The sequence below is a fragment of the Dendrobium catenatum genome, unplaced genomic scaffold (genome assembly GCF_001605985.2).
Source record: "Dendrobium catenatum unplaced genomic scaffold, ASM160598v2 fragScaff_scaffold_1310, whole genome shotgun sequence".
NCBI classification, from domain to species: domain Eukaryota; kingdom Viridiplantae; phylum Streptophyta; class Magnoliopsida; order Asparagales; family Orchidaceae; genus Dendrobium; species Dendrobium catenatum.
The window spans coordinates 222565-286958 of NW_021319772.1; the positions used below are offsets into that span (position 1 = coordinate 222565).

A 64394-nucleotide genomic window follows, 5' to 3' on the forward strand; every position below is an offset into this window, starting at 1 on the left:
TTGTTCGTTTTCTTTCATATATCATCAATTAAAAAGTTTTTTCCTAGTTTTCCACATCATTTCTTAGTTACTATTTGGACTTTGCTGAAATTAAATTTCAATCAAGATTTTCTTCTATTTCTACGACCATTTTCTATCAGTTTCGCACACACACATCATATACACAAGCTTCAAATGCAAGAACTCTTGTTTGATAGTCAAAGCTCCCAACTAACACATTGAAGTGAGCTACATATCATGTCTTCCTTCAAAATGCAAACTAACAAACTCTAAATGGATGGGGAGAAATCTATATTAAAAAGAAATTATTTGAATTAAGAAGAAAAAAAGTAGATCTAAAATTACATAATAATTATTCAGTTTAAAATATTAAACAACACTTCATATGAATAAAAAAAATGAGGATTCATAATTTCGGCTTCAATAATTAGGATAAGGCTAATAAAGATCTCTAATCACTTACTGCTTACAAGTAATCGATCCACAAAGTGCCAACATTGCATCACCTTCTCTTGACATGATGTACATTATTTTTTTCCTCTCCAGATCTGAAATGCCTAATATATCCTTCTATGAAAATTTCATTTCTTTCACATGTGAGAGTTAAAAAAAGTTTTGTAAGGATTTATTCTAGTTTTATCAATCAAATATTATCAATCAATAAGGTTTTGAAATCGTCATCATCCTTTAGCCTCAACTTACTGTGGTCCATCAAATTCTACAGTGCCTTGCATGTGCATCTTAATGACAACACACCTTTGCTCCACCATGAAATGAAAGAAATAAAGTTTCTTTCTTTCTGAAGATAGTGCAGCAAGAAAGTGTGGTAATCTATTGTGGCTATTTTAAGTAAATATTTCTTTTATTTTCAAAAGGGGAAAAAAGCACCAAATAATAATAATAATAAAAGCTAACAACAAAATTTCACAAGTTATGAAGGACTTATCTGAATAGTATCAATGCCAGAATGATAATGGCACTGTTTGAACCACCAATTTGATGTACTTTATGGATCCTGATAAGTGACAGTTCATCTCAGCAACTGAAAGCTTACAAGAACAAGATTTACAAGTCCTGCCATTATAAACATATGAAGAAAAATAAAAAAATCATGACTGAATATTTCATGTTCATATATAATAACAGTAACATCAATGGTGACATTAAAAAGGTAAATTAAGCATGTGAAACTATAAAGGAAATTTTTAGATGTATGTGTTAATACAGCTGCAAGTTGCTAATTGCTAGTTTCAAAGGAACAAGCACTCATTATAATAGAAAAAACTTAAGCTAAAATTGTGAGGTTCAACAAAAATAATCCTTGATGAATAGAATAATGTAGGGCCTAGTCCTAACTCCTAAGTCTGAAGCTTAGAATGTTCACCCATGAGTTTAAGGAAGTCGGTGATAGTTAATATAGATCTTTGTATTGCGATACAATTGTATTACATGAATAGTAGGAATATTTCAATTGAAGACAACACAATTAAAATTAGGTGATTTGACCACATGCAAAAAACATAGAAGATGCAGCAATTAGAATAGTAGATAAATATAATCTCGAAGAATTGGATTGGTCAAGTAGAAGGGATTAGACCAAAGGTAATATTGATGCACATAGAGAACAATAGGATTAACATCTCTTACAACATTCAACTATAATAAATTAAAAAGTGAGGATTATAAAAACAGATTATAGGTTGGATAAGATATTGACGATGGTGAAATATGAAGGATAACATGATGGATTGCATGTTTTCTATAAACGAGAAATGAGTGAATAATTTTATCTTGCTAGAATGTACATAAAAGCACTATTTATGTATTTCTAAATGATACTCGGGTTCATTCAGTTGATATAAGAACATAACGTAAACTTCAAAATCTTGAAAAGTAAACTGCAAGATCAAGAGATGATGATAGCTAAAAAGGGTTGATTGTGAACAACAAAATGCAGCTTTAACTAAAAAGGAAAAAAGAAATCTTCCTATCATTAAAAAAAAATAATAATAATCTCTAGTTCATATCTTAAAAAGTTATCATAGCTTGCACTAAGACAGAAATATCTATCACATTTGCTAACACTTTTGAAAGCTTTCTAAGGGGCACATGACAATTCACATATCTCATGACTAAATAGCTATTGTAGCAATACATGTAACAAAGGATGGAATCATAAAGATATTAGCAGGACCAATGGACCATCAAAGGCTTTATTCGTATAGAATAAGCATGAGACGGCTATAAAGATGAGTGCCAAAGAATAGGCTAACATGAAAGAACTCACAATAATTAGGATTACCTGCAATTTTAGTCTAATAAAAGCCACAAATCAAATGAATACTCGATTCCAACAAATCATTAGTTATGTTATCACTTACTAGATGTATGGATCAAGAGGAATCAAAATTGGGCATGACTATCTATTGATCAATATTGAACTCCTTGATACATAATCCCTAACAAGTGGCACTAAAGCCAGAATTTCAGCTGTGATCTTCCTTCATTTGATTTATGATGTTTATGAGCTCTTAGGTAAAGGTCCATGAAGAACAATATATTTGCCGGTCTTCAAACATAGGAAAACTTATATATTGAGACCCATGCTGTGAAAGTTGTGCTTGGTTCCTAATGACAAATTACATACGTTGTCAATATTTCTACCAAAGATGTGGCTCTTCTTCTCTCACTATCACGCTTTTGACTCCACAGCATTTGTGCTCATCAAAATCAACATATAAGTTCTATGAATACCTCTTGTGTTTTCACCCCCTGAAGCCGAGACCACTATCTCTTGCAGAAACTTTAGGATATAACTAAATTCAACTGAAAGGTACATGCTGTAGCAAATAGTACCAGAAATCCTTCTACCTGTGTATTTAACTGCATTTATTTTCTATCAAAATTCATAAAATTCTTGTTCCATAACCATAAAGTTGGTTCGAGAAATATTTCAAATACTAACAAGAAACTACGAATGGCTCATTTCATTACACTTTGAAAAATTGAAAGTTGACAGTAGGTAGAGAATTTGATTCTAGCCATTGCAAGATCATACAAAAAATATAACTAAACAAAAATTTCATAAGGATGGCTGCAAAAAACAACTTAAATCCACGCGCAACACACCGGAATAAAATTTTCAAAAAAAAGTGGCTTTCTTAATGACAAAAATACAACGCATATTTACATGAAATAAACAGTCGAGTGCAACCGCAACCGATACTAGCAAGTAGTAACGCAACTGGACAATACACACCACATAAAAACCTTCCACCTTATTGTTTCACACAATGAGTCAAGAAACTTCTGAATGGAAGTTAAACATCTTTTTTCCAAATGAAAGAACTAAAACATCTCACTCCATAATATCTCGCACATTTAAGGAAGAATCATCTGCATGGTAAAAATGCATCTCATTCCACATCATTTCCCTAATCATATTTTCTCCCAAGTCTTCATCAACCTCAATGTCGACGGGGACATCAGCTGGAGGATTGGTACTTGGATCATAAAGAGGTGACATGTAAGGATGCTGAAGTGCCTCAATAACACTGATCCTCTTAGAGGGATCAAAAACAAGCATCTTCTGAAGTAGATCAATGGCTAAGGGATCTGCATGGGGATAAAGAGAACTGAAAGATATGCCCGGTGAGTATGGAAGTGACTTGATATACTTCCGAGCCTTAGAATTATCAATAAAAGAAAGATCAGAATCATTCATGGTGCCCAACACATTGACAATGAGCTTGAGCTGGTTCAGGCATTCTGATCCAGGGAAAACAGGTTTGCGTCCAAGTAACTCAGCAAAGATGCAGCCCACGGACCACACATCTATTGATGTTCCATAATTATCACAGCAAAGAAGAAGCTCAGGGGCTCGATACCAACGAGTGACAACATACTCAGTCATGAACTGTCCTTGCCCATTGCTTGTTCGAGCCAGACCAAAGTCACAAATCTTAAGGTCACAATTTGCATTGATCAATAGGTTTCCAGGCTTCAGGTCTCTATGCAGTATATTTGCTGAATGAAGGTATTTCAGTCCACGAAGCAACTAAGAACAATGATGAAAAATATTCAATCAATCTGGGTGTCAACTCAGTAGAATGAGTCAAAAGAAAAGTTTTTTACCTAGAAAAATAGAAAGCTAAGAGTAAAACTTAACATATTTTCTTTTTTCTGAAAAAAAAAAAACAAGGACTGAGCAACAAAAAACAACTAATAGACATAGAACTATAGGATAATAGGATTCAATTTCAAATATGGAAGCTTCAAAATACTCAACCGTGACAACTTCAGGTTGGTGCAACCAACTGAAAATTTTCTTTTGAAGGGCAAATATCCTCATATTTTCATGCAAGATGGTCCAACATAGGTTCAACATTTCCAAAGAAAATCGTGCAGAGTGACAAAGACCCTATGGTGATACCAAATCTACTCAGTGGATGATGACAAACTCAGTAAGTATCGCATTGTTCCATTATTATGTCTCTATTTTCTCTCGACTACTTTATTAGAATATGTAGTTCACTCAATGCCTACTTTTTACCAGCAATTCCTATATAAAGTAGCTGTAGACATTGTTAGGGGTGTAAGTGAGCCGAGCCGGCTCGTGAGCTGGCTCGAGCTCGACTCGTTTATGAGCTCGCGAGCGAGCTTATCGAGCTCACGAGTCGAGCTCGAGCTCGCTTAATAAACGAGCTCGAGTTCGAGCTTGAGCCGGCTCGTTAATTATTTATTAATTAAAATAATATATAATATGTATTATAATATATTAAAATAAATGTTAATGAATACATATGCACGACATCATTGATTTTTTTTGGAAGATGAGCATTGCTTTAATTAAAATAATATGTATAATATATTATAATATATGTTAAAAGTCTGCTCAATAATAGCTAGCTATAGACCCTATAGTACTTGATGCCTTGTCCGAGTGACAGTTACTCAAGCCTAAAAATAACAGGCGGGAAAAATGGCCACGGGCGGTAGAAATAAAAAAAAGGGGCACATGCGGGAAAATGCAAAACTAAATCGAGCGGCTCGCGAGCCGGCTCGAACTCGATTTTAATGGGATGAGCTCGAGTTTGAGCTCGCTTTTTGAGATCGACTCGAGCTCAAGCGAGCTCGCTTTCTGACTAACAAGCTGAGCTCGTTAGTGCTAAAATTCGATTCGACTCGACTCGTTTACACCCCTAGACATGGTAAATTACTTTTTCAGTTTATTATAGTTCAGCTAAAATCATACTAAAACCAAAGCATTGGAGAAAATAAGTTCTAATTATAAAATCTTCAAAGTAAATGCTATTCTCAATGCACTTTAATTTCGACTAGCCAAGGTTCAAAAGAACTAGATAATTGTCAAATGCAAAAAAGGACGCCCACTTTAAAAAAACAAGACCGACAAAATACTCAGTCATGAACTATCCTATTTACTAGCAGATTTTTCAAAAGAAAAATAGACAACATGGTAGTTTTTTATGGCATTAGATCTTGAACTTTATCCAATAAATTAATAGGTTCAATTTCATTACCATCATATTATAATTTTTACAATAATTTATAAACATTCAAGGGGCTACATGCTTTGAAATACACACATTGCTTCATTAGGGGACAAATCCCATTATTTTAAAACATGTTTAAAATGGTAGCAATAGAATCTCGGATAAAGTTGTGGAGATGTTAAAAAGCAAAATTTTGGCCACTATTAGAGAGACTAACATTATCAACTGCCACAGACTCATGTACTTCACTTCAAAACTTCGAAGTTCTAATAAAGCCTTTTAGGCGCAATGGGAGGTAATATTACAGCGCTGCAGCCTATAATCCTATGAAAGAATCATACAACATTATAAATACGATGCCACCATACAACGTAGGACAAACTGCAACATCTACTCATATCCTAACAATAATGACGGGCATGCTGCAAATAAATTTTACTAATTGAGAGTAATCCATGCCTCCATGGGAACGTTTTGATTATACATCTTTTAAGCAAATGAACATGAATTCAAAATAAAAATTGCACTAGCAAAGGCTTAAAGGCTTAGGAAGCAAGTTTTGCTCATTCTTTCAATTGATCCCAAGTAAGAAAAAAATTAATTTGCTCATTGAAGAGGTTTGACATAGAAGATTAACATAAAATTTTTAGGAGAATCCAGAAATATTTCATAAATAATTAACTAGCCAAATGCTGAAGTTGATATAAATAGTAAGAAACAATGTGTTTTTAAAGAGTCGAAAAAAATACAATTGAGGCTGATGATTGCTACAACGCTAGAATACATGCAAAGAGAACAATAAGTAAATAAAATATATAATTTTGAATAATTTATATAAAATGTGAGCGACTTAAAAGTAGCAGCAGGAGATTTGAATGCTTTGATCAAGTCGGATAAAGGGTAGATAACAATATCTAAATTAAAATAAATAAATCAAGGAAAAAAACAAAGAAAATCCTATCCTGAAAAATTATTAAATAACATTATTGAAAATTAAATCTTTAAAAAAATCATAATGAACAAAATCATGAAGCATATTATAAATTAATTTTAAAATTCATATGGTATATTTCTTGAGGTTCAAAGAGTTAGAGGAGATATTGGGGGTAGTTTGGTCAACAAATACTTTCAATGAAATAATGAATTTAAAGTACTAAAAGAATACCAAAAGCTTGAAGAAGATAGATTTTAACACGAAAATTTAGGAACAAATGTGATGTTAAAGGTTGTTGTAACTATTGTTAATGCATGTAGGTTTAGGTTTAATCTCACATTGAATAGTTGAAAAATATATTGATATACATATGCCAAGTGGTTGTTTCTCACCCATAGGCATAAGCTTCTTGTTTGAATAATGAGTGTAACCGTTAGTATATCTAGCTCAACTTAGGTTCCAATTTGATTCACACTCTCAAGCAAGTGGTATTATAGATAAATTTAGTTGGGATTGAGTGGTATAAGAATTATGGCTCCAATTAGGGATGTCAAAATGGTATTTGGGTCGGGTTCGAGTCAAACCCGAAGTTGACTCGGGTCCGATTCAACTGACCCAAACCCGACCGGATTTCTTAAAAGGGTCAAAAAATTTTACCCAGACCTAACCTGCTAGGTTACCGCGTTGACCCGACCTACTAACCTACAATACCACAAACAGTTCAGGCGTGGTCCTAGCTAGGGATGTAAATGAGTCAAGTCGAGTCACCCCTGGCTTGAGCCTGAGCTTGATTAAAGAATCGAGTTCGAGCTTGAGCTTTATTCTACGAGTTCGACTATATAACAGGTGCGAGTGCTTGTGCGGACGCGAGCACGGCGGGAGCACTATAAGGGTTTGCGAGCACGAGAGAAAGAGAGATTCGGATAGTGAATGCAGGATCTGGGTTGCGAGAGTGGGATCCGGTCACCTTCGGGTTTCCGGGTCAACCCGAAACTGACTTAATTTTTTTTTTAAAAAAAAGGTCAGAATCTCGAACCCAAACCCGATCCGTATGATAAATGGGTTGATCCAAAGCCAGAATTTTTTGGTCGGGTCTTCGGGTTGGGTCAAGCATTGACACCCCTGGCTTCAATGAGTTTTTGGTGGCTTCTATCATGGTTGATCAAAGCTTAAGAGTGATGACTTGCATGATGCTTTCATGCGATTGAGTAGACTCATGGTATATACTACACGATAAAGCTATATTTAGGGTTAATAACATTTGATTTGGAATGCTCTTATTTGAATAGGAGATTTTTAAGGGACATAAAAATTGGATTACATCTCAAATCAAGTATTTCCAATACTTATATGAAAATATCAAGTGGCTAGCTCTTATCTACAGACTTATTTTTTTATAGAATTTGGATTTGACTATTAATAAATCTAGCCTAACATCAATGCCCCTTTGATTCACACCCCCTAACAACTATTTGGAAATCAAACCTATATCTCAAAATGAAGGTAACAAAAAAAGCCTTGCAAAAATCACATTAGTATTGAAAAAAACACATTTGGATTTATACGGGTGAGGTAAACCATGGATGGGGAGGTAAGTTTGTTAAAAGAAAATTGATGAAAAACTATTGAAAGCAAACAATGGATTTGCAATATGATTTTAATTGATGTTAATGATGCATGCGATCAACGTCATAACAATTGATTTAGTGTACAATAAAAAAAAAAAGATGTGTGCAAAATATTTGTTGAAATTATCAAAAATATATATAATAAGGCAATCATTGGCATTAGAAGTTATGGTTGGGTGATAGAAAATTTCTCAATCACAAGGATCAATATTAGCACTTCTGATTTTTGTATTAGTTATGAAAATATTTATAAATAATATTTAAAAAGAGGTACTATAGTTATGCTATTTAAGATGACAAAAGTCCAACTAATGTAATTTTGCAATATAAAAGAAAAGTTCAAAGAATGGAGGAAATATTTAGAAGAAAATTGACTAAGGATTAGTAGAACAAAAGCTAAGCATATAATATAAAATTTTAGTAGGTGCGAAATTCATAAGACTATCAGATCCAATATTATTAGAAAATGAAGTGAACACAAGGTGTTAATAAGTATTATAGATCTATCATACAATAGCATAGGATATAAATAACATGTGACAAATAGAGTTGATGTTAGGTGCTAAAATAGAGATGGGTTATAAGATAAGAGAATATCATTGAGACTTGGGATAATTTTTTATAAAATTGCAATTACAACTAACTAAATTACATGAATGTGATTTTTGGGTGATTAATAAATCATTAATAGCTAAGCATAACAAAAATATAGAATTGTAATATCAACTTGAGCAGAAGTAGAAAAGTTAGCTTGTCCGTTAATAAGATAACAAATATTACACTTAGGTGGATTTGGCTTGTACAAAGTTTAGCATGCATAAAAGGATGTCAAATGATGTGCTAATAAGATGGGTGGATAAAATCATTTAAAATGATACGTGCATTATGATAAACTAGAAGTAATGCACAAAAAAGATTTAACATGTCAAACATATAATTAACCTCAAATAGTTTGGAGAAGGCTAATAATTAGGGTAATGACTCATGTATAACGACAACAAAAAATGAGAAAGAGTATTGCTAGTGGAATTGCACATCACAACATTCCTTATATGCATTAGAAACATTTTCATTATAGCATAATTCCAGTAACTTCCAAATCACTCCCAAATGTGAAGCCTAGAAGGGTTTAACAATTTCACTAATCAATCAAAATAAAATAACTTAAATACCATTCTCATGTAGCACTTTACTTTCCAAAAGAGAAGGTTTTACAAATTAAATAAAGTTAACAAGTATGCTAAGAATATGGAAATAACATATCATTTTACTTAAACAAGTTTAATTTCCTAAATTGGCTAGACATATAATATGCCTTAGGAAAGGAATAAAAAAGAAGCAAGAAGTAACCCAAAACAATTAACCAACAACCCCAACCCTGATCAGAAGTTATGGAAAGAAAATATTTTATTGTTGGAAAGTAAAACCACGGAACAAAACAAAGAAGAAAAAAAATCACAAGAAATAGACATCAGGATTTAACATGAATGGAACTTGGAAAAAAACACAGAGCGATGCCACACCAAGAATTCACTTTGAAAATTAGGAGAAATTAGACATATCTCTTTTTGTCACACTTTCTCCTTATCTCTCTTCATTCTCTACTCAGAACATACAAAGAGATATTTTTCAATACACCAAAGGACGCAACATTTCAAGTTAAACATGAAAAACGAGAAAGAAAACTACCTAGACCGGCTCGCAACACTACGGTGCTTAGGTTTGGAGTATCGTGATGCTCTACTCTGTCTCTAAGTTCACCCTGCAGTGCCGTGACATTGCAACATACAGGATCATAGCGCCGAGGTTTTGAGCGCCACAACGCTCCACTATATGTCTCCATCCCAAGCCTATAGCACTGCAACACTCGAACATATAGCGTTGGGTGCTTGTATGGGAAAAAATCGGGGAGCACTACCACCCAACGAGCTATTCAACAAATTTTGAGTTCAATCAAATTCTACAAACACCATGCCTAGCCTAATCCATAAATCAAGATCAATGTTTTAAGAATTGAATGACCCAAATGTAGAAAGGAACATATGATTTAAAGCGCAAAGCTCAGACTCCATCATTTCAATTTATAAATTTAAAAAATACTACAATATATTATGATAAAATAAAATTAAAGAATTTTCCGTGCCTAATAAACACACTTTTAAAACTATCTTTTAATAAAATTTTGACCTCGGACCCTTCATAGATTAATTTGAATCGATTTTGATCGAGTAAAATTTCACTAAAATTGACCTAGGATGGACCCCATTTGACCATGTTTGAGTCTTAGTCATACAATAGGTCCCAAACTCACCTTAAGCAAATTTAGATTGCTTTTGAATTGCCCTAAAAGTTTTCTAATATCAGTTTGATTATGAGATTAAAATTAGGAAAAAAAATTAACTAAGCTTGCAATCATCCCTTATTTGCCCTGATTTGAGCACTTAGTTTAGCCAACTCAATTGGATTTAAGCAGCTCCCTTAGATTTTGATGCTACTTAGAAAGGCACATTCTAAGTTAAACCAACAACAATAACAACAACATCTCCTCTCCTTTGCACGTTCATGTGAGTTTTCGTCGGTCTACCACCATTTCCCCTCCATGTTATTGTTTTGCATCCATGCAGGTTGTCAAGCTTGACTTTGTGCACTCAAGCTTGAACTTAACAACAAAATGCCCTTATGCTATCCAGAAAATCGTACCGGCCATCAAATTGTGAGGAAAGGTCCCACCTAGGCAAAGAGCCAAAGATGGGTAAACAAATGACTCTCCCTTCTCTTGTCATATCAATTTCAATGGTTCCAACTCTAGGTCAATCATAATAGATTCTGTAACTGAATTTATTTTAATAACTTATGTAGAAAATATTGAAGTTGTAAACTTGAAGGAGAAGGGTGCTTCCCTCCCAGTTCTCAAGTTTAGAGACTTTCTTTTCTCATTTATCAATGAAAGAAATGCTTACTCATACCTCATGTTTTGTGGTGGTTATTTCTTTTATAATAATTCCTCTTAAGGACTAAGATTCCCCAACCTTCATCGCTTCAACTCATGTTGGCTTGTTTCGATTTAGATGTTGAGGATGACCATAAATCCAATATCTCAGTAGCTAGTTAGACGACTCTTATCAATGAAAGAAATGCTTACTCATACCTCATGTTTTGTGGTGGTTATTTCTTTTATAATAATTCCTCTTAAGGACTAAGATTCCCCAACCTTCATCGCTTCAACTCATGTTGGCTTGTTTCGATTTAGATGTTGAGGATGACCATAAATCCAATATCTTCGCATTTATTGAGACGACTCCCTCCAAACATGAGTTATAAGAGAGAAAGCAAAAGCATTTATTGTTGCCTTATACTACTCGAATGATTTTGGGGAGGCAACAACTCAAACGATGATGACATTATCAAACATCAAACTAGTTCAGTTCCATATTCCACCAAACTTATATATCAAAACAAGAGCCAATGTATAAGATCCATATGGATGTTCCTTGAGAATGATAATGAACACAAATATACACCTCAACAACCTCGAAAAAATACATGAAAAAAGGTGGTGATTCGCCCACCTATGTCTCCTGTGGATGGAGTACAAAACAATTTGAGACTGATATAATCTAAAGTTCTTACACCATATATGGCCAAGGTCCGAGACAATGGAAAGAGTCTCATTATTCCATGGGATGAGCCAATTTTCCCTACTCCCATACCTTATATGTCATCGAAGATGTGAATGATACTTAATTGAATTGCAATGAATGTGAAAATCTTGGATTATTTCAACCATTGTTCCCTGAAGCTCAATTTAGATTAGATTATATTGTAGAGCTTCAATAAGAATGGGAAAAAAATTTTGTTTTAGTTACTTCGTCTCTACAAATTCATGAGTTTAGGACAGGCAAAATTTCACATTATAGATGCTAATACGTTTTTCAAGGCTCTTCTAAAAAAGCCAAGGAGCATGAAATGATTCCTTTCACCATCCACCAGTGCATCAAGTATGATTGCAAAGTGTTGAGTACTCTAGTCTGAGGGCTACCCAAGTACCCAACCTTTATAACATAAAGTTAGCATATATGGCAATATAGAACATGAAATGCCAAAGCAGTCCCTAGTACCTATATTAGCGTGAAACCTAGAGCAAATAATTATGACGAGTTCTAAGCATTCAAGTAAACATCCCTCAACATATAAGGCTCAACAACCAAAGCCACCTACTCTTCATCACATAGAAGGGAGTGAAGGGAGTGAGTGAGTATGAAGGCAGCAACATCACAATACTAGGATTCCCACATAGTCATCACTTTAACTCATGACAATTTATCTCGGTTCATTTATTGTGCATGAGGGTATGACTCAAGTACCTTGATACCTAGCCCAACGACTCCTCCAACCACAGGGCCAAAAGGGAGTTTGTGAAAGCATTCATTGCTATCATATACCGCTATAAGGAGTTTGGCACAGTGGCAACTCAAACCTTAATAACACTGTCAAATGTCAGACTTAGTCGAATTCCACATGCCTACAAACTTATATATAAAATATATGATTTGTGAATCAGTAATAGTAATGTGCCAGTATGCTCTATACCTACAAGTTGTGTGTGAGTTAACCCTGAATACAAGAAATTTTGTTATGGAATTGCATATGTTTCTAATCCCCCTCTTGAGCAGTGTGAAAAATGCGCCAATCCATTTTATAGTGTAGGCTCCTCACAAGGATCAATGCATGTGTTCCTATAGAGAGCTTTCTTTTGATTTCAATAAATATATTCCAATTTCTTTTTGCTCTTCATCTCCCACTAATTATTATATGGGGTATGCATTATTACTCTCTGCCTAGTCTTCTACGAATATTCATATGTAACTTGGGCAAGTCATGGGGTATTGATGAAGTGAGCACTCATGTTGTCATTATTCATGTTATTAATAGCTCCCCTTTGGTTGTCACTGTTGGAGGAGGGCAAAGCCTGAATGATGATAGTGATGATAGGGTATATCCCGGCCTAACATCAATTGTGATTTACTCTTTGAGTTTGATACTTGAAGGTTAATAAAGCTCATTTGTAAGTTTCAAGATTGTTTTGCTTGGAGTTACACTGAGATGCTAAATTCCACCTTAGAGGTAATAGTCCACAAACTCGCCTTCAAGGCTGAAGTAGTCCCTATTAAGCAACCCCTTGTAGGATAAGATTGAAAATCGAACAAGAAGTAATCATTTAGACAAAGAAGCTTATCGAATCTGACTTCATTTCAGAAGAGAAGTATCCCAATTTGTTGGCCAATATTTTCCAGTATACAAGAAAAAAAAAGGATAGGTTTGTGTATGCATTGACTTTCATGATTTGAATGTGGCTTATCAAAAGGTATACTACCCTTTACCCATTCTCGAGCATATTGATAGCATTGCATTGTCTCATAGCATATTTTCCATCATTGATGACTCATCTAGATATACTCAGATCAAGATAGCCCATTAAAATAAGCGGTTTGCCACATTTCACACTCTCATTGGTATAAATTGCAAAAAGGCTACACCTTTTAAACTTAAGAATGTCAAAGCCACCTACCAAGTTATGACCCTTATCTTGGACAACCTCAACCACTACTAGGATAAGTGTTTTATTGAAGAATTGGTTGTCAAGAGTAGGGTCCACAATAGCCACCTTCAAGACCTGTGGATTGTCTTCAATATAACCTCAAGATGTATCATTTTAAGTGTCTTTGGAGTATTAGACAATAAGCTCCTATGTTTTGTTGTTCATCATCAATGCATTGAGATAGATCCCTCAATGATCTATTCTACATATGGAGGCCTTTGAAGAGTCTAAACTAGCTATGATTCTGCCACAACAAGCTTGCTTTATTGCGATGATTCATTCAAACATTGAACCCACCAGTGCTAGTTACCCTAAAGAACACTAGAGCCATCCATACAAAGAAGGGTATCTATTTTGGATCAGATCAATAGTGTCAAAAGGCTTTCAATAACATTAGGCACTACCTAATCAACCCACCAATGATGGCTTCCTCGATTTAGAACAAGCCCTTAATCCTGTATATAATTCTTGATACAATCATTGTTGAATAGTCTCAAACCCCCATAGTCTTAGCAGTTGAGTAATAATCCAATTGAAAAGTCTCCTTCACAAATTACATATGACTAAGGAAGCTAATGATAACAAAAACCTTGTTGACCAGAGTAAGAAAAGAGTTTTGTTATTTTCGCTCATCAAAGACACCATATACCAATGCACATTTGATTAGATGTGATCATGATGCCTTAATTACAAGAAAACAATCACAAGAAAGCCATAAAGTCATAAGAGAGATACATGGCTTTGCAGAGCTCATCAATTTGATCTCATTATTAAAGTTACAATTAAGTGCCTCTGTTATTCTTAAATCACCAAGATCAATGATTGTATTTAGCATTCCTAATAGTGCCATCAATGTCAAATTCATGACAAAATTCTATTAGGTCAACTCCATGTCATTGTGGTCTCTTCGCCTTTTGAAAGCTCTGGTATGGATATCATTGATCCTATGCCCCTCCCTCTCGCAATGGTTATAGATTCCTTCTTCCGATTACTTCTTGAAGCGGGCTAAAGGCATCCCCTGCAAAAAGGTGAAGGCGAATAATGTGTCAACTTTCTTTCAAGTCATTGTTTGTCGCTTTGGCATGTCCAACAGCATCATTTCAAATAATGATACATCTTTTTGAGTATTAATATGGCCAGGTTCTCTCATTGACATTTAGTGGGACTCTACCACATATTATATTGGGCAAATCATCTGGTTGATACATGTAAAAAGAACCTTTATACAACCTATAATGAAACTCCTTTGTACCAAACCAGAGTGGCATCATAAGTTTACTGAGGCATTGTAAGCCTATAGACCACCTACCACACACTAACTAAATCTATTCAACGACTTTGGCCTTCAGGGTGATTGAAGTAATCTTCCCTCTTGAGTTAGAGCTTCCATCATTATCCAATGAGAGGAATGCCAGACTTCAGTTGGAAGAGTTTCGTGATTTAGAGAAGTTGATGTTACAATCTTAAGCTGCATCAAACCTACATACCTTAGGCTCATGATCATTTGGTTGACCAAGAACCTTTAGAGTAGACGTTTTCCTTGACCTCTATCATGTTATTTTTTCACTTCCATTGAAATGGCAAGTTCATGAGAAGGCCCTTTGCCATATAATTAATATATAAATGAAAAACTTATCTCTTAGTTGATTGTGAGGTTGCACATCTCATTCCCCCACTCAACTGGTGATACTTAACAAAATAATCACTGAAGCAATGATCTTTCCTCTAGTTTCACTCACTATTAATCGAATGTGATATGGACTATCAAACAAGTTATTATCTCTTAGCACAACAGTGTCAAATAGACCCAATTTCAACCAATTTTGCCTCTCTAGTTTCACTTACCTCAAATCAAGAGCAAACTAAGAAACAAAAAATAAAGGATCAACAAACCTCTATTTCTACAAATCTCACATCCTTTCACCTCAAAAGGCTTCCAAATTAAGGTAACCTATGGATAGGGTCATGTGCCCTATACCAGGTGATTGAATCACCTTGGTGAACACCCCTAAAAAGACATGAGATCCCACATCTCACAGGCCTAGGGAGATAAACTCGATCACCCCAACTAGGTCTGAGCCATTGAGACCCAAATCCCCCTCAATTCAACTGTTGTGGTATCATTTTATATTGTAACGAGTCATTGAACTCTTCATGGTGATATACAATAAACTCTTTGGTGAATTTGATACAAATGTCATGAAAACTCTATTCTAAAGAGTTATTTGTCTTCCCTTGACCTGATTATTGCAGTATCACGATATCCCAAATGAGTTTATACTTCTTCTTGGGTTAAAATGGTATTACCATGAGCTTTTGTAGATCTCTAACCATTTTGGGAGCTAGTAATACGGCAGACTCCTTCACTTTGCCTCACTTCGATGAACTCGCAAAGGAACCATCCCTCTCTTCTATTGGTCACAAAAACATCGTAAGTCTTAAAGGAACCGTCCTTAAGATGACATTCAATTCAATAGAACTTCGTTTTAGCATAGTTGCTCCTAATTAGATATGGACCATATTATTATGATATACATGTAAGGCCTAGCCCTAAAGATCAAATCACTTCAACACCAAAGCTTGTTAGTTGTAATTTGTGATCATAGTCCTGTAAGGCGTGGTCCTAAAGGTTATTTTGCTAGAACCCAAAGCACACCCCTTATAATTATAGTCATGGTCCTGCTGAAGTAGGGGTGTCAATTTTTGACACAACCCAAAACCCGACCTAGACGCAACCCAGAAAAATCTAGGTTCGGGTTAACCCAGCTGGCAAACATGTAGGGTTCGGGTTTGGATTATTTATGCATTTAAAAAAAAGGGTCGGGTTCGTGTTGACCCGGAAACTCGAAATCAACCCGACAATGACTGGAAAGTCGGAGTTCATTCTAGATTTCGGCCCGCACTCGCGAACTCTGCCCGCTGCCCGCACTTGAGGCTCGCCGATCGTCTTCCATCGTTGTTGTCGCTGCTCGCACTCGCGGATTTCGCCCACTGGCAGCACTCGCGGTTGCGAACTTCGCCCGCTACCGTCGTTGTTGCCGCTGCTTCGTCGCCGGCTTTGAATAGGAACTGGAAGTAGCGACGGGAGCTCAGTTCACGCTTCTTCAGCCAAATCTCCTAAATTTTGGTCGGATCGTATCAACCCGGCAACCTGTGCGGGTTAGGTCCTGGTTAAAATATCTGATCTGTTTGCAAAAACGGGTAAGGTTCAGGTTGACCCGTTTAGATCCGGGTCAAATCGGTTCGACCCAAACCGACCTATCAACTCGAATTGATTAAAAATTCTTAAAATTAGCTTGATAACTTGATTAAAATTTTAAATTAATTGAACTAAAAGTCATTCCTCCAAGCTAGATTAATCTGAAATGAGCATTTAGCTTGGCCATCTGGACTTAGCTCGATTGAATTTGAGCATCTCCTTTAACCCATGAGAAACATTTAGTTAGGCAAATTCTAAGACAAAATATCCATATAAATACCTCTTAACAAGATAGAAAACTAACTCCTAACACTTCCACTCACACTAATAGCCACCAGTCCTCCTTCGTCTTAGTTCTAACATTGGGCACATATGTAACAGCTAGCCAACTATCACCTCTGCACCTTAGTGTGAATTTTCATTTGTAAGTCCGCCTTTGTGCCCATATGAGAACTCATCAAGTCCACCTTTGTGCCTTCACACTTGAACCAAATCGTGAATTGCACCTATGATGTTCCACAAATCACGTGTGATGCCCCATCACTCATCGCACAATGTTTTTTGTTGATGATGAAAACTCGTCGAGCCTAGATATTAACGAGTAAACGTATCAAAGGTTCGAGAATAGAGAAAATGGAAGCATGTTGTCTTCACAGAATGCTTGCTAAGGAGGCAAAGAGGGACTAATCAACCAGAAAGATAGAAGAAGAGAAACAGTGTCAAACACCATGAACTTTTAGAGTGGTTCAATCAAGCAAGCTACGCCAACTATGTGATTAGTCGAGATGATTTATTGAGCTTCTGAGCAGAATACATAAAGCGGAGTCCTTAAAGAGTTAGGTACAACTACAATAGGTAGAGGAGAGAATTACAACATATCTTTTTTATGAAGATGAGAGGAAAATGTACTTATAAATGAGTTGCTAAAATATTGTAGAAGAATTTGACAGGACGAGAGTGATAGAGCTGTGTTGCGGGCCCCAAGAAAAATATTGTTGAACACTAATAAATGATGTGGGTGAGCTTACCATTACACTAACTAATTAGCTAACTAGTTCCCTAGCCAACCAACCAACCCCCTCTCCCGCCCGCCAAGTGGCACCATAGTGTAGCAGAAAGGTGGTTACGAGATCGTGATATCAAAACATGGTATCATGTAGTGTACATTTTTGTGTTTAGCAGACTATCATGATTGTTGGACAATAGATTATGGGGGACAATGAGGCTGATGGGGCAATAATTATGGGGATTGGGATCCCAATAGCACTGAGTATGCGCCGCCACAAGAATTATGCTTTGATTTCATTGATTCAAGTTGGAGATAATAATGAGTATGTTGGTATAAAGGTATATTGAAACTTGCCCGTTAATATTGAAATATCATGGGAGCAATGGTTGCTACCTTACTCTCAATGTGGTGTTTAAAATTTGCTGAAAGAAATGCCTTTGCATCCCGACATTTCTTATTATGGTTGATGTGATTAGCTAGGTTGGAGGGTTTTGAAGAGCATGGTCGAGGAATTCATCAAGAAGATTTTCGAATAGAGGTGAAGAGATCGCGTTCCAAGGCATAATTAAGTAATGTGACTGAGGCCACTTACAAGAGATTTCCTAAGGACATTTGCACAAGATTATGAATTGCAGCTAGCTTGTTTGCTCATGAATGTCTTGAGTTGGTGTGCATCCTACACCATCATGAAAATGGTGATGCTACCACAAGGACCCCGAATGAGTTTGAGCTAGCGGTTGATAAGAGTCGGTTTGACATGCGCATATCCAAGATATTCCAGCCAACGAAAGTCTAGAAGAAACTTCACTGCAAAGCCGTGACAAAGCTCTCCTATGAACTCCACAACTAGATCCTCGAACCCCTGCACACTAGCTTGATGCTTGCTAGCTGAATGAAGGCAAACGAGGTGAGTCGCAAATGCACCATTGAGCATTTTTCATCTTGCATAGAAAGCCACGAAGAAGGCTGCCAAGAGGCGATTCGATATGAATAAGAAAAGGGACGAAGATGGAGCTTGCCTGGACAAGACGGAGGCCAAGATTGTTTACCTTGAGTCAAAGAAGGCTGAGCAGCATTTGTCGGAGAAAGAGGCATCCCTTGTCGAAGCCAAAAAATACAAGCCCGAGTGTCATTGAATTAAACAAAGCTTCCATGAAGACACTCTTTAGGTTAAACAAAGCTACAAGAGCACTTCACAAACAATTTAAACAATAGAAGCATCAAATCATAGTAAAATTAAATGTCCCAATATGCAAGAAATTATTAGCAAAGCATTAGAGAATAAATATACCTGAAAGAGAAAATATTGGTAATGTTCATTGGAGAGTGCCTGAGGAGATTTGATAATCTGATGCAAGTCAGTATCCATGAGTTCATAGACCAAATAAACATCCCTAAAAGTTTTATGAGGCGGCATCATTATATCCTTCAAAGCAATGACATTCTCATGCTGTAGGTGACGGAGAAGTTTCACTTCCCTCAATGTTCGAAGCGCATCGACACGATTTTCAAATACATTATTAATTTTCTTGATTGCAACCTTCTCATTTGTCTCCTTGTTCACAGAGGAACAAACAATCCCATATGCTCCCCTACCAATTGGCTTGATCGGCACATACTTTGTGTCAATCTCAAAGAGGCTTTGCAACATCACATAGTAATGCTTTCCAGGATTTCCAGTGCCATTTGGTGGATCAACTGATCTAGCCATTGCCTACCATCATGCAGCAAAACTTCATTACAAAGCAAGTCATGCGGTCATCAATAGCGTAGTAAAGCATAAGGGAGCGGGTATTAAAAGGACACTGATTTTCAAAATCCAGTAGGTTAGGGTCGTGAGAGGCTATTTTCATTATTCGAAATTGTGACCTCCAGATCACAATAGAGGAAAGTAACTGTTGCTCTAAATCTGCCCTGCACTTATCAATATCCAGAAACGAAAGAAAAAAACAAAAAGATATCCGATAGCAATTTCCCAGGTCAACTCCAAAGTTCTTGGAAGTCTTTGGCACAAACATTTCAAAGAATAGTCGTGTAAACTTACTAAAAGAGGAATTGACCCAAAAAATACAACAAAAACAAAACAAATAATTTGAACACCCGGAAAGACTAAAAAGTATACCTTTGACAGAAGCGGAAGAGGAAATTCTGGAAATGAAGCCTTTCTCTAGCGAATCAGCAACCGAGATGAATTGCCGCCCAAAGTTGAGCAATATGTATTCCCAGTTAAATAACTAGAATAAGAATCTTTTCTTCAATTTCAAGATCAAGCCTTCATGCAACCATCACAACTCATAACTTCACGCTAAAACCCTAGTAGGATTCCTTCCCCTCCCGATTTCCTAAACCCTTTTAGGGGCTGTTTGGTAGCAGGATTTATGCCGGATTTGAAGTGGATTTGAGCGAAATCCAGCCAAACGGCTTAAAATGCAAAATCAAATCTCACGGTAAATGAAAGCGGCCGTAGACGGAAAATTACCCCTTTTTCGTGGTAAATCCCGAATTTCCGAAGAAGCGCGCGAAAGGGAGAAAGTTACCTTCACAGCGAGCGAGCTCCCGTCGCTGCTTCCGATCAAAATTTCATAACTTCCGATCAAACAGAAAGGTAACGTCTTCGAGGAGCGAAGTCGAACAAGCGACGAAGGAGCCGAAGAAGAACAGAACGAAGAAATACAGGGAAAGCAAACAGGGGCCAAGCAAAATGAGATGAATTATTTAAAATGAGTAAATTAAGTTTAATAATTAATATTCATTAATTAAGTAGACATTAATTCATATAAATTAATATTATTTATAACTTATTTTAATGAAAATTATTATATTACACAACTCTCCTTGACCTATTGGTTGAGAGCTTAGGCTTCCAACTAAGAGGTTCAAGGTTCGAGTCCATGTGTATGCGTTGTGTGTGTCAGTTTGCCTTAAATAGCCCAAATGTCCCAAAAAAAAATTAATCTCAAAACATATATTAATAAGAGATATATTTATATTAATAAATATTAACATCTATATATTAGTTAATATAAAGTTAATTGAATTCATATATAGAATTGAAAAATCTATGACAATGATATATGAATTAAAACATATATTAATCATGCTCCAATAAAAATACACGCCTTTTGTGCGCGGTTTTGTTGTAAGAGATTTTTTTTTGTGTGGGCCTAGCCACCTTTTTTTAAATAGATTTTTTTCTTTTTTTTTAGCCCGGCCGGTGTTTTTTTCTCTCATTCTTTTTTTAGAGAAACATTTTATTTATCTTTTCTCTTTTTAAAAAAAATAATTTTTTTAAATATTCTTAGGATATTCTTATTCCTAGAATATTCTTATAATCTTTTTTTGAATATTTCTATTCCTCTTTCACCTATAAATAGGCCCCTAGGGATATGGGATATATTGCTCCTCTTCTTTTTCTCCCTTCTTCCTCTAATTATCTAGCTCATAGTTGATGCATTTCATTGTCTTGAATATGTGACATCTCCTATCAAGTACAAGTGCGCGCCCCTCTCTTATGTAGAAGTTATAATTTTCAACATTTCTCTACTTTATTCTTACATTAGAGGCATTCCAATGTCTGAGATAGGCGGCATCCCCTATCAAGCTTTAGTACCCCTCTTTTGTGTATAAGCTTTCTCATCATTCCTTCTTCTTCTCCTCTAATATTTTTCTTACATTAAAGTCATTCCACTTTTTAAGATAGGTGGCATCTCCTATCAAACTTTAGTGCTCCTCTTTTGTGCAGAAGAAGCTTTCTCCTTCTTCCTTCTTCTCATCTGATTTTCTTCTTATATTAGAAACATTTCACTATCTGAGATATGTGACATCCCCTATCAAACTTCATTGTCTCTCTTTCGTGTAGAAGTCATTATGAGAATTTACTCTCTCGATAGACAAATCTGATAGAAGAAGATCAACAACCTCTTATATGCAAGGGTGATTTGAGATGATCTAATGGTAATAATACATGGGAGGATAAGTATTGATGTTAGTATATTGGAAGAATTTTGATGTTGCTTAAGCGAAAGTCCAGTGACGATCGATGATCAGGTTGAAATCTGATGTAAATCAATGATCTGGTGGAGAGCTGAATGAGATAGTTAGAGGCTGTGTTGCTAATAGTAGCCGAGTGAGAAGTCGATTATGGTTAATATGAGGTGAAGGGCTAACGACGAACATTAGGTGAAGGGCTGATGATGACGGTGGTTCAGTTGCATTCTGGTAAAGGCAATATGTATCAATTAAGATGTGTGCAGACATCAGACATCTCTGATGGAAGGGGTCAAAATAGTGTGCTTTGTCAACACTTTATTGACACATTAATAGAGTCAATGAAGTGGAGGCTTGATAATGATTAGTTTTTAACCTTTATTTAAAGAAAAAATTGTATGAGATGCTTGTACGGATAATGCTGGTGTAATTTTAATTCATTTTCTTGTAAAAATGAATGTATAATTGAACCTAATGTGTAATCTATATAATTTCAATGATATTGTATATGAATTCAAGATTATTGTATAATCTCGATGCTTATTTTTCATTTAAAATGAACTTATTCCTTAGAGGAAACTAAGTTCTTTATGCATTTATGAGACATGTTTTGATATATTGCTTGATATATCTTTTTGAGGCTTTTCAACCTACTAAAGTTTTCATATGAGTGATGATTTTATCAACTACTTGCTTTCATGAATTTTTTCTAAAAAGAATATCATCTACTCAGAGCATTACTCGATGATGTTGACCTATGTGGAAGAGGTCAATAGAATCCAAAAAAAAAATGTATGACTTATCTGAGGTTATTTATTAGAGTGTTGCTTGATTACGTTAATATATATGAAAGATGTTAAGAGAATCCACCTAAGATGTATGACATATCCGAGGTTGTATGTCAAAGCACTGCTCGATGACGTTAACTTATATGGAATAGGTTGAAAGAATCCGCCAAGGATATATGACCTATCTGAGATTATATGTTTGAGCGTTGTTAAATGATATTAACCTATATGGAAGAGGTACAGATAATCCACTAAGAATATATGACCTATCTGAGGTTATATGTCAGAGCACTACTTGAAGACATTAACCTATATGAAAGAGGTCGAGAGAATCCACAAAGAATATATGACATATCTGAGGTTGTATGTCAGAGCACCGTTCAATGACATTAACATATATGAAAGAGGTCAAATCAAATCACACAGGGATTGATTTTGCCTTAATTGGGAGGGGGAGAATGCCGTGTGTATCCCAAATTAAAGGTGAAGAATGATCTTTTTTTAGATCGTTATTATCTTTTTGAGGTCGAGATTAAGACCTTATCCAATGACTAAAAGTTCATTTAATGATTGTATAGAGCTTGAAATTTATTGAAAGCTTCATCACATTTATTAGGAGCTTTATTATCCCAAGATATCATCTTAGATATTAAAAGAGTTGGAGGAATCTTCTTGACCACGGTTGTAGTCAAAGTTGCCCCCATTTCACATTTAATTCTCATGAAATTGATGTGTCAATAGCTTATGCTAGGATGTTGATACGAACGACCTTTTAAAGTTGGAGCAAAAATAATCCCCCAATCGAGAATCGTGTTCCCAAAAACGATGCCAAATTGTTGTATCTTGCAATATTCACAGTGATAGAGAAATATATAGTTTAACATCTTAGCTTTGTACAAAAATTGAGTACACAATAAAAATAAAAGAGAAGGTGCGGTATTTATAAGAGACGCCAATATTTTTTATATGGAAAACTCTAAAAAGAGAAAAAATTACGAGGCCTCGAACAGTTTGAATGAATCTACTATTATTTGCAGTTGATTACAAATAAGACCCTTCTTTGGGGGAAGGCCTTGGCTTGATGTAATAAATATACATCATATAAAATGCATTACATGATGGGACTTAAAAGAGTCACTATTGACATTCTCGTTTGGTCGGCAGGATCATAGTTGATGAGCGACAGTAGTTGTAAAGACTGTAGTTACATGATAGTTGTTGACATGACCGTTATTTTGTGATAGAGGTTGGAAGGACTGTAGTTGGCGGGTGATAGTGGCCAAAAAGATTATTGTCTAGTGAAGGAGATTGGAAGGACCATAGTTAGCTGGTGACGGAGGTCGGAAGTCCAGTGATGGGCATAAGTCCAATGTTAGGTAGAAGTTTAATGATGGATGGAAGTTTGACATCACATAGAAGTCTGACAAAAATCCAGTGTCAGGCAAAGGTCCGATGAAAGTTCGATGATGGGCAGAAGTCCTGCGACTGGTGGAAGTCTGACGTCAGATAGAAATTTGACGTCTTGCAAAAGTCCAGTGTTGGGTAGAAGTATGACAAAAGTTTGGTGACGGGAAGAAGTTTGACAATTGGTGTAAGTCCGATATTGGTAGAAATCCGACGAAGGGAGAAAGTCCGACGTTTGGTATAAGTCTAGCGAAAGTCTTACGACAAACAGAAGTCCGACAACGGGTGGAAGTCCAATTTTGGGTACAAATCTGGCGACCAATGGAAGTTAGACATCGACTAGAAGTTTAATGAAAGATTGACAATGAGCAAAAGTTCGATGAATGGCGAAAGTCTGATATTGCGTAGAAATTTGACTATGAGAAGAAGTCTGGCGTCGAGTTGAATTCTGATGAATGTACAGCATCGGGTATAAATACAAAGGCCGGTGGAAGTCCGACATCAGGTAGAAAATCCAGCGATAGGCGGAAGTTCAGGGTCGAGTAGAAGTCCGACGAAATTCCGATAATGGGTAGAAGCTCGACGATGGGAAGAAGTCCAACGACAAAAGGAAGTCCATAATCGGGTAGAAATCTAGTGACAGACATAAGTCTATCATTGAGTAGAAGTCCAATAAAAGTTTGGTGACGGGTAGAAGTCTAGCAACGGGTGGAAGTCTGGTGTCAAGTAGCAATCCAGTGACAGGCAGAAGTTTGGCGTCGGTTAAAATTCTGATGAAAGTCCGGTGTCAAGTAGAAATCCTATGATGGGTGAAAGTCCGGCGTCAAGTAGAAATTTGACGGCTAGAGGAAGCTCGACGTCAGGTAGAAGTTCAACAAAAGTCTAGCGACAAAAAGATGTACGGTGACTGGTAAAAGTTTGGTGTTGGGTAGAAATTTGGCATCAGATAGAATTCCGATGAAAGTCCGGCAATGGGTAGAAGCCCAACGTCGAGTAGAAATCTAATGAAAGTTTGGCTACGGGCAGAATTCCGATGATTGGAAGTCGGGTGTTGGGTAGAAATCTTGCAACATGCGAAAGTCCGATGTCGTGTAGAAATCCAACGATAAGCGGAAGTTCGGTGTTGGGCAAAGTCCTACGAAAGTATGGCGACTGCCAGAAGTCCATCGCCTGCCGGATGTCCGGCGTTAGTTGGTGGTCGAGGAGTCTGGTGGCAATAAAACTTTCCCTCTCTTCTTGCTTGGTCCCCCTTCTTCCCTCCTACCGCAATGAAGAATGAGGAGGTCTATTTATAGTTTTCAAAGAGTGGCATGATCAATAAATAGGAGGGAGATCAAGGGAAAGTTGGGAGTTATTTGAATGGACGGTTAATATTGATCCCCTTTGATGATAGTCCATTTCTTAAGTATTTGAGTACATTTGTGATATCAAAATTTGCAATCTTTGGCTTATTAGATTCATCTCATCAAGCAGCTCTATTTAACTATAAGCATGTCATATTTGGAAACTGTTTGATAATTCAAATTATGGTACCCTTACAAATTTGCTTCGAGTCTTCGATTTGGGACCATCTGGGCTCGAATTGAGTCAAATTTTGTGTCCTAGCATCCATTTTTTTTTCATTCATTTCGACTATAAAGTTTGCTAAAATTGGAGTTCATATGATTTTGAATTTAATTTTAGAAGATTACAACTTGATTTTTCCTTAAGATTCATGCCCGATCAAAATAATTTTTTGATGTTATATTAGGGATCATCTAAACTCTGATTTCAACAAACTTATAATCAAATTGAACATCTTAAATAGATGAACCTAATGAAACCAAAATCAATCCAATCCAAGACCAAATGAGTCCAAATCGAGGGCCTAAAATATAATTATAAGGCTCAAAGCACAAATTGGATGGCCATATGTTATCTAAATATAGCATGTTTATATTTGAATCAGCGGCTTGACAAGACTAATCCAATGAGCCCAATATTGCTAATATTTCTAACATTATTTGGGCATTTAGAGACTTGATAAATGTTCCACGATCAAGGGGATCAATATGAGCCGTCCGTTGGAGCACTCCCAACTTTCCCTTGATCATTTTCATTTTTACTAGTCATGCACTCATAAAAAATTATAAATAGACCGCTCATTTTTCATATGAGGGAAATCATGAGGGGAGAGGAAGAAGGAAAAAGCTATGAAGCTTGAAGACTCTTGGAGCTCCACCTTAGCATCATCGTCAATGAATCTGCATCACCAAGCCGCCATTGGTGAAGCTTTGGCCGATAGTGACTGTCGAACCTTTATATGGAAGTCACTAACGAGCCTTCCTCAAAGCAATATCACCTGACTATGAGTTCTGGAAACCGTCACTTATCAACTATGATCCGATCCCTTTGACCATTGTCACCAGTTAATTACAGTCCCTCTAATAACCTTCGCCCATCAAGTAAGGTCCTTTCAAGTTTCAACCACCGTCATCCAACTACGATCCGTCTAACCACCATTTCCCACCGACTACTATCCATCCGAACACTGTGACACTCTGACTTCGATACACACTAATCACTATCGCTCACCAACTACGACACACTAAGACCACCATCGACCGATGACTATGGTTCCTCCGACCATCGTCGCCTATCGACTACGGTCATACTTACTAAGCAAACATATAAAACATTCTTTTAAGAATAACTATCAAGTAAAGAGCTCTATACAATATGTATTTGATATATTGATTCATCACCCTCCTCTAAGGAGGGTTATTATTTGCAATCAACCGTAAATATTAGAGGATTCGTTCAAATTGGGTCAGGCCCCATAATTTTTCACCTTTTTAGGGTTTCCCATATAAATTTTTTGTTGTTTCTTATGAATATTGCACCATACTCTTTTTATCTATATGTATGATGTATATTCATATAAGGCTAATATGTTAAACTTTATATATCTCTAACGTCACGTATATTTCAAGACATAACAATTTGACATCATTTGTGGTGACTAATCCCTGGCTGGGGGAAACCTTTGTCTCAACCTCAAAAGATCATTCACATTAATATCCTTAGCATAATTGAATCGAGGCCAATTATCATGATGTATTACCAAATTCAAAAGAAGTTCTTCAATATTAAAAGCCCAAGGAAGAAAACATTCATTATCTCCTGTCAATTATTAGTCACCACTACATCAATTTTGTGAGAAGTGATTCTTGACTGGGGTCAACCTTTACTGCAATCTCAAAGGCAATTCACACCAACGATCTTAGCATGGTTAAAACGAGGCCACTCCTTTACCATGATCTTCTATCAGGTTCAAATGAAGTCATTCAATATTGAGTGCAATATATCTACAATAACAAATATGTATTGCTTTATATCTCCTCAGTTATTAGTCATAAATGCATTGCATTCGAGAAAGTAAACTTGCATTGGGGAGCAACCTTGGCTACAACATCAATGTCAACTGTGGCCAAGAAAATTCTTCCAATACTTTCAATATCACGACCGCCGCTAGACTTCTGCCCGGCCATCGTCGGACTATCGCCCCAGCCGCCAACAATTGTCGGACTTTCACCCGGCTTCCAACCGTCGTCGAACTTCCTTCCGACCATCTTCGGACCGCCGCCGATTGCTGACAAAAAGTTTACTCATTGTACCGCTGTGAATATTCTAGCCCGCAACAATTGCATATATATTTTTTGATGATAATGAAAAGATAATTTTAACAATAAGTTCATTTTTAGTATACTAGATGTTGTTAGTAGTTTTGTGGTCTGTCATTAGTTCTAAATTTTATATTGAAAAAAAAAACTTGAAAATTTTTTAAAACTTAGATCCAACGATTTGTTTGTTACAATCCAATTTGATAGGATTTGTCCAGTTTGTGAGTCTTATGAGATTGTGTTGTGACAAATATGACCTATGAGGCCTTTATGTTTTAGCCTTGAACAAGATTGATGGGAGGGCACACCGTCAAACAATACAACTGATGGGACCCTCCTTCATTCTTTATATAGCGGTACAAAAGGCATCAAATACTATTTGAATTTTTAACGGTGCATTTTTTATCTTTAATCTTGGATTAATTAGCACTTATAATCATCACTTAACGACTAACCTTCATTGAAACCCTTTCCCACCAACATTAGGGTTGCTAGCTCACCTACATGAAACTCCTCCACACTATTCTTTTCCTCCTATAAGAACCTATTCCAACATATGACTCCCACACACACATATTCACATCGAGCTGCACATCTAGATATGATTATTAACTGTCACTATTAAATTAAACTTCATTTAAGATGATTTTTTTTTTGTAATTAGGATATAATATTAGAAGTTTCTACCACTTACTGATGACTTTAGGTTTAGTTCGATCGAGTGTCCAAGATTCATCCATGATCCATGCATGTGCTTGATGTTGCAATAAATGCATGTTGCGGTGACAGTTGCTTGGTTGGCTTAGCCAGCTGGGCCTCGGCGGTAAGGACAAGTATTACATGGTTGCCAAATCAACACGTTATTTTTTTTATTTTACTTCATTTTATTTATTTTCTCTGTCAAGTGTCTAATTAAAGAGTTCTCCGTCAGTACTCCGCCCGTCTGCATATCACAAGAACAAGCTGAAAGCATTAATATTTCTCTTCCTGTTTTACATCAATGGCCCCTATTTCTCAGGTATAATTAATTTTCACAATTTCCAATCTTTGCTCTCTCTCTCTTTCGCCATATTTTATTTATAATGATATAAATATTTGTGTAGGTTTCAACTGAAGAGAAGAACAATGGAGGAACAACGGCTACAAAGACAAAAATGATAGGCTGCAACACAGTGCTTCGGGAAGTGAAATATTCCATTAGAGGAGTGATGGCTGAGCTTCAGGCTTTGTCTAACACTGAGAAGACTGTTATCTCTCTCGGCACCGGCGATCCCACAGCTTATCCTCAATTTCTCGGCGGCCGGCCGCCCTTCATAGATTCTCTTTCTTCCGCCTTCACTTCCTCTCTCACCGACTCCTATGCTCCTTCCTTCGGCCTCCCACCTGCTCGCCGGTGAGCTTCCTTTTTTATTTTTTATTTTGGACGTACGTAATCATAATAATAATTTTTTTTTAAACTCCATTGATCTGTCGAGAGTGATTTTTAATGTTTTTAAAAATTTGTTCGACAGTGAATTTGATTATATATTACTAGTTTATTTTATTTTATTAATAAAAATTAAATTAGATATTTTCTAGGAAGAACTCCTTGTAAAGTTTTTTGTTGGTTTCTTTAATGTGTGGATAGGATGTTGCAGGACGATCCTGTTCAAGCAACGTGTGGACAGGATCGATTCTGTTAATAGATCTTATTAATTATTACAAGATGTTATGAATTTCTTACATTTAAATGATATTGGTCATGAAAAATAATATAATAACACTTATCTACATTTTCATAAAATATTATGTCTTTGAATGTATTTTACGTTGTATGTTCATTACCTCAATTAAAAATTGAAATATCTACTTTACCCTCATGATAATCATAATTATAAATGAATTAAATTATTAATTTGTAATGGGCCTAATGGCCATTATAGCCAGCAGCCAATTGTTGTCATCATTAGATTTTACAGATTATTTTAATTCAATTCAAATAAAAAAAAATCGCATACATGTATTTTATATTTATTCAAATAATTTTAAAAATTTCAAATATATTATTTTTTTATTCTTTTTAAATAAACCAAAAAGCCCCATAATGCTACTTGCTAAATTCATTTAAATTATAACTTATTATAAGAAAAATAAAAAATAGAAAGAGATAACATATTTTATACTAAGTGCATGTGTCTCCTTGTTTTTATATACATATAAAGCTGGAAATACATTAAGTTTCTTAATTTTTAAATCTTATCTTAAGAATATTATTTTTTATGCAGCTCATTTTAATCAATTAGTTAAATATTTTGATTATAAATTAGTTGGTTGGTGAGCAAGCACGGGTGGGTACCCGGCCCCATCTCATGTTCGATTCTCTCGGGCAGTAGCACCCTCCTTCGGGAGGAATTTTTATTAGGTCTGGTGTCCTGACGTAGCTCTATGTTCGGACGTTAGTAAAATAGTGTCACGTACTCTTACTCTTTACCGTGTGACCCGACTGCCCGACTCAGACCTGACCGGACCCGGGATTACTATGTATTGACTGATTTGTACAGACCGGGGGATTGCTAGGTATTGCTCGATATTGCTTGGCAATAATAAGAAATATCATTCAGTCAAGATCAATACCTCGGTATTGCTAGGTATTGGTTATTGTCAAGCAATACCTAGCAATACCCGAACATAACAATACCGGGTTCCAATCTGGGTCGGGTCGTCGGGCATCGCGGTAAAGAGTAAGAGCACGTGGCGACATATTATTGGTCTTCGGATGTAGAACTATATCCGGTGTCCAGACCTAATAATTATTCCTTTGAGAGACCCAAAAAGTATTGGCCACAAATAATAATAAGTGTGGGTTGACCGAAATTTACAGGTCTCTAAGCGCTCCATGACAATAAAAAGTGACAGGTCTCCAGTGGTGGTTCTTCGTCATAAAGGAGATTTCCATTTTAAAGTTTTAGCATGTGATTTATCATACATATATGTGAATTTGATTTAACGTCATAAAAATTGATGATTTGGCAGCGCGGTGGCAGAGCACTTAACCAAAGTGTTGAAACTTTGCGCCCGCTCTGAAGTAGTTCCCTTTCACGTCTCCGACGCCGACGTCTTCCTCACCTCAGGTGCCACCCAAGCCATTCATTTGGTTCTCACCATTCTATCCTCCGCCGGCGGCAACATTCTCCTTCCCCGGCCAGGATTCCCTCTATACGACTCCGCCTGCGACCTTGCCGGTGTCCGTTGTCGTTACTATGACTTGCTACCGTCGCGCCGCTGGGAAGCTGATCCCACTCAGATCCGCTCTCTTGCGGATGATCGAACCCTAGCCATCGTAGTTATCAACCCGAATAATCCCTCTGGCGCTACTTTCTCGGCCCATCATCTTTTCCAGGTTGGACGACTATCCCCCTTCTCTCTCTCTCTCTCTTTCCCCCCAAAATCCTGTTGCACATTGTGCAAATTAGGGCTATAAATTTGACTTTCAAGGTTTGGAGCCAGCTTACAGCCAGTCTTAATCGATTCTGGATTGGATGGAATGGACCTATATATTTGAAGCTAAGGATTTCTCCCGTTGCAGATTGCCGAGATTGCTAGGGATTTGAACATTCCCATAATTGCCGATGAAGTTTATGGTGGAATGGTCTTTGGAGGCGTCAGCTTCGTACCCATGGCCTCCTTTGCCCATCTAGCACCGGTAATCACAATCGGATCATTGGCCAAGCGTTGGATGGTTCCTGGCTGGCGTCTTGGCTGGTTAGTCATTTGCGATCCGCAAGGCACCCTTCAAAGAGTATGATTTTTTTTAATATATAAATAATTTATGACTAATTAATAGCTATATTTTAAGATTTAATCATTCTGGTATATCTATGTATGATTTGATCTTGCCTGTGATAGGTAAGGGAGGCAACTGAAATACTAATGAATGTTTATTCTGGCCCAGCTTCAGTGATTCAGGTTTCAAGATACCACCTTTCTTGTTCAATCTGTTCTGTTCTATTGCTTACTACTAATTTGGTGCTAATTTACGTTGGATCAGGCTGCAGTTCCGACAGTCCTCTCGGATGCAAATGAGGAATTTCATGAGAATGTTGTCATGTTATTGGAGTTATCTGCAGATACCTTATTTAGAGGTTTGGAGAAAATTGAAGTGCTCAGATGCTACTGCAGGCCTCAGGGATCCATGTTCGTGATGGTATATGTGCATATATAAATTCTTTGGTAATCTGTTGAGGAGTTGCTTATGGCTGCTTGCATGACTTGCTTTTGAATTTTATACAGGTCGAAGTGGACACCACGCGCCTTCTTGGCATTGAGAGTGATATGGATTTTGCTAAAGAATTGATGAAAGAAGAGTCTATCTTGGTTGTGCCAGGTTAGGATAATGATGCTTATCTGCATACTTATTTAATATATCTTATTTTATTTTTATTTAACATTTAAATAGTTAATGGATATTTAGCATCATTTTTTAAAAAATAATTTTAATTCGTAAATCAACTTGTTTTTGGAAATACTCAGAATAATTTTTTTTTAGTGTTTTCATTTTTTTTTATTAAATGCCACCATTAACATTTAATAAAAAATAATATTTATTTTGAATATAAAATATATTTTATTCCATATTAAGTTATAAATAAAATAAATAAGTGATCTCAAATCGGCTCACTGCATGTAATTACATATTTGTAATCATTATCTCAATAACTTGAATACTTTGGACTATTTCATGCAAGAATAGAATCACGTACGCTGACACTTAAAGGTTTGATATATTCATAGGCTCCATCCTGGGGTTGAAGAATTGGGTTAGATTATTCTTCGGATTGCCTGCGGGCTTATTGAATGATGCATGCGATCGAATGAGATCCTTCTGCGAGCGAAGGATGATTAATGCATGGCAAGTTTAATATGGTGAAGAAGAAGATATACAGCAGATATCAACACTATAAGTAAAACATCAGCTGGTAGAATATTGATTGTTGATGATTATCAAATTATTAATTGTACTTGAATCTCACTTTTGACGAATACATTTTCATCCTTATCTGAATCTTTTGCATTGAGCTATTTATATTTAGTTTAGGGTTTAGTATTATCTGCAGCATGAATTAAATTTAAAAATGAAAAGAATATATATATATATATTTTTTTTACAATTTTTTAAAGAGGGTGCAGAAAAAACTTAACTATACATAACTTTTCTCAAAATATTAGATTGTATTCCTAATTTATTCTAGAGTAATTTTTAGAATGATATTTATTGAATTATATGATAGAAGATATAATAGTTTTTCAGTGTTATTTGTAGTTATTGGACTAAAATGTGTTGGCATAATTCTAATGACGATGCCACTAATATAATGTTTTCGAATTTGTATCAACCAAAGTAAGAAATCAAAAATAAATAGCCTCTTTTATCAAAATGTATTTTATCTTATCTCTTTAGTCTTTTCTAGTTCTGAAAACTTTCCCATTCAATTCCCACACCAAATCTATATATTCTTTAGAAAATTTAGCAAATGAAAAAATTGATTCATGAAGTTCAGTTAACATGGTTGGTCATTTTATTCATTGCGATTAAAGCAAGAAATTTGTTAAGCTATGATGGTGACAACAATAAGTAGAGGTGCTTAAAAGGTTAGAACAACACTATAGTCTTCTAGAAGAGTAATTTGATAACCGATAAATCATATGAGTCATGAGGTAATTATAAATAATTGTTAGAGGAAAAAAACCATAAAAATTAAATTAAAAATTACATGATGCTATGGGATGAAGAATCCTCTATTAGATAAGAAAAATTACATAAACTCTCATTTGCAACACATTGCTTAAAGGTTAGTGAATCTTTGGGAGTTTCGATAATTTATTATTATTATTATCTCGTCGTACAAGCAGGATTTGAAACCTCCTATCCATTGGATGTCAATATTATGAAGACTCCCATCAAAGTTATGTGGTTGATGTAAATCATAATCATCAATATTTTCAATAATAAGAGGATAAGTTCCTACTAGCTTAAATAGAGAATCATGATCAATATTCATGCTTGTAGGTGATGTGATGACCATATGTCTAGAGCATGTGCATGCATAGAAGGCTCTTGTTCCAAAGGCAGGTCTAAAGTTGACTACAAATTTTCAGTGCAAACTTAAATTTAAAATAGGAGCTACAACCAATATGTTTGAATGTAGGATGTAATAATTTTAATGCACAATTTGATTATGGACCTTTGATTTCCTTAAATACAAATGAGCCTTAAAATATTCAGAGTCGTGCTCAAAATTTATGCAAGAACATATTAGAAAGAATGTCTACAAATTAACCTTTTATCAATATCTACCAGAGGAGAAACCATCAACACCTCCTTTTCAAAAGAAATAATCACACCAAATTCAACCAAAACTCTGTAAATAGACAACCCATAGAAATGGGCCATAGTAGCATCCACTTGCAATGATTTAAGAAAATAAAGTTTTGAGAATATATTCAATATAAAATAGATTAGTTGATATAATGTAAACAAATATGAAGAGAAATAATTGGCACAAGAGTAATTGGTGATTCTTTGTAAGAATCAAATTGAGGAGATAGCATACACATTGGATAGCTACTAATATAATAGAATTAATTGCCTATAAATAATTTTATAATGATATAACAAGGGTCAATGAGCCAAATAGAAAAGTCCCAAATAAATTGCAAGCATGACATAAGTTTGTGAATAATTTTTAAATTGATGGAAAAAAAAATATCCATAGTAGAAAAAACTAGTTGACTTGCAAGATTTTAGATCTCACCTTTTATGAAATAAGTGCAATTTTGTCTTGAAAGTAGATGGTTACTTATGTTTGCTTATTTTGAGCATGGATTGAATCTTGCTAAAAGATATAGAAAAATGATTAAATGAAGAGGGTTGAATTCTTGAAGCCTTCAACCTCAAAAAAAAAAAAAAGAGTGAGAGCAATAGGAGACATATTGCTTGATAATTTAAAATTAAGAGGAGATGATTCCAAGAAGGCATGAGCCATCAGGATAGGTGGAGGTGATGAAAGTGATTGAACATGGGGTTTAGCAAAAAAAGATGGATTGACGAAAGTGATTGAACATGTAGTTCTGCTTAGCTTACCATTTATCCAGTCAATGACATTGTGGATAAATTTGTATTGACTAATATGTTGGCCAATGATGTTACTTCTCAAATGCAGAGGCTATATAAGAGTAAGGAGACTCAAACGCCAGACAAAGTTGAAGTCCTGTATAGGTTGGCAGCATGTGAGAAATAATGTATTAAAAGAAAGAGTGATGTGCAAACACAAACTGACAAAGAAATGCATGATCATGAAAGGCACAATTGAGAAGTTGTTATTCTTAAAAGGCTATCTGATGAGGCGATATTGCAATTTGTTGATCAACCTGTCTACTGCAAAAAGCCGCTGAATAAAATAAACATGGAAGAAGAGAAGTTGAGGAAGCTAGAAGAACTACAATTGGGGACAACAACCATGGAGGAAGCTATTGATAAAACATTTATAGTTGATCAAAATATCAAAGGGAACATCCAGCTTGTAGAGGATGAACAACTTGAATTGATGAATCTAGCTGTGTCAAGTAAATGTTTATCATCCATTATTTTCCTTGATAAGGTTACTTTAGTTAGCTGTATTCTATCAAAAGATGTTGAGCTTTTTGAAAGAGTTGGTTCGATCACAGATCGTGTAAAGCCTTATTTTTCAAAAAATCCTTTCATTATTGAGAAGATATTTACAGGTGCTGCTAAAAATATACAGTTGTGTGGGACTTCATCTCTTATTATTCTCGATGTTGTTGTGAATATCCGTACTACCCAAACAAGGCATGGAGTACATCGACGATTCATTGTTAGATGGAGTGGATGTCCCCCTGATTGACTGTTGAAGATGAGGAATTGCAGCTTTGTCATCCTGATATCAAAAAGCATATTCATTGGGTTTGGTGCTCTTAGGTAGTTTCACTGTATTGGTTTTCTATTTCTTATGTCTCCTCATGTTCCCTGCTGGCTCGCGGTTTTCCATGCTTAATTTCAGTTTTCATGCCTGTTGGCTCATAGTTTTCCCTATTGGCTCTTATTTTCCTTGCCTACTGGCTCTCGGTTTCCTTGCTGAACCTTGGTTTCCCTGCTGGTAGTTACTTGATGGTTCGGTTTACCTGCTGCTGGTTATTTAGGTTCCCTCCTTGTTAATTCCTATGCTATATGTTTTAACTTCTCATTATGTGGGCTGTCTTGAAGGTGTGGGCTCCGAAAATTTGGCCCCAGCCTCCGCCCGCTGATCGCTTTTTCTTCGGTGAGAGAGTTTTAACAGAATTAAGTTCTGGGTAAATTTTGGAAGGCAGATGGGTTTGTAGGTAAGACACTACCCAGAGATTTTGTGCTCATTTTGCGAGGACTTTATGATATGAGTTCTGGTTTACTATAGGCGCAAGCCCCTATAGTTAATTACCCCTCCCGATAACGAGAGAGAACTTCCGATTAAGGCAAGTCGTCAATCAGATACGTTGTATCAGGCATATAATAGCAGCATACACTACGGGAAAACACGCGATTATCGTCGGATTTTCTGGCGAAAAATTGTGCGCCGGTAATAACGGTGCCGGTTACGGCGTAATTGTTTGACGAAAATCTTGCGGCGCAATTTCCGGCGTAAAATACGCCGTAAAGTTACCGACGCCGGTTCCGCCGGACAATCCGACGGTATAGTAATGTATGAACCATTTCCGTCGCACGTTACGGCGGAACATTTTAGGCGTACGTTACAGGCGGACATTGCGCCGGCGTATTTAAACTCAACGAAATATTACCGACGTAGCTTGCATCGGAAATGATACCGGCGTCGAATTCGTCGGAAATTTTGCCGGTAAAAGCCCTATTTCCCGAAATCGAACCCCTCTGGCCGTCATTCGTTTCCTTTCGTTCTCTCACTTCGCCTGCTTCGCCCTCCGTCGCCGTTCGTAGCTCGCCGTGGTTAGACGTCGCCGACGGTCACCGGACTTCGCCGTCGACGGTCACCGGACTTCGCCGAGCCTCTCTCATTCCTAGTCGCGCGCCGCCGAGGGTCATAGAACGATCGAAGGTATTTGTTTTCGTTTTTTTTTTCCTGTTTCGGTTGGATTACATATAGGATTAGCCTTAAGTCCATATCTTTTTGCTTTAGTCATGGTTGTTATCACTAGACATTTGCTAGAGTATGTACCTTGGTGCATGCTTTTTGTTGTTGATATTGTTCTTGTTGATAAGACTAGAGAGGTATTTGAAGGTAAACATTGATTATGGAGATCAACATTAGTCCATATCTTTTTGCTTTAGTCATGATTGTTAGCACTAGACATTTGCTAGAGGATGTACCTTGGTGCATGCTTTTTGTTGATGATATTGTTCTTGTTGATAAGACTAGAGAGGGAGTTGAAGGTAAACTTAGATTATGGAGATTAACATTAGTCCATTTTTTTGTGCTTTAGTCATGGTTGTTAGCACTAGACATTTGCTAGAGGATATACGTTGGTGCATGCTTTTTGTTGATGATATTGTTCTTGTTGATAAGGCTAGAGAGGGAGTTGAAGGTAAACTTGGATTATGGAGATCAACATTAGTTCATATCTTTTTGCTTTAGTCATGGTTGTTAGCACTAGACATTTGCTAGAGGATGTACCTTGGTGCATGCTTTTTGTTGATGATATTGTTCTTACAGCTTGCCTGCTACGAGTATATGGCTTAGGTGCGCAAGCTCAGGCATACGAGGGGATGACATCCTCTACTGCATCCAGCTTCGCATCCAGTTCGCATGAGTCCTTACAAGCTCAATAAATAAGTGCCCTTCAAGCTGAGCTAGAACAAGTAAGGAAATCACAAGCTGATTGGCAAGCTCAGCTGCAAGCACAGGTTCAAGCTCAGCTGCAAGCACAGGTTCAAGCTCAGCTGCAAGCACAGGTTCAAGCTCAGCTGCAAGCACAGGTTCAAGCTCAGCTGCAAGCACAGGTTCAAGCTCAGCTGCAAGCACAGGTTCAAGCTCAGCTGCAAGCACAGGTTCAAGCTCAGCTGCAAGCACAGGTTCAAGCTCAGCTGCAAGCACAGGTTCAAGCTCAGCTGCAAGCACAGGTTCAAATAAGTATTGAGCAACACAATCAGTTGTTGGATGAAATGCGCAAGATGAGGGAGCAGCTGAGTAGAAAAGACGTAGCTCCACCTGATTAGGAGTCCACGGAGTCAGAGTAGTTTAATTTAGTTTATATGAACTTGTTTATTTCTATCAACATGTTTTATTGAATATTTTCTTTTAATCTGATATTTTTAGTTGATTGTTAGTACTGAACTGTTTCTTTTAATGTTATAAACTGTTGTAAAACTGTGGTGAAATTGTTGATCTGTTGTAATGTTACAATTAAAATGTTGTAGAATTGATATTTGTATAGGTTTGCAGGTGTGGAAATTTGATTGTTGGCTGGGAAGGATTTTTTTTTGTCAATGCTACAGGTTTCCTGCGGATTTTGCGCCGAAACTTCACCGGAAAGGATGATACAACGAATTGTATCGTACGTACCGACGTCTTTGTTCTGTCGGAACTTACCGGCGCATGTTCCGGCATAAAGTCCGTCGGTAATTACCGGCGTATACTTTGCGTCGCAAGCGAAACTGTGGGGTTCCTATGTCACACTTTGCGGCGTTTTCTCCGCCGGTAATGTCCGGCGCATAATGCGACGCTACCGGCGCATATGGCGCCGAAATTAAGATGTTTTTTTACGTCGGCAACAATCCTTTTTTTCGCCGGTAATTCGTCAGAAACTGCGCCAAAGAAATTTCTGGCGCATATAATGTGCCGGAAATAAATTACCGACGCGACTTAAACCGGCGGATAAATATACGCCGAAACATGTGCCTGAAACTATATTTTCCGTCGAATTTCTAATATTTTTGGCTGATTTAGTCCGCCGGTAATAAGGGGTTTTCCTGTAGTGATAGATATTTGAAATGATTGGAGAATTTGAGAATTTAGAGGGTTGGTAAATTTGATATTTAAAATTAAAGATTACACCATCTTGTACTTAAAGCGGATGGTGGGGGAATAGATGATAGACCTGATCAAGATCCTATGGTTCCGTCGTCCTCGGCCATCATGGTCCCTGGTCTACTTAGTCAGAGGAGGTAGTGGACCCCCCAACCTGACAGAATGATCCTTATCGGCAGCCATGGGTTGCTTCGTCTAAGGGGACCTTGTAGACCTAAGATGAATGTTTGTCTAAGGGGAGAAATTTGAATCCACCTTAGCTAACAAAGGGCTTTGTGCCCTATCGATCATATCCTATTAATTCATATATCAAGGATTTGATGCCAATAATGAATATATTGGTTCTAGCCATAGCTGGTATTTTGTGGTGCCATTTGACGACAAAACCACTCGGTTCAGAGGGCCCCGGGTCATAAGCGTTTATCCTGCAGTGCCATTTAGCCGCAAAACTGTCGGTTAGAGGACACGTACCACGTTCTTACTGGTAGGAGATTATTTGAGAATGGATTATAGTGATATTTTCGACCAGGCATTAGCTCTTTATGAGTTGAAGTAAATTTTAATTTGCCTATCCCGACAAACTGTTGCGGAAGGTGGATGGATTTTGCTTTAAGTATTTGATGGATTATTTCAATTTTAAATATTTTGGATTTTGGGATTTTTGGGATTTGAATTTTGTGGGATTTAAGTGGCATTTTGAATTATTTCAAATGGATCCCTTCGATTGGGATTTGCATTCAATACGGCAATCATCTAGGTGTTTGAGGTCATTTGGGGATATTTATATTTTGAACCATGTCGACCCTATCGACTTGTCGATAGGGGATCAAGTTTCGTAGGCTTTGTGATTTCATTAGTGAATTCTCATTGTTATAGGCTTTGACGACCTAATATGAATGTATAAAATAAATATTTCGGTCAACTTCATGACCTATATTTATCCGGTGGTTTGAATCCTGTCTACTCCTATTTACATGCTTATGAGGATCGGGTTTCGTAGGCTTCGTGCCTTTGTTAGTAAATTCTTTTGATTATAGGCCTTAAAGGTCTAATATGAATGCATTAAAATAAATACACCAGTCCCACAACTGTGTCTTTGTTTGAAGGTTTGAACCCTATCGACTCCTATTGTTTTGCTAAGGAGGATCAGGTTTGAACTGGAATTCACTTATTAACCCATGCAGCATCCCTTGACGTCATGTGTGTACCAGTACCATGCTTGCCGGGGCCCATGCAGGTCGAGATTGTATTTTCCCCTTTAGCGTACCTATATGTATACAATCTATGGTGCATGTGCAGGGATACACTGAAATAATTATAGTTGTGCATGCAATTATCATTTGAATACACAACATTTCATTTGAGAGCTTATACACGCCCTGTGTCAGCTAGTACGAGTGTTGTAGATTCGGTGGCGGTGCGTTGTAGATTATAGACGCCTTATGTCTGCTTGTACTAAGATTCCAGATTCGATGGTGATTTTATCTGGATAACATGAGGCACTTCATCATCTTGATTTTGACTCCCCTTTCTCGTTCACCGGGGAGGTCCTTCTTGAAATTCGTGGCCACTGCCTTGAAAGGACTTCTTTTTGAGGTTCTCAGTATAATAAACTTGTTTTCTCCATTGTTTGTGGACATCAAAATTGTTTTCTTCTTAAGTATAGGAGTAAGAAAGACTTTAGAACACCATGAAGTTTAGTTCTAATTTGTTCATACCCTTCTTCCATTCAGCCAGGAGGTGTTCTTTTTCGAACATCGAGTTGCCCTTGTACTCGACGTATTTAAAGACCTTAATCACTATTGTCGTAGGTGATATATATGTATTTGTGCTCATAGTAGTTCGTTATACATATAATATATCAACTGTTGTTATCCACAAGTGGCTTGTGTTTGTTTGGAGGGACACATTGTATCCACTATGACCTCCTGAAGGTGTTCGTAGAAGACCCACAGTTCCTACATCATATCCACCCTTTCACCAATCTCGGGTGAGTGTGATATATTTGTTTGCAAGGACGTTGTGATTGTGATGAATCTCCCTTCACTATTAACAAATATTCATATCTATAATGGATTTTCTTAGACTTGCTTGTATTCCTCTTTCATACATATTGGCCAACGAGTTATCATACCCATCATATGTCTTTACTCATATGAGAGCAGGGTATTCACTTATGATCAAATGATATTGGTTGTATAAAGACTGCATTTGCTTCAGATTCTTCGAATACACCTTCATTGTTAGCTCATTGTACGTTGAGTTCTTTTATCCCTCATAAATGAGCAGCATTGAATATGACAAGTCTTTTATTGTTCGAGTTTGATCCAAACCCAAATGTTTGAGTAATGTTTGGCTTTGCGTGTCTTGGCACAAATCTCTGCATATTTGTTTGGATTTGGTCACTTGTATATAATTCTTATTGTGTATGTGTTTGAGCCCAAATTCAATTCGATATCATTTGCACAAGCTTGTTTTAAATTTGATTTTATACTCAAGGCATGGTTCATTGAGGTTCAAATATTACTTTCATTTGCAAGTCCATTGCCTATGCACTATGTCATATTCAAGTCCAAGTTCCACTTAGAGTTGTACAGTTCGAGTTCAAAGTGCGAGTTTAAGGTCTTTTGAAGTCCTTGCATGTTCAATTTTATGTTCAAATTGGTTTGAATTTGGCTCCAGCTTTGATTTTATTTCATTTGAATTTTGACCTTTAGAAATCATTTAGATTCTGCTCAGGTTTAGGTCCACAAGTTCACTGCTCTTTTGAGTCCAAATTATTGTTCTTTTGAGTTCAAACAGGTCTGAGTATGATCGTATATTCACATGAAATTTCGGTAGCCTCCCGGCATCTCCCCAGTTTATGGAAAAACTACAAAAAATATGGATATTTCCCACAACGCTAAGAAAAATGTGTATGGTAGGTGCCCTATTTCAAGGACACCTCGGCCGTGTAAAGTCTTTGTCCCCACCACGCTAAGAAAAAGCATGTATGGGTCTTCGGCACTTATTATAAGAAAAGAGCAGTTGTTTTCCCGCAGGTACAGAGCCGCGTACGAGTACTTAAGAGTTGTCCCGGCCACACTAAGAAAAGTGTGCACTACGCTTACCTGCCTCATCGTATGTGTCACATCGAATTCCCTTTTATCACGCTAAGAAAAGCGTGTATAGGTGGTTAGCCGGCTCGTCGCACACATCGATGACATGATTTTAGAGGCCGAAGGGTCTCTCACCTACCTCGTCGTTGGTGTTGGACCGGGTTCCCTTCCCACCATGCTAATAATAATAATAATAATAATAATAATATCAATGTTAGTGTTACTAATCAACTGGATGTAATATTCTATTGTGATTTAATATTAGTCCTGGACTAGAATATTGTTCTTATTTTTTAGATTTAGAAGTTTGTATATCTTCCCCTGATGTTGAGGGAATAGAGATTCTTGGAAGATTAATAGATCGTCGGGGATTAAATCATACTTCGACATCTCCATTGGACGTTTGAATTATTTGATCTATATCTTGATTTATGATCGGTTGAGGTGTAATTACTTGAGGTAATGTCTATTGATCGGGAAATGTTACTTCATTCCATTTAATAACTCGATTAGTTGCTATATTTGAGGCTAATAAATTTGTTTCGATCAATGTAGTTCGACTATTAGGTTGAACAACCTTTTTAATTCGTGGACTTAAGGTATTCATTACCTTAAAGTGAATTCTATAGATTAACGTTATAGTTTCAGATCTAGGAAGAAAATTATATCCGTGGAGTTGAAGATGTAATTTTAATGCCTCAAATAGATGAACATCTGTTAATGATAGACTTAAATTTGGAAAGGTGTTGAAATAGTCTGGTCCATGACACAGACTTGTTTCCATAACACCCATTAATGATTGTGCCCAATTAAGACATCGTCCATCTCTTAAGCATGTAAGGATGGAAGAATTAAGTCCTCTTAATGTTAAGGGCTTGAATGCTATTTGGATTAATCATATATACAGATATTTATAATCTTGCATATATGATCTTAGATCATCATAAGATAATCGAGAAATTGTTTTCTCTGTTGAGTCAATTGTTATTGACTGTTCTACTATTTTTATGTTAGTTTTACCTTTAAAATCAAAGGTAACGATTTGATAGATTAAATTTCTATCTACTTTGGGTAGAGACCAAATTGCGAAAAATACTAAATAAAAATTGAAATAAATAGAACTGAAAATTAAAAGATAAGGGCAAAAAGCTGAAAACTTACAAATCTTATTATATAACCAAGGAAGTCTTGAATACAAAAGGATGCCTCTTTAAGGCTCAGCTTACACACTTATATAGACATAAGTTTAAACGAAAACTTAGACAAGAAGAAACTGGTACAATTATTAAAGTAAAAGAGTACATAATTGATTCCCCATTATCTCTTCTGAGTGGTGGCTAATGACCCTATTTTTATAATGGAGAACAAGGTCACGTGAAAAGGCGGCATTATTGTACCATTATGCTGCCTTTAATGTTCTCTTTTTTAAAAGTCGTCTGATTCTTCGGCTAAGGGAGCTTTTCCAGGATGATGACTGGGTCCAATTTCATCGTTCTTGATTGACTATGGGTCCCATGTGTCTGGGATGGTATCATCTGATCTCTGTGATGCCATGTCTTCATCTTCAGGAAATAATTGGGTCATTTGTTCCCAATAAGCCTTATGAAGTCGTACTTTGATTTGCTCGAGCGATTCATGTGGATATCGCTGTTTAAACATCTTCTGCATATTTTTTAAAGAAAACTCTGCAGCCATGGGTTGTCTTTGAGATTTAAGAAGGTTGTTTTGAATAACCTTATCCACCTGCTTTCTTTTATCTTCAATGATAATGGCAGACCACCATTTTACAGAAAAATTACGCATAAAACTCTTTAAGTTTAAAGAGTCACGATTAATTTCAATATTCCATGACCAGATCCATTGAATTTGAGCTTGGGCAAAATAGAAAAATTCTCCCATGCCATCGATAAAATCTTCAGTTTTGATTAGTTGAAGATGAGGAGATGACTTTACCCAAGTATTATAACTTGTTTGGAGTTTAGGTGGTAGGATAGAAAAGATAGCGCCTTTATATTCCCACCATTTATAGAACCATGAGGGAAGCAAATTGTCTAATATTTCTGGGTTATGGATAAACATCCAGGAATGGGAATGGGTAGTATTTAAAACATAAAAGGCCTTATGCATGGCTTGCACGTAGGTCCAATAATTAAAAGAGTAGGATTTAATATTTCCATCGGGGAGTGGAACATCAATTTTTTGGATTTGAAATGGAGTGATTCCCCAATCCTTTGGATGAATAATGCTAAGGATATTAGCTCTGTTATAGGTAATGTTGCGCTTGTCATCATAATGATGTTTTACTTCTATGTACTGAAGATGGATAAAAATAAATTCATAAGTTTCTCTATCAAAATTGGAATCTTGGAGAAAGGAATTAATATTTAAGTATTTCTTAAAAATAATCTAGGGAGAGGATATATCATTATCCTCGCTGTTTAAATGTAAGATATCTTTAACACTTGTTTTTAATACTGGTTCGAACATATCAGATGTTTGTTGAGGGATTGATTGGATATTTTTCGGGATTTTTTCGGGGATTTTTTTCGATTTAGAGGGTTCGGATGACCCGTAGAGATATGTTTTTAATGGAATCATCTTGGGAGGAGTGAATTCTCCTCTACCCCGGCCAGGCTGGCCACGCCCTCTTCCTCGAGAAGTGACACGAGGAGTGGGCCATCCTCATCCTGGATTCAGGACGAGTGGTGTTGGGCGTCCTTTTGGTGTACACCACCCCTCATTATCTATTTGCTGGTGTGGTTCCTGTAAGATATTCACGAGTTAAAAAGTCAGGTAATGAATTATATTTTCATTTAATAAATTCAATAGAGAAATAAAAAAATTGCTAGTTGGGCTTGCTAGGTGGCGAATATTTGTTTGGATGCTAAATTTTTTACATCTTTTTGTAAAATAAATTTAGCGGAAGAATAATCTATTCTGAGGATAAAAGTAGTATTCAGTAAATCATCTTGGAAATTACTGATAGATTTAACAATAGCTAATATTTTCTTTTTAATGGTAGCGTACTTAGTTTGAGTAGGATTCCATAATCCTGAAGTGAAACGGACTAATTCTTCTCTTTTTGTCGATGGATTTTGTTGTTTGAGTATGCCTCCATATCCTAAGTTCGAGGCATCAGTTTTAACATTTTTTAAATAAGCAGGATTGGCTAAATTTATACAAGGTAAATTTTTAACATGATTTTTAATAATTTGTACAGCTTTTGTACATTCATCATCCCAAGGAGGGGTGTTTTTACGAAGTCTTTTAAATAAGGGTGCTGCATCTTTAGCTAAATTATGATAAAAGTCAGATATATAATTTAGGGCTCCAAGAAAGCATTGGAGCTGTTGTTTATCTAATATTTTATCAGGGAATTTGTCAGCAAATTTAATACTCCGTTGAATAGGGATAATAGTGTCATTTTTAATATTATGTCCTAAAAATTGAATTTCTGTTTGAAATACTTTAATTTTTGGTTCAGATATAACTAAGCCATTTTATCGGGCTAGCCAAATTGAGATGCTTACAATGTTCGTCTATGGATTTAGAAAAAATTAATACATCGTCTATATAAACTAAGATGTATTTATTATATGAATTAAAAATTTCATTCATAATTTTTTGAAGTTCTGATGGAGCATTTTTTAGTCCGAATGGCATAACATTCCATTCGTATTGGCCGAATGGTACGGTAAAAGCGATTTTATAGCGATCTTCTTCTTTTATCTGGATTTGCCAATATCCAGATTTAAAATTAAATTTTGAAAATAAGCTTGCCTGTGCTAAACAATTAAGAAGATCTCTTTTATTAGGAAAGAGATATCTAATCCATTTTAAGACTTTATTCAATAGTTTATAATTTATTACTAGGCGTGGTTTTCCTCGCTCTTTTTCTGCTGCATTCATAATATAAAATGCAGTACAACTCCAAGGGGAGCTTGATTTTCGAATGATTTGTTTTTCTAAAAGGTCTGTAATTTCTTTATGACAAAATTCTAAGTATTCTTTATTCATTTGTGAGGGGCGAGATTTTGTAGGTATTTGATTTTCGTCAAATCCATAAATATAAGGAAGACTAACACAGTGAGTCTTTCTTTTCCATAAACTAATAGGATTATCGCCACAAATGGTAGTTTTAATAGTTTTTTCTAATTCAAAAATTTTTTGTTTAATTTTAGATTTTTGCAGCTGGCTATTTAATTCAGTTGTTTGAATTTCTTTAGGTAAATAGTTTATGTGTAATTGTTTGCTTTTAAGTTTATTTAGTTCATTTAGTATGATCTTTTTAGGATCTGTAATAAATTTGAAGGTAAGAGGATCGCAACAATGAGATACGATACCTTTGATATTTGTAGTTATTAGCATAATACTAAATAGGAATGGAGTTCCTAGTATAATATGTTGAGATAAATTTTTTACTAATAAGAATGAGATTTTTATACAGTAGTCCTTTTTGACAGACTACGGCTTCAGATAGTTTATACTTAAATTGCATACTATCTCCACTAGCTGAAGTTAGTTTTTGAGTGGTTTTTTCAAAAATTTTGATGAGATTAGTCCTTCTTGGACACAATTCATGTCTGCCCCGCTGTCTATTAAAGCAGTAAGATTTGACAGTACTAATGATTTTTTTATTACTAATGTTATTGAAATAAACCATTTATGGGTAATGGCTTTTTGTAATGAATTAATGAGAGTGTTGTTTTCAGTATTTTGTGAGTCATTAAGTTGATCAAGATTAGGTTGATCCAGGTCAGGCTGATCTAGAATTTGTTCTAATTCGAGATTTGTTATTCTTGCAGATAATTTATCTTGTTCTGATTTAATTAATTGAACTTCCTTTTTTAAGTTTTTCAATTCAATTTTTAAATCAGTCAGAGTAGCTGGAGATGGATTTGTTTCTTGTTCTATTATTTTAAATCGATCTAGAACTTCTTTCATAGAATAATTAGAAAATTTTTGAATTTTTGGAAGAAGAGAGTCTTCTGTGTTACCTAATAATTTAATTATCTGATCTTTAGTTTTTGGATCTTGAATTATAGTTAATATTTGAATAAGTTGATCTTTTTGTTCATCAGTAAGAACAAATAATCCTGATTTTTCAACTATAGATTTATAGTAATCACATTACATCAGGATGAGGAATCTGACTCAGATTCGTCTATCTCGTTGTCTGTTGCAGAATTGGATTCAGATTCTTCTGAATTTAGAAGAATTTTCATTAATAATTCTTTAGTTTATGTATCTAATTTTAATTCGCTTATTTTCTTTTTCATGTGACATTTATTTGAATAATGTCCTATTTTACCACATTTAAAACAAATGATTATTTTTTCCATTTTCTTTTCTTTTGACTGATGAAAATGTTTTTCTTTGTATGGCTTTTTTGAAGATTTTTTGTATTTAGGTTGAGATTCTATTTTATCTCTTTTATTATGGCGTCTTTTAGCTAAGTGTCTTTCCCTTTTTGTTAAGGGTCCAATATATATATTTGCAAGATAACACTAATAATAACATATATGTACATATATATACATACATTCATAAATGCCCTTAAAGCATATAATTGATCAGTAATAGAGGACGACACTTGAGATATTATCTCATAAATGCCCTTTTATACAATTTGTCTCCAATAATTTTGAAATTTACAGCTTGTCATTAGATACCAAATATAATTATTGAATTTTCGGGTAGCAAATACCTTGGACCTAAATGGTCATGCTTGATATTTGCTACTAAATCATGTTGATCAATTAAGTTTTCAAAGCCCAATCTGCTTCTTCATGGTCATGCTTGATATGTGCTACTAAATCATGTTAATCAATTAAGTTTTCAAAGCCCAATCTGCTTCTTTATGGTCATGCTAATGAGTCCGAGTCATTTGGTATATCTAATAGATCAGATTAGTTGAGGTATAGATAAAATGAGCTTTGTTGGCACTATCTTCTACCTATGGTCTCTAAGTTCTCCTTTAAAAGGCAACTCATGATTGCTAATACAACTCCTATAAGACTTAAAATGCAAATGTCTTCTGCACACTAAGCCCTGATGAGAGAGGAATAATGTATGGGCTTCATTATATTCCAAGCTTGCAAAGTAGGTAAAATGAAACTCAATTTGATGCATTGTAGTAACTAATGCATTTTTAAGCATAAACAAATAGATTACTTGGTGAAACGTTTTTTTCTTCTAAATTAATCAAACTACATAGAAAAAGAACATGTCATAATAGAGGAGATTTAATAGTGGTTCCTATATAAATAAGGATTCAATACTTAAATTGCATGTAGATTCATTTTACATGTAATGTAAGAAACTTATTTTGTTTGATAGTTCAGAAATTTGATTGCAACTCCGAACATAATAGCAAAGAAACTTGCAAATAATATGACAACAACTGCAACAACCCCTAGGTAATCATGCCTGTATCCAAAGTAGCTCTTAACAAATTCAGCCACAGTTTCGTTTGTGTCAAGCAAATTGTTATCATCACCATATTGAGAAGAAATCAATCCGTAGAGTGTCCATGCTAACGGACATGCCCAGTAGTACCATTTACACCACATAGGCATTCTCTGCATGATGAATGAATTATTTAACATAAATAAAGAGATGCATATTTGATAAATTAAATTAGAATTCACAATTAAAAAAATAAATTTCAATTACCGTCCTTGGGATGAGAAACCCAGAAAAAATATTCCAAATGCTATAAAATGCTGCAGCTACTATTGCTGCTATGCTTTGGTTGGGGGTTAAACCGACGGTCATCATGCCATAGTATGTATAGTAAGACAAAGTCGAATAAGTGAAGAACATGTACCAAAAAACTTTTGCTGCTGTCCATTCAAATCCGATCATTAAAAAAACTATGACTGTATATAATAGTGATTGAGTCAAGAGGTAAGGTTGCTCAACTACAACCTGAATGTACGTACAGATTAGCAATATCGTTGTTAAGTTTCAAGAGATATATATATTAAAAATAGGAAGAATCAAATTATTATTACTTGTCCAAATGCATATGGCATTGCTGAATACATTCCACTTGCTCTCTCTCTATAGAAGACCTTTCGCTCAACAACCACAGTTGGTTGAACCCCATTAGAATGGAAGACTCCTAAAAATAAAGCAGCACAGTACATGGAGCCCATTGCATTGATCAAATCTTGTTGCTTTGACCTACAACCATGTAAAAAATTTATACAGCATGATATAGTTATTTGAGTAAGAATTAAATGAATTAAGCAGAATATACCTTTTACTGCCAAGATCCCAGAATATTGTCCCGAATAACAAGGCTATCAAAATTGTGAAGAGAAACCTCAGAGCGGTATAGGGAGGATTCCTCCAATATGACAAGTGTTGCTTCCAGAGACAAGCAATGCATTGGGTATGAAACATTTGTGGGTATTGTGTTGAAAAATGAAGATCATCAGATCCAGGAGGTGGTATGCTTAATTCTGCAATAATTGCTTTATTCTTCCTATAATGATTTTTATGTTAGGAATTATATATATGAAAGATTACATGGTTTCAAGCTCATTCTCACTTACTCATGCAATTCTGAGTTCTTGTATATCTCACTAAAATCAGCTTCTAATATATGTTCCTGAGCTGTTGTGGTTACTTCTAACATCCATGTTGCAGGATTATAGCCATCTCTTATTTTTCGGATTCCTTCAATCCCCTACAAAAGTTATATATATATATATATATATATATAAACATGTTAGATCAAAATTGTGAAATTAACATAAGATTTAAGAACATCTTATGTGGCATTACCTCAAAATAACTAATGAGGTTAAAGGAATGGTGACCCAAAGGCCCAAAATATATTTGTTTTCCTCCCAATTTCAACAAAAGGAGCTGTATTTATGAATAGAAAAAACACATCATGATGTAGTTATGAATGTCATGAACTTGAGTCATGAAAATAAACTCCTTATAATAAAACTTTAATTATGACATGGTTAGGATAATATCCTCTTTAAAATCACATTTAACTTGGTAATTTGATGCTTTGGGTTATGTCGATTTTTAGATAGTTCTAATCTTAATGGAAATAATTAATGTGTTTTCATTCTATATTAATGCTTACCTCGTCAAATGATTCAAAAATGTCAATGCTAGGTTGATGGATTGTGCACACTATTGTCCTCTTGGTTTCCACTATATTTCTTACAGTTCTCATAACAATAGATGCTGATCTAGCATCAAGTCCAGAGGTAGGCTCATCCATAAATATTATGGAAGGGTTAGAAACCAACTCAACGGCAATAGTTAGCCGTTTACGCTGCTCAGTTGATAACCCATTCACACCTGGAAGGCCAACCACTGTTTCTCTTATAGATGTTAACTCTACAAGCTCCATTATCTCTTCGATGAACATCTGTAGTTATCATTAAAATAGTTTTATTTGTAGTTTTAGTCTAATAAGAGAAAAAAAGAGATAATCAATGCTCAATAATATTTAATTGAATAAAACTTAACCTTTTTTGTTAAAGAATCAACTTCAACTGGTAATCTTAGCCACGCCGAAAAAATAAGAGATTCATAGACTGTCACATTTGGAGAGTGGATATCATTTTGTTCACAATATCCTAACATTCGAGCAAATGTTTCTTTCTTCTTTGGATAGCCAGATATGGTAATGTTTCCCTCAATATATCCTCCAGTTTTTCTCCCTGCAAGTACATCCATCAGAGTAGTTTTTCCTGCACCACTAACACCCATTAGTGCTGTAAGCACTCCTGGTCTAAAATATCCACTCACACCATTTAGAATAACCAATTTGTCTCGTGTCTTCTTTTCCTAGAAAAGAACAATTCAAAGAGATGATTTATCATTACATATAAAAAGATGCAAAAATCACTTGGAATATAATGAAGGACATGATAAGCAATACCAATGAAAAACATGAAATACCTTTGGCATGTCTACTGAGTATCTTATATTGTCAAAGGTTATATAAAGTGGTATAAATGGAAGCACCATTCCAATCCTTACAGATGAATCTCTAACTTTATCTGCATGTGTGATATTAATCAATTTTTAATCTAAAGAAAAGCATTCGTGAAGTTGCCTGATTTAATATACTTACTGAATGCAAATTGGCGATTAGATCCTCCCATTCCACTTGAAAGACCTATAAGTTTTCCCATCCTGTTTATTTCCCTTTCCTCTAGTGTTTTCTCAGATATAGTGGACTGAACATTTCCAAGTGCTGCAAGCATTATCTAATTTTAAGTTTATACTTAATAATAATTTGATGTATAATGTAAATTTAGTCATAAGATTGGGTAAGAACATAAGTTTCTTACGTTTGAAATAGGAAAGTGATATGGTGTAAATAAAATTGAATAAAAGCACATATCCAAGTAAAGCTGATGCACCAATCCAGAACCAATTTTCATCCTGAAATACTCCTCGAGACTTTAAGATACTGAACCCAAGTGTTTGATTTGACCCAGGTATGATCTACAATAAACATTGAACCAAAATGGTCAATCTTCATTTGCGGCTTTTTGTTCTTGTGTGATGAAGCAAAGAGGACTATCTTACCTGACTCCATTTCCTCCCATGGAATTCATTTATTGAAATAGCATTTTGTGAATACATAAAAGGTGAAACCCAATAGCCCCATATCCACCATTTCTTTACAGCGTCTGAAGAAAAATATGAAGACATAATTCATATTTACAACATTTAAAAGAGGTTTTAGCATTTTTCAACAACTAACCAACCATGTGAAATAATGAATCCGCTCAAAACGCTGTTAGCAATAAATACAAAGGATCCAATCACATAAGCAATAACCATGATTCGACCTATCACAGCAACTAAGCGAAACATTCCTGCAGCCATTTGATGAACTAGAAGAAGTAGAAGGTATTGCTTTATGAACCTACAAAAATGATCAGTTCATGAGCTTAAATGCGAATGAATAAGCATAGGTAGAGAATGATGAAACTTTAATATATTATTTATGTAACCTTGTTGCACTTGGATCAAATCCCACAGCATGGTAAGTAATGATCACCCAAATGGCTACTTCAAGAAATGAAAATGGTATTTTCAATATCCATGTTGGTATTGCATAAGCCCAAGAAGAATAAAAGTGATGATCCTTTTGCCTGAAGAAGACAGGAAGCTTAATGACAGTCATAGCTAGCTCAGAAAGTCCATTTGTAATAATAACAGCAATAGACAAGTAAAGGGATCCCATAAAAATAATTCCATCGTTCACTGTGTTATGGTGCATGTTTTTCCTTCCATATAGTGTTATCATAACTAATGCCACGAACATCACCTGCTAGTCAAATAAATAAAATTAGAAAATGATTGTGCTATATTTGTTTATTTAGTTTAGATTAACAGCTGACCTGAAATGCCCTGAATGCATAGACAAACGAGTTCCTCTTGATCAATAGTAATTCTCTTGCAGAACAGGCTTTGAGTAGGTCTATTATGCCAACACCATATCTTGAGGTAGTCAAAGCATCAGGGTGGCACTTACTTCTGTCATATGGAACAGATAGATCTCTTTCTAGTCTTTTGCCAACATAGAATGATTGAAACGCTTCTACAAATTTCCTAACAGGAACATAGTTGTATGATTCTTCATTTCTTCCCCAATATTGTTGTTGATCTTTTCTTGATGTCACCTACAAAATCAATAAGGCAATAACCACATTAACCAAACTTTAGTAGCTTTGGGTACAAAGAAAAACTTAGGCTTCGTTTAGGGTTTATTTTCTTACTACGTCTTAAAGCAGCTTTTCAGTACAAAAATTGTAATATTTAAACTAGAAAGCTGCTTTAAGAAGCAATAAGAAAGCCGTCACAAATGAATAATTAGTCTTGATTCACCTACCTCCTGCAAGAAGTCGGGCACACTTTTTCTTTCAGGGCATTTGAATCCCATGGATTCAAAGAACTCAAGGACATGCTCGAGGGGACCTTGGTATACTATATAACCATCTGATAAGAGTATGATATCATCAAAGAGCTCGTACGTCTCTGGTGCTGGTTGGAGTAAGGACACAACTGTAGTTAAACCAAGAATCTGAACAGATTGCCTCAATGAGTTCACTATCTGGAAAGTTGTGGAGGTGTCCAACCCGGTTGATATCTCATCCATGAATAAGGCTCTCATTGGGCCAACAATCATCTCACCTATATCATCATTAATTACAATTAAGTTTCATCTCACGTTTATGCCATTTGATGCAGAATTTTCATTCTCCCTACCTGTAGTGACACGTTTCTTTTCTCCCCCTGAGATACCTCTTTGCATATCATTTCCAATCAAGGTATCAGCACATCCATCTAGTCCTAGAATCTGTTTTTCAAATGCGAAAAAATAACATATGCAATTTCAAACTTGTAATATAATTAGATGATGAGAATGGCAACAAGTTGTAGGAACCTTCATTATGTACTCTGTGATCACTCCAGTTTCCCTCCCTTCACCTGATACTGCCTAGAATGATTAAACACCATCATTAATTAAGAACTCAAATGTTAAAAAGTATAAATATCTCGTTAATAAAAGTAAGATTAATCTAAATGACCTTCATGAAAGCATCTAAATCCTGGTCTGGTTGGATATTTGCTTCACTTTCTCTTTTCAACAGTTCAGATAGCATATCTGTAGTATATTTTTATTTAGCTCAAAGATGAACAAACAATATTTATAGCATTTCTTCTCATGCTTAAAGTGTTCAGATGACAAAGAATGCTTACTAAAACGGGAACCAACTCCTTGACACCTTGCAGAGAACTCCAAAGTTTCCCTCACTGTCATTTCTCCAATGTGAACATCATATTGATTTATATAAGCCGCAGTTCTTTGAGGAACAAACTCATTCATTTGATAGCCGTTATAAGTGACTTCCCCAGAAACCTGCAGTGTTTCTCAAGACCTCCATTTTACTAGAAAGATAAAGTCATTCGATCCTAATAGAGAGAGAGAGAGAGAGAGAGAGAACATAAATCTCAAGACCTTTAGATCAGATTGTAGCTTTCCAGAAAGAGTTTTTAATAGAGTGGTCTTCCCAGAACCTGGTGGACCTAGTAGCAGCGTCATCCTAATGATCATTGAGATAATTTATTATCTAATTAGCCAATCAATAGTAGAGTTTGATTTGTTAGGCTAATCAAATAATGACTTGATAGCAGGAAAAAAAGAAGAACCTGTGAGGCTTGATAACTCCACTAGCATCTTGAAGGATGGTGAACGGTTTTTTTTTGCTTGGCATTAAGTGCAAAAAATTGGCAAACCTCTGGTCAAAATCATCAGATGCAGATAAAGTTTTCTCAGCTTATAATTATTAGATGCTAAAAAATTTAATTCGGTAGAATTGATATTTTATGTTTTAATTTTGAGCAAAAATTCAACATTCAGAGAAAAAACATTGCAATAGATCAAAAACAAAAAAAAATTATGTGAAAAACTTTGAAAAAGAAATTATCATAGGGCCTAACAAAGTTGAAATTTATTTTTTTATATAGTAGGAGATGCTCTTTCACAATTGAAAAAGATAGGACTATTTTGAGAACTGTGGACTCCGAAAATTTGCGCCCCAGCCTCCCGTGCTTTCAGTGGAGTTTAACCTTGCTATTTTGTATCAACTGTCGGCCTATGGATAATGGATTTCTATAATCCTAGAAGGGAGAGATAAGACATTAGTTCTCAAAATAATCATCTCTTCTTCAATTATGCGGAAGGAAAGATCTTGTATATTTTGTTATAGTGTTTTTTTTTTTCAATTGGGTAGGCCTCTAGTTTTTTTTCTTTTCAATTTTTTTTATGTAAAGGTGATGCACAAGGTTGTGCGAATTATAGAGGTATTAAGTTAATGTGTCATACTTTAAAACTATGAGAGCGAGTTATGGAGCATAGGTTGCGGCATGATACTAATGTTTTTCAAAATCAATTTGGATTCATGCCGGGTAGGTCGACAATGGAAGCCATACATTTATACATATATTTATTAAGAGGTTTGATGGAGAAATATAGAGAAAATAAGGAGGATCTACATATGATATTTATTGATTTAGAAAAAGCATATGATAAAGTTCCAAGAGAAGTGCTATAGAGAGTTCTTGAAAAGAAAGTAGTCAATAATGCTTATATTCAAATCATTAAAGATATGTATGCAGGAGCTATTACTTGTGTTTAAACACAAGGTGGATTGTCCAAGCATTTCCCTATTACGGTTGGGTTACATCAAGGACCAGCCTTAAGCCCATATCTTTTTGCTTTAGTCATGGATGTTCTCACTAGACATTTGCAAGAGGATGTACCTTGGTGTATGCTTTTTGCTGATGATATTCTTCTTGTTTATAAGACTAGAGAGGGAGTTGAAGGTAAACTTGAATTATGGAGGTCAACCTTAGAGTCTAAAGGTTTTCGCTTCAGTAGATCTAAAACAGAATATATTGAGTGTAATTTTAGTAGTAATAGACCTAGTGATGGGATTGTGACTTTGGGCGATCAAGTCATTAATAAGAGTACACATTTTAGATATCTTGAATATATTGTTCAGAGTGATGGTGAAATAGATGGGGATATTATCAGCAGAATTCAAGTTGGATGGTTGAAGTGGAGGAATGCATCGGGCTTATTATGAGATAGAAATGTACCCCTCAAACTTAAGATAAAATTCTATAAGATGGTAGTGAGGCCTGCAATGCTTTATGGTGCCGAATGTTGGCCATTAAAAGAGAATCATAATACTAAGTTAAGTGTGGCAGAGATGAGGATGCTCAGGTGGATGCGTGGCTTTACTCTTAGAGATAGGATACGAAATGAGTATATACGAGGAAAGGTTGAAGTAGCTCCAGTAGAAGATAAGATTAGAGAGAGTCGCCTTAGATGGTTTGGTCACATAAAACGGCGGCCTTCCGATGACCCGGTTAGGAGAGTAGATGTATTAGATTTGACTTATGTTAAGAAAGGTAGGGGTAGGCCTAAAAAGACTTGGTTAGAAAATATTAGGAATGACCTTTCTTTATTAGATTTAAACGAGAATTTGACTTTTAATAGGACACAATGGAGAAAAAGGATTCATGTAGCCGACCCCACGCAGTGGGATAAAGACTTGATGTTGTTGTTGTTGTTGTTGAATTTTTTTTATGTAAAAATTTTCTTTGGCCTCCTACAACTTTTTATTTGTACATGTTAAAGTTTTGCCCAAAATTAAGATAGAAAATAACTGCTAAACTAATATAAAATTTTCTAACAGGAAACAATAATAATAACTTTTAAAGGAACTAATTAAAAATGATTTTCTTGAACTTTAATATAAACCTCTGCAGAGTTGAGAAAGGAATTGAAGAAAGAAGGAATGCTTCTGTTGCCCACATAAACTTGTGCTTCAACTACAATGTCCTGAAACCGCACCTCAATCGTTGGCCACTCCATTCCAACTCTGTCGATTATAAAGTGAATAATATTAATGTTAGAAGAAGCTGCTTGGAGGTTCATGCATGGCCCAAAATTACCATGAAATTATATGTTAATTTTATCAAGTAGTCCAGAGATATATTTACTGAAACGTCCTGCTCGTCAAAATCATTCAATTTTGAAAATAATAAAATATTAGAGGTTATATATATATATTTATCTTCCCAATAACACAATACAATTCATGTCTTCTTTCATAATATTTTGTGAGTTCTCATTAGCAAATCTTCTTATATAAACGGCAGTAAAATGATATATATATCGTACAATTCAAAGAAAAATGAACTTGCATAAATGCGGCCACTTCGATTGAAAAAACTAAGGGGTATACGATGGATCTTCAAAGGTTCGTGTGCCATATATATCTGATTCTTTTCTTTTTCTTCCAAATTAAGTAAGTTCATTTATGTAATTTTTCAATCGAAGTGGCCACATAAAACAACAAGAAAAGTAGATATTGAAGAGCCCTTTGTTTGTAGTCAAATCAATGCATGTGTGCACTCCTAAACCTCCTAATCACAACAAATGGTTTAGGAATCCCTCTAAGGCTTTAGGAAACAAACTACCTTTCTTTTTCCAACAAATCCAAAACATTTGTACGTAGGAGAGTAAGAAGTTTGCTTCCTCACATCCATGCCTCTCATGCATAATGATATATATTGAGAAGAAAAGTCTTATTGATAGTAACTTTACATTACCGTTCAAAACGGTCTTTGATTTTGAGAAGAAAAGTGTTATTGTCCTCATCTACATCTCTTGGAAGAAGCCTCTCCACTAACATCTTCTTCTCCCTCACACCAAGACTCTTCAAGCTCTTCTCCCTCATCTTCCCCTCAACGAATTCCTCTATAAGAATATTTATACATATATAATGATCATGCATGCATGGCCATAATTAAGTTTAATTAGCAGGAATACTGAAAAAAAAAATCAAACAATAAACAATTGAATATTATTACGTACCTGATGAATGTAGCAGGAGATCTGCAGTCTTCTGAAACAATCAGTTCGCCATAAATAGGTAGCATTTTGAGTTTTGACGTGGCGGTTGGAAACAAAATTAAATAATATAGCTGTACGCATGCATGTGGAGTTCTCGCTGAAAGGCAAATAATATGGAGAGGCCAATTGGCCGGTGTTAGAGGCATTAATTAGTTCATCCGTTGAATTAGCAGGGACAAAGAGACAAACGGTCGACATCCCATGCTGTACGTATCGATGGATAAAAAATAGTATCAATTAATGTAATAAAAGTAACTGGATATGGAAAGACGGTTGGAGATCTAGCTGTGGATTTTTATTTTTTATTTAATGATCAATTGACCTTTTGGTTCACAGTTTAGTTCTTACCAACAGATCAAATTAAGTGAGTCGCCTGAGCTGGGCATTGTTAATTCCTTGGAGATGAAAAATATATATATATATCTCTATCTTCATTCATGGATATATCCGCGCTTGAATCTCTCAAAGAGGAGGCATTTATAGTTAATTAATTAGTATTACTTGTGATTAATTATTATTAACTATATTTAATTATTATCAACCAATTAAGGTTGTGAAACGGACTAGACGACAATGAATCGGTAGAAGGATAGGTTCACAATTGGACCGATTTTGACAAGTAGAATTGTGGTCAAATCTAATGGCGTAATAAATAAAATTTAGATCACATAAAAATCATATAATACATAATTTTTTGTAAAAAAAAATAATAATTTGAATTAACACATTAGTAATATTTTATGTGATTTTAAATTTAAATATATTCAATTTTTAAATTTAATTCAAATTTAACAATTTTTTTTTTAAAACCCACAGAAGGGGCCTACGCGTTAATATAAAAACCGGTTACAAGGTCCTTAGAAGGATCCTCCAGCTCACTACGCTTATACGAGCTACAATCAAAAAGAAAAATAAATCCTACGAGCCAGTGGATCCTTTTTCTACGATTACAATATAGGCAAAATAAAGTGCTGGTCTGCACGTCAGCAACACCCAAAATACGGAATTGAAAAATTCTCTCGTTCAGCATGTACTTCCTGCAAAACAGAAAAACAAAAATAAAGTGCACAAGAAAAGTCTAACCGAGAGTAGATTGCAGGTGTATCCGATTCCAAGCACAGATAAATAGAGCCTGAAAAAACCTCTCCAAAAAAGAATCTTAGAATAGTAGATAATGAGATCTCTAACAGAAAAAGAAACAGAAAAAACCGTGAGGAATTGACCCATGAAACACATGTTCTCCATCATAATACTATAATACTCATTCTTAGCCAACATACCAACCATAACCCAGTTGTTCATCAAACTCATCATCACCTTCACTACAGGAAAAATGCCCTAAACCGGCGGTTTTAGGACCGCCGGTAGTACCGGCGGCACCACCGGCGGTTTGGCCGTCGGATTTTAACGACGGCTGCACCGGTGATTTTGCAAATATAAGCCGCCAGTAAGGGCGGCGGTCCCTAAACCGACGGTAAACCGCCACTACAGGAAAAACGCTGAAAATCGGCGGTTTTTTCCGGCGGTTAGTATAGATTTACCGGCGGTTTTTAAAGTTATTTTATATAGAAGCTATATGTGATATATATATATATATATATATATATATAGGACTTCTAAGAAGCGCAGTGAATTGAACTGAACCCTAAATTCTAAAATGTATGATAAAATTAAAAAATACAAGTATTAAACAATGATTCAAATTAATAGTTCAAGTCACTCAGCAAGTATGAGACAAACGATGAGCGAACATGTCAAACTCACTTGCAAGTAGCAATGAGCAATATGTTATGAATGTGACATCTTACTTATGCTCAACATTAGCCGATTCATGGATATGCTGATCCACTTACAAGTAGTGACAATGGCAAGCCTTGAGTGTAATAAGTTCCATACAAACATATTATAAGGGCATGAATGAATGTTGCGGCATCTTTTTCCACCAGCCTACAGTTAATAATAACAATATCCTACAAGTACATGCAACTAAGCAAGCAGCAATGATTGAGCATGCACTAAATTGCCAATTAAGTGATGATCAAAGACCTTGAAGCAAATGCAATGTAGTCATTTTCTCTTGATCACAAGGAATATATGGAAGTTAGTTCATAGGAATATACAAAGGATAGCAGTACGGTGATTCATCCACAATTACATATGAAAGAGGCAACATGACGAGAATGAAGGAAATAAAAGTTATAGTGAAAATAACCCACCTACGAGCAACAGTCATTAACTGATAAGCGAATGCACCAATTTGCTAATAAATGATGATAATGGATATGGTAATTCATTAATTAGTACTTCTATAAGAAGCCAATGATGAATGCAAGTCATCTAGTAGCCTACAACAACATGCAAATACTATGGGATTCATACAACCAACAACGATACAACATCAGATGAATGCAAGCAAAGACAATTGATATGACCTATTTGTGGATAACAACAGAGGATTTATCGCAAATATATATGGTGAATCCCTTGTGGGCACAAATATATACACCACTTGCAAATAAATGTAGGAGACCCATCATGCTACAATAGTCCACCTATAGGTGGCGATAAATAATATGTGATGTATATTAGATCATTTCTTCAATCAATGATCACTCGATATCAAGCATATATATTAACTCTTCATGAGTAAAGGGCAAAATGATTGATGTATAATGTAACACACAATGAGCACTACAGTATCCTTTTGATCAACATCAAATCGTATCAACTGGCTTGTAGTTAACAGTAATTAGCTGAAGAATAAGTGCATCGACCCTCTTATGAGCAATGACGATGGTTTAATAACTTGACAACTAATATGTATAAATAATCATGTTCCATGTAGACATATGCATGCAACGCATAATAAGTATTTGGGCATTCACACAATTAAATTAAAAATCATCACTTAGTAAATACAACAGCCTTTTATGAATGTAATACTAATATGCAAATAAATGCAATAACTTGATAACCAACATGCATAAGAAAGTTGGTGATAAATGTACTTTCGTTGGCATCCAACATCAAATAATCAGTGAAAAATACCCTCGCACCACCAGATCCGTAACATTCATACAAGTGGATAGAAGACATCAATGAAGCCAAAATAAAATTTTGTGCATTTGACAATAATAGTCACTTATACAGCCAGCTATATTTAAAAATGAAAAATACCCCCTCGCATGCATTAAAATACACATTGATGTGAATTTTATAATATGCATGCATTGGCAATGTGTAGAGAGTTTCATTCTAGCATGACACTTGACATTGCAATCACTGTTCAAAATGAATTCCTACATATGTTTGTAGGATGCAGAGATTTTAATTCAAGTATGTCATCCGACATTGCAATTGCATGTAAAAATGACCTCCTACATATAGCGTTAGGATGTAGAGGGTTTCATTCAAGTAAGTCATTTGATAGTTCAATTATAATTTAAAATGACCTTTTGCATGCATTGGTAGGAGGTAGAGGGTTTCATTCAAGTATGTCATTTAACATTACAATTATACTCTCAAGTATCCTCCCGTATGCATTTGCAATATGGAGAGGGCTTCATTCCAATAATATCATGCATATATATATAAAAACCATATAAATGCATTCAATAATATATACTTGTATGGACCCCGACGAGCGTAACGTAGGTACACATGTGACGCTTGAGGATGTTGTGTGGGTTAAGAAAGGAATTTAGATTTGAACTCGATTCTCTGTCAATAAATTGATAGAGTCGATAATATTTAATCAACAAAAATTTGACCACCAATGTAACCTTGATGATGGCCGTTTTAAATATTTATCTCAACCAGAGAGGACCCTATACTTTCTTATACATTCAAGCTTCAACAAAATATAAATCTTTTAAAGTGATTATAATATTTTTGCTATGATGGTCATGTTAACAGAAAATCTCAATCGGAGGGGATCATAAATATTTATGATGTCTCATAATGCTCATAAAAATTCAAATTTTCAAAATAATCACTATGACTCATTCTCAATCGGTCTTTTCATAATAAGGATGTGACAGGTGTCCTTTATCTGGTGATTTCGTCACCAAATGGCACGACACCGATGGTTTCATCGCCGAATGACACCACACTGGTGGCTGTGGACAAGGATCCTTATGTTAGGTTGGGTTGACCACCTCCTCTGACTAAGTAGACTAGGGATCATGATGACAGTAGACGATGAAATCATGGGATCTTAATCAAACTCATCATCACTCCTCACCATCAACTTTAAGTGCAAGATGGTCAAATTTTTAATTTTAAATATTAAATTCTCACATACCAAACATGCTACTACTATACACCATATACTACGTATCACTCGCATATGTTTGACAACTAGCCTTAATCGAAAGTTCTTTCTCAGTATCGGGAGGGGTAATTAACTATAGGGGTTTGCACCTATAAAAAATCAAGAACATATAAAAAAGTCTTCGCAAAATGAGGGCGAAATTTCTGGGTAGTGTCTTATTTCAAATCCAATATGCCTTTTGAAAATTTACCCTGTAACCTACTTGTTAAAACTCTCCTTGACGACCCGAAAACAAAATGAAAAAAAAAAATAAGGAAAGGGAGGGAGGTCCGCGAAGAGGTTGGGGCACGAATTTTCGGAGCCCACATACACTGGGGGTTGAATATTTGTAAACAACAATTATTTAATAAATATAATTTGGTGTAAATACAACACCCAATGTCATTATTAGATTAGCAGACGAGCTCTCCAAAGTCAAAATGGATGATGCATCACAATTAAAGCCGCTTATGATGAAAAATAATAATAATCATTGTCAAGCTACTATTCATATATTTGTTTTTTTAGCTCATATATTATAGTTTAAGATAATTATTGTTGTATAAATATATGTATTAAATCTTTAACACTGATATAGTAAATATACTTTGACAAATATAAATTTTTTTTTATGTAAAATTAAAGATCCGTAATTAGAAAGCTACCATGATAATTTCAATTAAAAAAAAAACTGCTTTAAAATTCTTAAATATAATCTAATTAACAATTATTAAAAAAAAATTAAGTATGAGTAGCATATAAATCATAAATTTAATAAAAAAATTATAAAAATTATGATGAAATAAATTTTATGATAATATTGATAAACATTTGTGCCATGAAATAAATTTATGGTGTATGATTACTGATTATTATAATTTGTATAAATGATAAATATCAATAAGTTAAAAATATAGAAAAAAAATTCAAATAATTTCCCAGAAAGTACTATAGCTAATATAAAAAAGATATCTTAAATTATTTTCAGTTTTTCTTGTTCATCATCTTTGACCTACAACAATAAAACATGCATAAAATATATAAGATGATAAAACATTTCTTGATATTTTTATTTTGCTTTCTTGAAACCTCATAATGAATTATTTTTTTATTTTTTTATTTTTGAAACGTCATGATGCATTATCATTTAGCTCATCTATAAGCGACAAATTCTCAAATCAACCCCACCCTGCTGGAACGATCACCATTATCATAGCAGCTTATTAAATATACTTAGCAAATCTTTAATTATAAGATGATATCATTCGGAGATTATTAATTTGTTATCATCAAATCACTAACGAGTAATTAATAATAGAAGAGCTTACTTATGAGGTCAACAATATATAAGTCAGCATCATCAAAACAAATTTCTGCTTATATAATGTTTAATTTGTAATATATACGATATAACTTCAATAATTTATAATATCTACAATATATCATCAATACTTAAATCAAAGACCATCTAAACTTTGATTTCAGCAAATTTATAGTTGAACTGAACGTCTTGGAAATAAGAACCCAACGACACCAAAGTCTACTCAATCCGAGCTCAAATGAGTTCAAATCAAATACCCGAATCGCATTGAGAAAGGAGGCCCAAAACAAGAAGAGAAGGAAGAGAATGAAGAGTTCGCTTGCCACCAGACTCGTTCTCGACCACCTCCCCGCCACCGATCGAAGCCGGATTTTTACCCGTCTCCGAATTTCTACCTGACGTCGGACTTCCACCGTTCTCCGGACTTCTGCTTGTCACCGGACTTCTACCCGGCGCCAAACTTTCACCCGTCGCCGGATTTCTACCTGATGCTGGACTTCTGTCCATCATTGGACTTTCATCAAACTTCTACCATAGGCCAAACTTCTACTCGTCGGACTTATGTCCATCGTCAGACTTTCGTCAAATTTCTACTTGACGCCGATATTCCACCTGACGCTTGACTTATATGCGTCGTCGGACTTCTACCCGACACCACACTTTTTCCTAATGCCAGACTTCCTCCCGTTGTCGGGCTTTTAATTGACGCCGGACATCCTCCCTTCTTCGAATTTCTACCCGATGCCAGACTTCCGCCTGTCGCCGAACTTCTGCTCAATGCCAGACTTCCAACCATTGCCAGACTTTTGCCCGTAATTGAACTTTCATCGGACTTATACCCGTTGTCAGACTTTCGTTCGTCAACTGATTTCTACCCAACGCCTAACTTCCACCTGTCAACAGTCCTTCTATCCTCCGTCATCATACAACGATATTTCTAACCTCCGTCGTCAGCAGACTATAGCCTTTCCAACCTCCGTTGCCCGCTGACTACAGTCCTTTAGACCTCCGTTGAAGATTATGGTCCTTCCGACCTCCGTCGACTGCCGACTACGGTCCTTCCAACCTTTGTAGCCAGAAAATGGTCTTGCAAACCTTCATCGCCCGCCAACTATGATTTTGCCGACCAAACAAACATATCAATAGTGATTCTTTCAAGTCCCATCATGTAATGCATGTTATTTGATGCATATTTATTACATCAAGCAAAGGTCTTTCCCCAAGGAATGGCCTCATTTTTAATCGATTGCAAATAGCAGTGCATTTATTCAAATTGGGTTAGGCCCCGTGATTTTTCTCCTATTCAAGATTTCCCACGTAAAAGTCTTAGTCTCTTTAAATACTTCACCCTCTTTATATATATATATATATATATATATAGAATGTGGTTACATCATTAGTCCACATGCGCATAGTTTATGTATTG

General features: G+C 35.5%; 3 protein-coding genes across 3 annotated transcripts; 1 reads left to right on the forward strand and 2 right to left on the reverse strand.

The window, feature by feature from the left end:
* Window positions 1-3113: 3113 nt before the first annotated feature.
* Window positions 3114-20582, reverse strand: LOC110097327 (mitogen-activated protein kinase 4). The gene is made up of 3 exons (XM_020823623.2): window positions 20005-20582; window positions 19174-19596; window positions 3114-4057 (listed from the first exon to the last, which is right to left on the reverse strand). Exons 2-3 carry the CDS (start codon window positions 19591-19593, stop codon window positions 3359-3361), a joined length of 1119 nt encoding a protein of 372 aa, XP_020679282.1. The 5' UTR covers window positions 19594-19596; window positions 20005-20582; the 3' UTR covers window positions 3114-3358.
* An 8051-nt stretch (window positions 20583-28633) lies between these two features.
* Window positions 28634-32781, forward strand: LOC110097323 (probable aminotransferase TAT2). Its single transcript, XM_020823612.2, has 8 exons — window positions 28634-28741; window positions 28827-29116; window positions 30736-31102; window positions 31289-31501; window positions 31609-31668; window positions 31751-31906; window positions 31993-32086; window positions 32494-32781. Exons 1-8 carry the CDS (start codon window positions 28724-28726, stop codon window positions 32619-32621), a joined length of 1326 nt encoding a protein of 441 aa, XP_020679271.1. The 5' UTR covers window positions 28634-28723; the 3' UTR covers window positions 32622-32781.
* A 15012-nt stretch (window positions 32782-47793) lies between these two features.
* On the reverse strand, window positions 47794-63475 carry LOC110097332 (ABC transporter G family member 44-like). The gene is made up of 29 exons (XM_028699492.1): window positions 63226-63475; window positions 58620-58820; window positions 58419-58518; window positions 58318-58372; window positions 57297-57327; window positions 57032-57179; window positions 56178-56298; window positions 54059-54147; window positions 53868-53952; window positions 53609-53768; window positions 53437-53513; window positions 53292-53345; window positions 53114-53204; window positions 52737-53038; window positions 52246-52527; window positions 51856-52172; window positions 51607-51767; window positions 51425-51528; window positions 51184-51340; window positions 50946-51086; window positions 50789-50877; window positions 50354-50674; window positions 49962-50252; window positions 49646-49729; window positions 49414-49547; window positions 49116-49343; window positions 48868-49039; window positions 48527-48781; window positions 47794-48432 (listed from the first exon to the last, which is right to left on the reverse strand). Exons 1-29 carry the CDS (start codon window positions 63473-63475, stop codon window positions 48175-48177), a joined length of 4758 nt encoding a protein of 1585 aa, XP_028555325.1. The 3' UTR covers window positions 47794-48174.
* Window positions 63476-64394: the final 919 nt, after the last annotated feature.

Excerpts from the sequence above, each read along its gene's own strand:
- LOC110097327 (XM_020823623.2), bottom strand. The coding sequence starts at position 19,593 with ATGGCTAGATCAGTTGATCCACCAAATGGCACTGGAAATCCTGGAAAG. Across the intron at positions 4,058-19,173 it reads ACCAATATTTTCTCTTTCAG|TTGCTTCGTGGACTGAAATA; the intron begins GTATATTTATTC and ends CATTGTTCTTAG.
- LOC110097332 (XM_028699492.1), bottom strand. The coding sequence starts at position 63,475 with ATGGACAGAAGTCCAGCATCAGGTAGAAATCCGGCGACGGGTGAAAGT. Across the intron at positions 54,148-56,177 it reads CCTTTCTCAACTCTGCAGAG|AGGTTTGCCAATTTTTTGCA; the intron begins GTTTATATTAAA and ends GATTTTGACCAG. Across the intron at positions 48,782-48,867 it reads TGCCATATGCATTTGGACAA|GTTGTAGTTGAGCAACCTTA; the intron begins GTAATAATAATT and ends ACGTACATTCAG.
- LOC110097323 (XM_020823612.2), top strand. Across the intron at positions 31,103-31,288 it reads CGGCCCATCATCTTTTCCAG|ATTGCCGAGATTGCTAGGGA; the intron begins GTTGGACGACTA and ends CTCCCGTTGCAG. Across the intron at positions 31,907-31,992 it reads AGGGATCCATGTTCGTGATG|GTCGAAGTGGACACCACGCG; the intron begins GTATATGTGCAT and ends AATTTTATACAG.